The 61,816-nt window shown below is 45.4% G+C and overlaps 1 protein-coding gene and 1 non-coding gene across 2 annotated transcripts; one reads left to right on the forward strand and one right to left on the reverse strand.

Moving 5' to 3' along the window:
* Window positions 1-2,057: 2,057 nt before the first annotated feature.
* LOC128584911 (transcription factor BTF3) lies at window positions 2,058-2,912 on the forward strand. The gene has a single exon (XM_053590181.1). The coding sequence runs from the start codon at window positions 2,156-2,158 to the stop codon at window positions 2,642-2,644; it is 489 nt and encodes a 162-aa protein (XP_053446156.1). The 5' UTR covers window positions 2,058-2,155; the 3' UTR covers window positions 2,645-2,912.
* Window positions 2,913-47,193: 44,281 nt separating this feature from the next.
* On the reverse strand, window positions 47,194-47,357 carry LOC128585191 (U1 spliceosomal RNA). Its single transcript, XR_008379923.1, has one exon. It is a non-coding gene; the product is annotated as a U1 spliceosomal RNA (small nuclear RNA).
* Window positions 47,358-61,816: the final 14,459 nt, after the last annotated feature.

Here is a 61,816-nt window from a genome sequence, read left to right on the forward strand (position 1 = left end):
TTAATCTCCATGGTCTGTGGGCTATGGTAGAACCTTCCAGACACAGAAATTTACAGGAACCTTCCTAAGCTCCTGCGCAGCCTTACCTATAGGGAATGTGACTCGGCTCCTGGCTAGTGACCTGTGTCTCCCGAACTGCAGGTGCTGAGGCCCCGATCCAAGCGCCTCCTCCTGCGTCTGCTGCTCCCCAGTGTTGGCTGAGTTCTTACTAGCTGCCACTGCCCTGTGAAATACAGCAGCCGTTAGTCCTGTCCCCATGTTACAGACAAGGAAAGTGAGGTTCTCAGAGGTTACAAAGTCAGGGTGCCAAGTCCTGTCCACTACTAAGACCCTGACTCTCCCACCTCCTGTTGACACTGCCCTCTCCTGCCTTTGCCTCCACACCACCCTCTCCAGCCCCCACTGTACACAGTTAGTGTAACCATAAAAAATAAAATAAAATATAATAAGTGTGCCCCTGTCATCCCAGCTACTCAGGAGGCAGAGGTGGGAGGGTCTCTTCAGTCTCGGAGTTCAAATTCAGCCTGGGAAACACAGCAGCACTCTGTCTCTTTATATCAATAAAAACAAAGACTGACTGAGAAGACGTCACCTAAGTACAGACACACACACGTTTATCTGGAAGGGTTTCCCCTGTCATTTTCCCTGTCATTCAGCAGGAGCCCGGACGTGGCTTCTGTTCTCTCTCCACACAGGTCTCACAGTTCAGGGCTGAGGACACACTCATCCTTGCCCTCCCGCTTCCTCCCCTTGCAGACGTCCGGACTCACCTCTGGGATAACAGACTGGGTACTACAAAGGCTACGGGGCATCCAGACGTCTGATCCTCTGCATAGAGGATTGACTATGTTCATTATTTCCCCCACTTCACACCTGGCATATCCATTCCTCCTTTCATAAAAGGTCTAAGTTCATTTATGCTCAAATGAGGGAGACAAAAATTACCCCGAGAGTCAGCAAACTCTCAGCAATGACGGTCAAGTTACTGACCTTCTCCTCCCGGAGTAGAAAGATGGGGTGCAAACTGGATGAGGGGGAGGCCCTGGTGCTCAAGTGCATCTCCACAACCCTTCCACCTGGGAAAAAGCTTTAGGTGTAGGTTTAATCTCTGAAGATGTTAGAGGGAGATAGAAAAGGACAATGATAGATGTGAGGATCTGTCTCAGTCTGTGACATGATGGTCTCTTTGCCTAACACTTTTCCTTCCATGTCGCCCCCATTGCAGCCCTCCCTGTCCCCACAGCCCAGTAAGAACTGCTACCTAAGGAACACTTCCCCGACCCTCCCTCCGGATCCCCTAAGTCAGGTCATCCCAGATATTCTCAGGGCACTCACACATTTCTTGGTAGCACTTCTAATAGTCTAACGGGATAACTCGTAGCGATTTAGTTGTTTGGTGTCTATTGTCCCTTCTAGAATATAAATCCCAAGGACAGGGACGCTATCTGGTTTGTTCAATCCTATGACCCCAGGACATAGCCTGCAATAGGGCTCAATAAATATCAGAGAAAAGAATGTTGAATGAGGCTGGACGCCGTGGCTCACGCCTATAACCCGAGCACTTTGCTAGGCCAAGGTGGGAGAGTGGCTTGAGTTCAGGAGTTTGAGACCACCCTGAGCAAAAATGAGATTTCTGTCTCTCCTAAAATTGGAAAAATTAGCTGGGCGTGGTGGCACATGGCTCCAGTCACAGCTACTGGAGGGAGGCGGGAGGCGCTGAGGTAGGAGGTGTTTGAGGTTGCAGTGAGCTATGAGGACATGTGGACTCTATCTAGGAATACAGTCTCCAGCTCAAAAAAAAAAAAAAAAAGAAAGAAGAAAGAACACTGTTGAATGAATCTCCCCTTTCTGGTGACTGTGTCCATGGACTTTGCAAGCAAGTGCAAATTCGCTTCTTCCTTGCTCGCCTCCATCTGAATAAAGAGAACCTCTCCTCCTAGCCTGGTGTTGTGGCTCAAACCTGCACCTACCACATGGGAGGCCAAGAATTTGAGTCCAAACTGGGCAATACAGCAAGACCTGGTCTCTACACAGTAAAGAATTAAAAACAGATCTTGCGTCTCCGCGTGTGTGCGCTTAAACTCAGCTGGTCCACCCAAGACCCCCTGGGCACCAACCCTAGTCCCCCGCGCGGCCCCCTTTACGCTCCGACAAGATGAAAGAAACTATCATGAACCAAGAGAAACTTGCCAAGCTGCAGGCACAAGTGCGCATTGGTGGGAAAGGAACTGCTCGCAGAAAGAAGAAGGTGGTTCATAGAACAGCTACAGCAGATGATAAAAAACTTCAATTCTCCTTAAAGAAGTTAGGGGTAAACAATATCTCTGGTATTGAAGAGGTGAATATGTTTACAAACCAAGGAACAGTGATCCACTTTAACAACCCTAAAGTTCAGGCATCTCTGGCAGCAAACACTTTCACCATTACAGGCCATGCTGAGACAAAGCAGCTGACAGAAATGCTACCCAGCATCTTAAACCAGCTTGGTGCAGACAGTCTGACAAGCTTGAGGAGGCTGGCTGAAGCTCTGCCTAAACAATCTGTGGATGGAAAAGCACCACTTGCTACTGGAGAGGATGATGATGATGAAGTTCCAGATCTTGTGGAGAATTTTGACGAGGCTTCCAAGAATGAGGCAAACTGAATTGAGTCAACTTCTGAAGATGAAACTTGAAGAAGTTACTGGGAGCTGCTATTTTATATTATGACTGCTTTTTAAAATTGTTTTTGTTTATGGATCTAATAAAATCTAGATCTCTAATATTTTTAAGCCCAAGCCCTTGGACATTGCAGCTCTTTTCAGTTTTTGCTTATACATAATTCATTCTTTGCAGCTAATTAAGCTGAAGAAGCCTGGGAATAAAGTTTGAAAGAAAGGTTAATAAAGTTCTTTGCCTAGTAAAAAAAAAAAAAAAAAAAGAATTAAAAACATTAACTAGGTATGGCGTCCTAGTCCCAGCTATTGGGGAGGCTGAGATGGGATTGCTTGAGCCCAGAAATTCAAGTTTACAATGAGCTATGATCATGCCACTACACACCAGCCTGGGCCAGAGAGCAAGACCCTGTCTCAAATGAACAAGCAGTATGGAAGCTCTGCGAGGAGCAGAGAATTTTAGAGCATGTTAGCATAGCAGAAAGTAGACACCTGGTGAAATCAGAAGTTCTGGGTGCAAGTGCTCACTAGGCCTGTGTGACACTGGGTCTGCTCTGTGGGAAAGGATGAAAGTTTCTCCTACCCGTTGAGGGACAGTACCACGGCCTATAAGTTATACTGAGCAAAGGCTGAATAATAGGAGAAAATTTGTAATTTGTGTGAGCATGGGAGGCCTCACAGCAAAGAGGTAAAACCGTCACAAACTTGTTGGGCCTGGAGGCTTATTTGCCATTTAACAAAGAGTGATGAGTTGAGAGGAGCCACAGGACAGAGGACGAGGGGTTGGGGCTTCTAGGCACCTGGTCAATGGTGGGCACGTAAGCGTGGGGGGAACTAATGGAAGTAAGGGTCATTTAATAAGGTTTGTCATGCAGACTCCAGAGGACACTGTCTCCAGGGAGAAGTGTCTTCAAGTCAAGAGTGGGAAGGGAGGACCCCATCACTGAGGGAAATTGATGCCCTGCTTTGAGATGGAAAGGGAAGGGCAGGGAGCTCCTCCTGCCTCTGCTGTTACTCACTTGCCTTGAACTCATGCCAAGTGGCAGATTGGGGGGTGGTGTGTCCTGATCCCCTCTCCTCCCAGTCTCATCATTTATAAAATGGGTTCTCATGTCAGTGCACATGAAAGTGTGTGTGGATCTGGGGTGCCCTGCAGATGCTGCCTTGGGGTGCTCTGAACCCGGTAGCTCAAGGTCCTCAGGGAGACCACAGCTCCTGGGAGGAAGTCAGGGGCCTTCCAGCAGGAGGAATGTCTTGGGGCGATAATACCTCGAGTCACTCTAAATTGGTGGCCGCTCACATATGAGGCTCGTCATAAAAAAAATCCTAAGAGATGGGTGGTGCCTGTGGCTCAGTGAGTAGGGCGCCAGCCCCATATACCGAGGGTGATGGGTTCAAGCCCAGCCCCGGCCAAACTGCAACAAAAAAATAGCTGGGCGTTGTGGTGGGCGCCTGTAGTCCCAGCTGCTCGGGAGGCTGAGGCGAGAGAATTGCATAAGCCCAAGAGCTGGAGGTTGCTGTGAGCCGTGTGACGCCACGGCACTCTACTCTCGGGCGGTACAGTGAGACTCTGTCTCTATAAAAAAAAAAAAAATCCTAAGAGAAAAGGGGCTGTGAGGAAAAGTGAAATTTCTCAGGTGTTCTGGTAGTGACCTATTCCTGTCATCTCCCCCATGACTGTGACTATTTTAGGACTCAGTAAAGCTGCACATTCCCTTGTACAAACTGATAGCAATGTAATTAAACCCTCTGCCTAGAAATGGAAATTGTACCTGGCAGGACGCAACTGATGATCCCCTTAGGGCCGAGAACTCGCTCTTGCCCGTGTGGCACTGTGTACACCGTTTCCCCTTCCTTCTCTGAGCATAAACTCGTAGTGCTTTGAGTTCTCTTTTTAACCTTTTGTACCCTCTTGCCAGTTCTCAGTTTGTGAGTTAAATATAATTTCTGACCCTATTCCTGATATGTTTGTGTAGAAATCATGATTGAATTCTCTTCTAAATATTATTCTTAAACTGTACAGAGTGAAAAAAACAAACCAGGTCTCCTTCATCTTTCTAACAGATGAAGAAATGAGGATTAAGTACTGCAAAGTTAGAATCGGCCAGTTTAAGATGGCCTCGGTGGCTCACGCCTATAATCGCACCAGGGGTCCAGGGGGATGTGTTGCCTGAGCCCAGGAATTCACACCAGCCTGAGCAAGAGTGACATCCCTGTCTCCACTAAACAATTCAAAATAATTAGTTGGCTTTTGTGGTGGGAGCCTATAGTCCCAGCTCCTCAGGAAGTTCAGGCATGAGGATTGCCTCAGCCCAGGAGTTTGAAGTTGCTGTGAACTATGAGGACGGCACAGTATTCTACCCAGGGTCACAAAGTGAGCCTCTGTCTCAAAAAAGAAAAAGAAAAAGAAAAAAATAAACCAATGAGCTAGTTCAGCAGTTCCAGCCCATGCATTCACTGAATCAGTCTCACTAGTGGTAGGTGTGGGCTCAGCACACCATTCTAGTCGCGACCACAGGCAGTTTCCACACAAAATGCTCCGGAGACACCACCTGGGTGCTGAGAATGTGCTGGGGCACCAGGCTTGTCCCCCATGCTCTATACCACTGTCCTCACTGCTTTTGGAGTCACGTGACCCTTCAAGAGTCTAAGCTCACAGCACCCTCCAATTCCTGGATTAGGCAATCCTCTTGCCTCAGCCTCCGGAGAAGCTGGGACTACAGGTGCCTGCCACAATGCCCAGTTATTTTTTCTTGCAGTTTGGCTGGGGTGGAGTTCGAACCCATCACCCTGGGTATCTGGGGCCCGCACCCTACCCACTAAGCCACAGGCACCACCCCCTTTTTGCATTTAAAATGTTTTCAGCCACTGCAGCTTTCTAAAGAAAAGATTCTGGAGTTCTGGATTGTATGTGGCTGTCCCTGTCACGCCCCCCACGCCCCCCAGTGAAACTGCAATCATAGCCTCATAAAACATCCCAGTGGGAATAGAACTTGGAAAGTATAGAAATCACATTTTTAATCTTTCTGCTACTAACAACACCCCCCTTTTTTTTGAGACAGAGTCTCAGTATACCGCCCTCTATAGTGTGCTATAGCATCACAGCTCACAGCAACCTCAAACTGTTGGGCTTAAGCAATTCTCTTATCTCAGCCTCTCAAGTAGCTGGGACTACAGCTGCCTACACAATACCTGGCTATTTTATTGTTGCAGTTGTCATTGTTGTTTAGCAGGCCCAGCCAGGTTCCAACCCACCTCCCTCAGTGTATGTGGCCAGTGCCCTAACCACTGAGAATCGGGCGCCAAGCCTCCTTTTTTGTTTTTGAGCTGCAAGCAAATCTCGTCCCTTCACAGGTTTTGTGTTTGAAGAATCCTCTCTACGAACTGAATTTTGAATCTAATATTTCATCCATTTCCTTTATTCTTCTTAATCAAATCCTCTCCTATAGCATGCTCTGCTTGGTCTCTGGGGCTGGCTTTAACACATTCATCAGTTATGTCCCATAAACTTCTGTCAATAAATAGCTGGAGCTTCTGATTGTGGGGACACCAGATAAACACACACAAATCACACAGCACTACACAGCCACAACACCACCACCCCCACCAATATCACAAACCAACATGTGTCTGACTGCAAACTGCAGCTTAGGGCCCTTTACGGAAGGGACTACGGGCCTCACCGTGAACACCCTGCAGGTCCCCCACGGTGTGCCAGCAGAGAAATGGTGTTAACACAGACACAGGTCAGGACGCAGAGGCAAGTTGTTCACTGTGCTCTAGTTCAGGAGAAGCCAACTTTTTTTTCTCTGCTGTAAGCTGGAACAATATGAGTTGTCTTGGGCCACACACTAAATACACAACACTAATGAAAGCTCATTAGCAAAAACAGAAAAGAAAAGGTCCGTGCATAGTCTATGTGATTTCCAACAGCACAGATAAGCAAAAAAAGTCCTCAGAAAATCAGCACCCAGCCCTCGGGTCGCAGTTTGGACACCACTGCTCTAGCTGACAACGTAGAGTTGTGTAACACAAAGATTTCCAAACATATCCTAACACATCTAACTATCAGTGTTTACAAGGATCTGTAATCTAGAGCCTTCACTGAAGATCACCTTAGTCCCTGAGGGTGCAGAGAGGAGGCATTTTTGTACCTTGCTTAGAAAGCATCAATGGAATATTCCCTCCCTCCTAGTACCACAGGCATTATTGACGAGGGCAGGGGAAGAAACATGTTTCTTTCTTTGCGGTAAACAATATGTTCATTACAAAACATTTCACTGGCAAAGAGCAAACCCAGACAAAACGTTTCACTGGCATCACATCCTATTGGAAGTTCTTCTTATCTTTAAACTTCACTATAAGTTTGACTAGCTGGACCCTGTGGTGGGTGACCATCATCCCAGCTATTAAGGGGGCTGAGGCAGAAGGACGGCTTTTGTGCCCAAGAGAGTGAGGTTGCTGTGAACTATGATGCCACGGCCCTCTACCTAGGGCAACTGAGCGTGACTCTGTCTCAAGAAATATATATAAAAGTAAAAAGTGAAACAAGTGTATCCAGAGGTTGAGAAACATCAGCCTTGCACATAAGGGCCAAACTCTGTGATGCAGCCTGTGCCACACCTGAGGCTCCCTCACAGCGACTTCTCAAACCCTTTCCAGCCACCTGGGTTTCCCTCCCCCTCCAGTCACAGCCCCTCTCCCATTCTGCTTCCCTGTCCAGGACTCACCCACCGTCCTGTGGGATTGGCCCTCATTCCTCAACATCCAGCTCAAAGGCCTTCTCCTCCAGGAAACTCGCCCCTCTCTGCCGCCCCCACTGCCTTCTGACCCCCAGCCTGCCCAGTCCTCCTCCTTCCCCAGACAGGGGTGGTTTCCTGTCCTCTTCACCTTCTCTCCTCTGCATCTGCTCAGGCACACAGTGGGCACGCCACAAGTGCAATCTGACATCATGAATATAACCGTGCTGGGTCTCAGTTGGAATTCACCACCAGTGACAAACTCACTCCAAAATGTTTCAAGGGAGGTTAATGAGCATAACAAATTGTCATCACACAGAACCTGCCCTTATCCTGGTAACAACAATGAAGAAAATTCTTTTTTCTTCTGCTCAGAAAGATAAAAACCCCAACAAGAAAAAGATTTGTATTTGGGTGATAATATTCTGGGGCTGAGCACACACGGAGGAACAGGCAGCCTCACACAGTGTTGGCACAGGTGTGTATGGGCACAGCCCATGCTCACTCCCTGGCACACGGTAACCTCACTTCTCCATGACTATCTTCAGAAATCTCTAAGGAACTTAAGTATTACACACAGGGAAATTCCTGAGAGCACGGTTTGTAATAGGGAAAAAGTGGCATCTGCTCCAAAGTTTATGAACGAGGGATGGGATGAGGAATTACCCTCCGCCCCCTACTGTCAGGGACTGAGCAGCCGCTCACGGATCGTTTGCAGGCAGCTGCACTTACTCTGGGAGTTGCTGGCTCTGCCACCTCCACCTTTGGTTCAGATGGGACACCAGGAAAGCCTGGAGTGAAATTCTGGAACACACTTTTGTCATTAAAAAATACCATATAGGGTGGCGCCTGTGGCTCAAAGGGGTAGGGTGCCGGCCCCATATGCCAGAGGTGGTGGGTTCAAACCCAGCCCTGGTCAAAAACTGCAAAAAAAAAAAAAAAAAGAAAGAAAAAATACCATCTAAATACCTATTTAAAATGAAACTAGTTCAACGTCCCCTACAAAAAGGACCACTACACCTCAAGAGATTATTTTCTAAGAGCCCCTAGATGTCACTATGAGTAAATGCTCTGTGTTATAATAGTACCTGCTACAAAAATGCTGGTCCCTTGTCACCAGCTAGCTAGAAACAGCCACCTTATCAGGTCCTGGTGAAATGCTGACTCCCAGGAAGAGTCCCCATAGACCGCAGCCTGTGCTGGAGCCAGGCGGCCCGGTCAGAAGAGGGGAGCCCTCAACACACAGAGGTGGGGGTGGGGACAGTGACAGGGGTGAGGAGGGCTAGGGCTAGAGCAAAGGGAGGCTCTCAGCCTCAAGGGAGACCTTGAGGTCCCTCTGTCATTCTGGGCCCTGAATTGACTTATATTAGCTGCCTCAACTTAACAACATGACAAAGCAAGTTTACCTTTAACAAAACTTCAATCACCTAGGAAGGAGTTTGGAAAAAAACAATCCTAAGTGTACCCAAGCGTTTGGCTCCACCTATTAAACTACAGGAGCTACACAGCCAAGAGGAATCTGCAGAGGTTGCAGTCAGCACAATTCAGACTATGAGCACTCTACAGGACAGAGGGTTTCTCCATCAGATAAATTATAGGGAGATCAACAAAAGTAGATGGATGGGAAACCTATAGACCCAGAGAAGCATAAGAGTCATAACCAACTGTAGTGCATTGAACTTACTTGGGTCCCTATTCAAAGAACCTGGCTGTTTTTAATAAGACACAGATGTGAATACTGACCATTTGTGATAGGAGGGAATTATTAATTGTTAGATATAGTAATGACACTGAGGATTTGTTAAGTCCCAGGACATACATACTGATATCTTTTCTGGGATTTATTTCAAAAAAGGGGCCAATACGTGCGGCTTTGACCAAAACCAGGCTGGCCCTGAATGTGGTCATTGTTGAAGCAGGATGATGATTACAGAGTGTGTTATTACACCATTTTCATAGATTTTTGTGTTTGAATCCTTCTGCAATGAGCATTTTCTCAATACTTAGACCTTGATGTTATGGTGGGAGGAATAAATGATACACTTGCCAAGGCAAATACTCAAACAAACTTGCTCAAAACCAACTGGATCCAGATGAGAACCATCCCAGTCAGTCATTAAATCTGTGAGTCAGATAAACAGAGTCCATGTCACGTTTTTTTTTTTTTTATTTTGGGGTGAAATTACCTAATCTCATTAAATCTCATCTTCCTCATCTATAAAATGGGCAGAGATTTGTTTCTTTATTTTTCTTTTATTTCAGATAGAGTATCAGTCAGTAGCCCTGGGTAGAGTGCTGTTGGCTCATAGCTCAAAGGAGACTTATGAGCTTGGGCTCAAGTGATTCTCTTACCTAGGCCTCCCGAGTACCCGGGACTACAGGCACCCACTTTCATGCTAGGTTTTTTCAGAGACCGAGTCTCACTCTGGCTCAGGCTGCTCTTGAACACCAGACCTCAAGCAATCCACCCAAGTCATACTCCCTGAGTGCTACGCCTCTCAGTGTGAGCCACTTAGCAAGGCCTATGAGACTTGTTTAATAGTAAATGAAAATTGGGCGGCACCTGTGGATCTAAGGAGTAGGGCGCTGACTCCATATACTGGAGGTGGCAGGTTCAAACACAGCTCTGGCCAAAAACTGCAAAATAATAATAGTAGTAATAATAATAATAATAAATAAAGTAAATGAAAATTGAGACAGTCCCAAAGAAACCTTGAACAAACAAAACCAGTTACTCCTCAGAAGTGACCTTCCCCTGGCTTGATTTGCAAACAGAAGTAAAACATGAACAGATATTTTTTGTACAAGGCTGTGCTAAAGAAAAACAGAATGTAAGCTCAACTAATAAGAAGGAACCAACAAACTTACCTAACTGGAGACTAACAGCCACCCAGGCCAATTAAGGCAACTTTGTAACCAATGAAATATTTTATTTCCATTACTGATGCATTCACTCTGTAAGAGACTATCCCTGAAGCTACTTCAGTGGAGGCCCTGAACCACGTCTATTTTGGAGCTGCCCAATTCATGAATTGCTGTTTGCTCAAACTATTTAAAAAAAAAAGTGGATTATACCCAAGTTCCCGGGTTTTGGTTTGTTGTGGTCTTTTTTTGTTTGTTTATTTGTTTGTGTGTTTTAGAGACAAGGTCTTGTTCTGTCACCCAGGTTGGAGTATCCAGGCCTAATCATAGCTCACTGTAACCTTTAACACGCGGTCTCATGCCATACTTCCCTCTCAGCCTTTCAATTTGCTAGAACTATAGTTCTATAGAGATGCCGGAGACCTATAGAGATACAAACACACTGTGTTTCCCAGTCTGGTGTCAAACTCTTGGGAGTCTTCTCACCTCCGCTTCCCAACACAGTATGTATTAGAGGCATAAGCTCCCATGCTGAGCCTCCATTTTCCTTTTCAACACTAAATGACAGGGGGCTACAACACTATTTTGAAACCCATGAAATGCAACCCAAGTGTTGATAAATCTCTCTCTATGTGGTGACACTGGACCATTTCTTCAGACACACATTCCATGAATCTTTAGGCAGCACCCAACTACTAGTTGCCACTAGATACTGTGTCAGGCACTGCACATACAAAGATGAGCAGGACATTGGCTCTACTTTGTCTAATTCAGTGTTCCTCAAACTTAGATAGACATTAGAAAAACACTTGGGCCTTGGTGTCAGCACAGACTAAAACACAGAACTTTTGGGCATGAGTCCTAGGCAATGTGATGTTTAAATAAATCTTCACAGGCTGGGCCTGGTGGCTCATGCCTTTAATCCTAGCACTCTGAGAGGCCAAGGCGGGTGGATTGCCTGAGCTCACAGGTTACTCACAGGATCAACCTGAGCAAGAGCGAGTCCCCATCTTTAAAAAAGAGCGAGGTGGGTGGCGCCTGTGGCTCATGGGTAGGGCGCCAGCCCCATATGCCAAGTGTGGTGGGTTCAAACACAGCCCCATCCAAACTGCAACAAAAAAATAGCCGGGCGTGTGGCGGGCGCCTGTAGTCCCAGCTACTTGGGAGGCTGAGTCAAGAGAATTGCCTAAGCCCAAGGATTTGGAGGTTGCTGTGAGCTGTGTGATGCCACAGCACTCTACTGAGGGCGATAAGGTGAGACTCTGTCTCTACAAAAAAAAAAAAAAAGAGCGAGGTGTTGTGGTGGGTGCCTATAGTCCCAGCTACTTGGGAAGTTGAGGGAAGAGAATCACTTGAGCGCAAGTGTTTGAGGGAGGTATGATGCTAGGGCACTCTAACAGGGGTGATAAATTTAGAATCTGTCTCAAAAAATAATAATAAAAGAAATAAATCTTGGCAGGTGACTGATTCTACTGTCTAGACAGGCTGGAGAACCACTTGTCAGACTGATCTTTGTTCAATGAACAGTTCTGAGACAGCCATCAGGAAGACTAGGTCTTAGTTTACAAAGTTCTTGGGCAACTTTAATGAGCAGAGGTAACTTCTAGGTGTTTAATCCCTGGAAGCACAGACCTGGTCAACACGCTGTGTGGCCATTGGCCCCAACTGACCTGCTAGTTGCTGACACAAGGGTCTATAACTTTCAGATATCCCCGGTGGAATGTTCTATTGGCTTTCTCTTCCTTACAGGGGAGTTACCCTTTCTAATCAAACAAACCTCTGGGTTTTGTAAATTTCCAAGTTTCAGATATGAGCTTGGGAAACCAGTCAGGGTTCCTGACCTGCTTTTCAAGTCTTACCTTCCCAAGTTGGCACCTAATTCGTGCTGAGCTCTGAGACTTTGGGGTTTGATATAGAGGAGCAGGTCTCCTGGCTGCACCTCCCCATCTAGCACAAACATCCCCTTTAACCTCCCTGTTTTCTACGGAGGGGTCTGAAAACTAAGGATTAGGATGAATTGAAATGCCTAAGCAAGGAAAGAAAATCTGGCTCAGGAGGGTAAAGGTTCGAGAGAGACAAAAGAAAATAAAGCTAGGAGAACAGACTCCCAGGTTTCCCAAACTCTTTCACAGAAGCACGAATTGTGTAAAACTACAGAAATGCAGACTATGAGCAGGGGGATCTTATCTTCCTCCCTCTACTTTCTCAGGCATCTTCCCTCCTCAGTGCACATTCTCACATGCAAGACACCTGGATGATCTGGAGGGGGGAGGCACACTCAGGAATCACTGGCCCCAGGTGACAGCCCAGGTGCACCCCCCAGGTGTGCAACCTTGCCCAGGTCTCTCCCCATCTGTGCTGGGAGTTTATGATGGGACCTTTGTCAGGTCACTGGGAGGATCTGATGAGATGAGGCCTCAAGAATGTGGAGTCCACTGTCCACGCTCCAAGCTGTGATCAGATCTGCAGGACTACAAGCCCCCGGCTGGTGCCTCCACCTTTCGTGTGCACAGCAGTCACCTGGACATCTGGTTTGACAGTACACTCCAGGCACAGGGTCTCAGCTTGAGAAGGCGACAGGTTCTGGAGATGGATGGGCTAGGGTTTCACAACGATGTGAATGTACTTAATACCAAGGAATTGCGGACTCCAAAATGGTTAAATGGTAAACTTTGCATTAGGTTTATTTTACTGCAAAATCATTTTTTAAACACATTCAGTAGCACTGATAGCAAACTCCTAGGTAAGGCGATGACCTTGGTTACACAGCTCCTCCTACCATGGGGTCTAGGCAGTGTACACGTAGGTCTTACCCATTACAGGTGACGATGGCATTACTGTGTTCCTGGCTCCGGGCTATCCACGGTGACAGCATGTGCTACTCTGTCTGCCCCATATGATCCTCATTGTCACCTGCAGACAACACCAGGCTGTTGGCCAGTAGACATTCACACTACATCAGGGCTGTGCACAGAGGACAGCATGTCAGGGCCCCTCATGTCTCCTTGTTTCCACTGCTCTTTCTTTTTTTTTCTCTTTTTTTTATTGTTGGGGATTCATTGAGGGTACAATAAGCCAGGTTACACTGATTGCAATTGTTAGGTAAAGTCCCTCTTGCAATCGTGTCTTGCCCCCAGAAGGTGTGGCACACACCAAGGCCCCACTCCTCTCCCTCCTTCCCTCTCTCTGCTTTTCCTCCCCCCCACCATGACCTTAACTGTCATTAATTGTCCTCATATCAAAATTGCGTAAATAGGATTCATGCTTCTCCATTCTTGTGATGTTTTACTAAGAATAATGTCTTCCACTTCCATCCAGGTTAATACAAAAGATGTAAAGTCTCCATTTTTTTTTAATAGCTGAATAGTATTCCATGGTATACATATACCACAGCTTGTTAATCTATTCCTGGGTTGGTGGGCATTTAGGATGTTTCCACATTTTGGCGATTGTAAATTGAGCTGCAATAAACAGTCTAGTACAAGTGTCCTTATGATAAAAGGACAGATAAAAGGTAGATGCCCAGATGGGATTGCAGGATCAAATGGGAGGTCTAGCTTGAGTGCTTTGAGGTTTCTCCATACTTCCTTCCAGAAAGGTTGTACTAGTTTGCAGTCCCACCAGCAGTGTAAAAGTGTTCCCTTCTCTCCACATCCACGCCAGCATCTGCAGTTTTGAGATTTTGTGATGTTGGCCATTCTCACTGGGGTTAGATGGTATCTCACGGTGGTTTTGATCTGCATTTCTTTAATATATAGGGATGATGAACATTTTTTCATATGTTTGTTAGCCATTTGTCTGTCTTCTTTAGAGACGGTTCTATCATATGTTTGTTAGCCATTCATCTGTCTTCTTTAGAGAAGGTTCTATTCATGTCTCTTGCCCATTGATATATGGGATTGTTGGCTTTTTTCATATGGATTAATTTGAGTTCTCTATAGATCTTAGTTATCAAGCATTTGTCTGATTAAAAATATGCAAATGTCCTTTCCCATTGTGTAAGCTGTCTCTTTGCTTTGGTTGTTGTCTCCGTGGCTGTACAGAAGCTTTTCCGTTTAATGAAGTCCCATTTGTTTATTTTTGTTGTTGTTGCAATTGCCATGGCAGTCTTCTTCATGAGGTCTTTCCCCAGGCCAATATCTTCCAGTGTTTTTCCTATGCTTTGAGGATTTTTATTGTTTCACGCCTTAAATTTAAGTCCTTTATCCATCTTGAATTGATTTTTGTGAGTGGGGAAAGGTGTGGGTACAGTTTTAGTCTTTTACATGTGGATATCCAGTTCTCTCAACACCATTTATTGAATTAGGGAGTCTTTCCCCCAAGGTATGATCTTGTTTGGTTTATCGAAGATTAGGTGGTTGTAAGATGTTAGTTTCATTTCTTGGTTTTCTATTCGATTCCAAGTGTCTATGTCTCTGTTTTTGTGCCAGTACCATGCTGTCTTGAGCACTATGGCTTTGTAGTACAGACTAAAATCTGGTATACTGATGCCCCCAGCTTTATTTTTATTACTAAGAACTGCCTTAGCTATACGGGGGTTTTTTCTGGTTCCAAACAAAACGCAGAATAATTTTTTCCAAATCTTCAAAGTACGATGTTGGTAGTTTGATAGAACGGCATTGAATAGGTAGATTGCTTTGGGAAGTATAGACATTTTAACAATGTTGATTCTGCCCATCCATGAGCATGGTGTGTTCTTCCATTTGTTAAAATCCTCTGCTATTTCCTTCCTGAGGATTTCATAATTTTCTTTATAGAGGTCCTTCACCTACTTCGTTAGGTATATTCCTAGGTATTTCATTTTCTTTGAAACAATGGTGAAGGGAGTTGTGTCCTTAAGTAGCTTCTCATCTTCACTGTTATTGGCGTATACAAGGGCTACTGACTTGTGGACATTGATTTTATATCCTGAAACATTACTATATTTTTTGATGACTTCTAGGAGTCTTGCGGTTGAGTCTTTGGGATTCTCTAAGTATAAGATCATGTCGTCAGCAAAGAGGGAGAGTTTGACCTCCTCTGCTCCCATTTGGATTCCCTTTATTTCCTTGTCTTGCCTAATTGTATTGGCTAGAACTTCCAGCACTATGTTGAATAGTAAAGGTGACAGAGGACAACCTTGTCTGTTTTAAGAGGAAAAGCTTTGGGTTTTACTCCATTCAGTAAAATATTAGCTGTGGGTTTGTCATAGATAGCTTCAATCAGTTTTAGAAATGTGCCACCTATGCCTATACTCTTCAGTGTTCTAATTAGAAAAGGATGCTGGATTTTATCAAATGCTTTTTCTGCATCTATTGAGAGGATCATATGATCTTTATTTTTGCCTCTGTTAATATGATGGATAATGTTTATGGACTTGCGTATGTTAAACCAGCCTTGCATCCCTGGGATGAAACCTACTTGATCATGATGTATGACTTTTTTGATAATAAGCTACAATCTATTCTCTAGGATTTTGTTGAGAATTTTTGCATCTATATTCATGAGTGAGATTGGTCTGAAATTCTCCTTTTTGTTTGGGTCTTTTCCTGGTTTTGGTATCAGGGTGATGTTTGCTTCATAGAATGTGTTGGGGAAGATTCCTTCTTCCTCGATTTTTGGGAATAATTTCTGCAGTACAGGAATAAGCTCTTCCTTGAAGGTTTGATAGAATTCTGGTGTGAAGCCATCTGCACCACGGCATTTTTTTGGTTGGAAGATTTTTTATGGTTTCTTTAATCTCAGTGCTTTAAATTGGTATGTTCAGGAGCTCTATTTCTTCCTGGCTAAGTCTGGGGAGAGGGTGTGATTCCAAATATTGATCCATTTCCTTCACATTGTCAAATTTCTGGGCATAGAGTTTCTGGTAGTATTCAGAGGTGATCTCTTGTATCTCTGTGGGATCAGTTGTTATTTCCCCTTTATCATTTCTGATTGAGGTTACTAGAGATTTTACTTTTCTATTTCTCATTAGTCTGGTCAATGGTTTATCTATTTTATTTATTTTTTCAAAAAAACAACTCCTTGTTTCATTAATTTTCTGAATGATTCTTTTGTTTTCAATTTCATTGATCTCTGATTTGATTTTGGATATTTCTTTTCTTCTACTGAGTTTAGGCTTAGATTGTTCTTCTTTTTCCAATTCCATAAGATGGCTTGTGAGTTTGTTGATGCACTCTCTTTCTGTTTTTTTAATGTAGGCATCTAAAGCGATGAATTTTCCTCTCAAAACTGCTTTTGCAGTATCCCACAGGTTTTGGTAGCTTGTGTCTTCATTGTTGTTATGCTCAAGGAAGTTAATGATTTCCTGTTTTATTTCTTCCTGCACCCATCTGTTATTCAACAGAAGATTGTTTAATTTCCATGCCTTTGGGTGGGGTTGAACGTTTTTGTTAGAGTTGAGTTCCACCCTTAGTGCCTTATGGTCTGAGAAGATACAAGGTAAAATTTCGATTCTTTTGATTCTGTTGATATTTGTTTTGTGTCCCAGGATATGATCAATTTTGGAGAATGTTCCACGGGGTGATGAGAAGAATGTGTATTCTTTATCTTTGGGATGGAGTGTTCTATATGTGTCTATCAAGCACAGTTGTTCTAGGGTCTCATTTAAATCTCTTATATCCTCGGGAGGCTGAGGCAAGAGAATCGCTTAAGCCCAGGAGTTGGAGGTTGCTGTGAGCTGTGTGATGCCACGGCACTCTACCAGGGGCCATATAGTGAGACTCTGTCTCTACAAAAAAAAAAAAAAAATTAATAAATCTCTTATATCTTTGTTTAATTTCTGTTTAGAGGATCTGTCCAGCTCTGTAAGAGGAGTGTTAAAGTCCCCTATTATTATGGTATTATCAGATATCATATTGCTCAGACTGAGTAAGGTCTGTTTCAAGAATCTGGGAGCATTTAAATTGGGTGCATAACTATTTAGAATTGAAACGTCTTCTTGTTGTATTTTTCCCTTGACCAATATAAAGTGACCATCTTTGTCTTTTTTGACGTTAGTTGCTTTAAATCCACATGTATCTGAAAATAAGATCGCAACTCCTCTTTTCTTCTGAATACCATTTGCCTAAAAACTTGTCTTCCAACCCTTGACTCAGAGCTTTAATTTGTCTTTTGAAGCCAGGTATGTTTCTTGCAGATAGCAAATGGAGGGCTTGTGTTTTTTAATCCAGTCAGCCAATCTATGTCTCTTCAGTGGGGAATTCAAGCCATTAACATTTATTGAGATAATTGATAAGTGTGGTAGTGTTCTACTCATCTTATTTTGTGAGAGTCCATTGCTTAGTTTTATCTTTTGCATCAGTGTGGAGGTTAGGTTCTGTCCTTTAATTTCTGAGTTCTTAATTTGTTGCTGATCCATTGTGGTGGTCAGTGTGCAGAATAGGTTGAAGTATTTCCTGTAGAGCTGGTCTTGTTGTGGTGAATTTCCTCAATGCTTGTATATCCGTAAATGATTTGATTTCTCTGTCAATTTTAAAGCTTAGCTTAGCAAAGCTGAACAAAGCTTAACAAAATTCTGGGCTGGAAATTGTTCTGTTTAAGTAGATTAAAGGTAGATGACCATTGTCTTCTTGCTTGGAAAGTTTCATTAGAGAAGTCTGCGGTCACTCTGATGGATTTGCCCCTGTAGGTCAACTGGCGCTTACTCCTGGCAGCTTGCAGAATCTTTTCTGTTGTCTTGACTTTGGACAGGTTCATCACAATGTGTCTTGGAGAAGCTCGGTTAGAGTTGAGGCAACCTGGGGTCCGATATCCCCCTGAAAGCAGAGTGTCAGAATCTTTGGTGATATTTGGGAAATTTTCTTTTATAATATTCTCTAGTATGGCTTCCATTCCTCTGGGGCATTCTTCTTCCCCTTCTGGGATTCCTATAACTCGTGTGTTGGAATGCTTCATAAGGTCCCATAATTCTGACAGTGAACGTTCTGCTTTCTCTCTCTTCTTTTCTGCCTCTTTTGCTATCTGAGTTATCTCAAGAACTTTGTCTTCTACCTCTAAAATTCTTTCTTCTGCATGGTCCAACCTGTTGCTGATACTTTCCATTGCATCTTTAAGTTCCCTAATTGACTGCTTCAGTTCCTTCAGCTCTGCTATATCCTTTCTATATTCTCCATATCATTCAGCTCTTATTTGATTCTGTGTTTGGATTTCCTTTTGGTTATTTTCCACTTTATTAGCAGTTTCCTTCATTGTTTCCACCATTTCCTTCATTGTTTTCATCATGTGTATTCTAAATTCCCTTTCTGTCATTCCTAACATTTCTTCATTGGTGGAATCCTCTGCAGTAGCTACCTCATGGTGCCTTGGCGGGGTTGTTCTGGACTGGTTCTTCATGTTGCCTGGAGTTTTCTGCTGATTCTTCCTCATGAGTGATTTCTTTTATATGTTTCCTTGCCCTAATTTTCCTTTCACTTCCTCTTGCTCTTTAAGTTCCCGTGACAGTTTTCCACTGTTTTTGTCCTCCTCTTGGGGTCCAGAAGTCTCTCGCTGACTCCCTGTATCCTAAAAGAGATGATTATAGGCAGATCCCACCAGCCAGAGATTCCTGGAATCTTATCTCCCCAGACTCAAGGTGCCCAGATGCAAAGAAGCTGTTACTCGGCCACCATCTTGCTCTCCAATCCTCTACTGTTTTAATTTCTAATAGCTCTTTTTTATTCTCTATTCCCTTTTCTTTTTAAGGATCCTGTTTCCTTTTTTAATTTTATTTTTATTTATTTATTTTAGGCTAATGTGAGGATACAATTAGGTTAAATATTTGCATATGTTAGGTAGAGTCCCTCTCGTCCACTGCTCTTTCTAAGGCCAAGTCCCCCAACCAAATGCTCCCATGTCACCTTAGTCCTTGCTCCAGTGACATCACGGTGCTGTCCAGGGAGGCCCTCCAGACCAAACAGGTCACATTCACTTTGCCGCATTCTTCCCCTCCCTCTAATCTGGAGGGGGAAGACAAATCCTACTTTGAATGTTTCCCTGTGTTTCACCATTGGGAATGACAGGGCACCTGGACGGCTGTGAGGTCATGTCTGTTGGCGGCATCATACGGCACTTTGGAACTCCGGCCGTCAGTGTTCAGTCCTCGCTGATACTGACTGGCAACTGGAAACAGCTGGGAGCCCCAAAAAGCCACCTGTGTGAGCTGCAGAGCCCAGAGCCCCCGAGACCAGCAGTCCTCACAGGCGTCCTCCCTAATCTCCCAGCAGGAGATTGTTGTTCCCGAGACAGCTACACACAGGCCCCAAATTAGTGAGGACAGCTGCCTCCTATTTGGGAACCTCATGGACGTCTGGTTTGGCCTCTCGTTATTACAGTTTCCTCAGAGAAATGTGTCTATTTCCTGAGCTTTTAGGAGAAAGCACAAGGTCCTGGGGCCATGCTGACTTCCACTCAAAAGACCAGGATGGCCTGTTGGTTCTGCCATTCTTAGAGGGAAGCACATTGTGTGACCCACCTTCCCTGGACGGTCCAGCAAGCAGCAAACCAGGTGCTCAGGGTGTCAGCTCAGGGACAGGAGGACATGGGACAGGGTCTCCAGGCTACAAGTCCCTTAGACCTGTGGTTCTTCACATTAAAACCATCTCAGGAGGTATTTTTAAAAGGATTGAGGCCCAGGCCTCACGCTAGATCACTGAATCAGAGGGTCTCAGGATGGAAGCTAGCGTCAACAGCAGGTTTCAAAGGCAAGTCTCATCTATGGCCACAGCGAGAACCTCGAACTCAGAGGACTTCCCCCCTAATCAGAGCAAGGATGATGGAATTACAGGTGTAGGGAAAGAGGCTGTAGCTAAAATCCTCATGTAACATCAGGACTCCCAACTTTTCATTAGGAAATAGAAACACTGGGGGCGGAGCTCAGCAGCAGCTTCAGGGACTGAACTACCGGCCTGTTCACGCCCAGACTGAGGATAATTTGCTGTTGTGTAACAGCACAGCAGATGCCCAGAGCCCCCTGAGGACCCCGTGTGCTGATGATTTATCCTGGGGAGGACCTGGAGGGGAAGGGGGTTTGGAGTGCCTCCCTCACTGGACAAGGTCACAGAATACTGACTGGGGACATGAATTTTCACAGAAAGAGGATATTATCTAGGAAGAGAATTTTGTAAGTGATGATCCTTACCCGAGCAATATCAAATGTTTCATAAAATACAGAGAAAACATAAGAGAATTTGGCAAGAAGTTGACACATTTGATGTGTTAGAGATTCAAGATTAAAATGTGATTTCTGGAATTCCTCATCACTATGTCACACAGATACACACACAAATACACACACACTCCACCCCCAATGAAGAAAACTAGTTGTTTCACTCACTTTAGAAGAAATGAAAACTCTAAATATAACATTTTTACTCACATAACTTATTTTCCTAAAATTCATTCTCAGGGATAGATGTAAAGCCATATTCTAACGAGAGTTTCCTGTACCTGGACAAAAATTAAATTTGTAAAATATGTTCAATTCGTCCCAGCTACCCAGGAGCTACCCCATGTTCCTTGTCATTCTTATCCCATGCTGCACTTCAGTGGAGAGAGACACAGCAGGATGGTTTGGTTTGTTTTCAGACAGTGTTTCACTGTGTTACTCTGGGTAGAGTTCCATGGCCTCAGCCTAGCTCACAGCAACCCCAAATTCCTGGACTCAAGCAATCCTTCTGCCTCAGCCTCCCAAGTAGTTAGGGCTTCAGACGCCTGCCACAACGCTCAGCTAGATTTTATTTCAGGAGAGGTGAGCTCTCCCTCTTGTTCATACTGGTCATCACTCCTGAGCTCAAGAGATCTGCTTGCTTTGGCCTCTGTGAATACCGGTATTAGAGGGAGGCATTGTGCCCAGGCGAGATGATTTTTATTTATTGAGTGACCCTATTTTTAACTTTCTTCATTTTATTCGGACAGCAACAAACACTGATCAACTGACACCTCCTTAGATATAGTTTATCTGGGAAATGGCTAAAGCAATAGTATATTTGCTATAATCTCACTCAGAAAATGTATGTTTAAGAACATAAAGGAGTTAAACTACCAAGTGTTAAAAATATTTCTTATAGAGATGGGGCCTCACTGTATTGCCCAGTCTGGTCTTAAACTCCTGGCCTCAAGAGATCCTCCCACCTCAGCCTCCCAAAGTATTGAGATTACAGGCCAGACAGCATCCCTGCCAAAACACCAATTTGCTAAAACATGTTTTCACTTTAGCCTTGACGGGAAAGGTCTAAGTCTTGTTGCCTCAAGTAAAGGGGCAGATTTCTGAGAAGACCCAGGGAAAGCAGGGACAGACCCAGGGTCCAGAGCAGAACATGAGGTCATTTGGTGTCACTCCCCTTGGAACTGGGGAGAAGCAGCATAGTGCGGGATCCACAGTCATTGTTGAAATACTAGTAGCAGAATGTTCTAGATGTTTATTCTAAAGCAATGTCCATAACATTGCTCAGCAAATTATGCTCACTTTTGAGAGAAGTATAGCTTTTTAAAACCCACTCAGCTCATTAACAACTACTGATGTGTATTTCAATATTTCCTGATAAAGGTAACATCCAACTCAAATAATGCATTAAATGGCTTTTTAAAGTGTATATTCTTCCAGACATAAACCACTGTTCCCATCCTTCCAGAACTGTTGACACATTAGCATCTTGGTACATATCGTTTTTAAAGGACATGTGAAGTTACAGGATACATTTCCTGCTTTTTTCACCTAAGAATGTATCTTGGTCATTTCTCTCATATTCTCACAGGGGAATCTACTCGGCTTTCTCTAATGGTTCTCCCCGTCCATCCCAGTGTAGGGGTGACTATAACTACTTGACTAGTCCTCACCTGCTGGACACTCAGAGGACATTACTGACCATTCTGTAGGTCTGCCTTTCCTGCTGGACACTCGCACGGCCAAGGCCCATTCCTAGACATGGAATTTCAGGCCAGCACTGTGTGTTCTCCACGTCGCCAACCTGGATTGCACCAGGATTTCCTCTTCTGGGAACTGCTCACTCATGTTCTTGGTCTACTTTTCTACTGTGATCAACCCTTTATTAACTCATTTTAAGATCTTTATATGAAGAAAATCGGTCCTTTGATATGTGAACTGAGAGCCCCCTCATTCTGATGTTTTCCTTCTCACTTTGTTTACTATTGAAGTTGCCTCTTCCCTGGATAGAAGTGAAAGCCACTGTCTTGAGGTTTCTGCTTTCATGTTCTGGCTTCAGATTCACCCACCCACGTGAACTTCCTGCACCCCCACTAGACGTGCAGACTCTCCTGCCCCTTCCTGCCCAGCATTCTTCAGCCGAACTGCACTGTTCTCATCCCCCAGAGCCCCAGATCATTTCTCACTTGGTGTTTTTGCTCACACTGTCCCCTCTGCTTCCAGTGCCTTCTCTGTCCTTCCTAGGAGAATAATGCTCAGCACTTAGGGTCCCGTGAAGTCGTCTTCTCCCCCAGGAAGCCTCTGAGCTAGGGGTTCCTCTTCTGCACCCCATGGACAGGCAGGGCACACCTGTATCCTCGCACTGTCCCACTGGGTTTTAATTATTCATGAATCCCCCGTCTCCTCTGTTAGACTTTCCCGTCCTCAATGCACAAAGCAGCTACCATCCACGTCTGTGTCCCCAGTGCAAGACATCTGCTAGCCTCACAAGAAACGTTTGCCAAAGGAAGGAGAGAAGACGGGGACAGGCAGGCTCTGGGGGCGAGGCCCCTCTCAGGGGTCCCTCCCTTGTTTTCTTCCCTCTGTGACTGTCTTCTGCTCCCTGAAAAGCATCTGAAATTCATCACTTTTTTGTGTTCCAAGACAGTCCTCTGAGAACTTCCACGGCTTTTTATAATAGGAGGAAATAAATAATCTTTCAATTCCTATTTCTCAACTTTGAAACCCTGTATCACAGTATTTACTAAAGTAAATAGGCCTCTAGCCCAGATTTGGAAGCAGCTATTACAGTATTACTAAATCGGCTTGCTATTTGTGTAGCATTTTGTAATTCTCAAGTCACTTTCATATAACACGTAGATGGTCTTCTGAAGCCCTTAGGGTAACAAGAACCAGCGATAGTGCAGGAAAACAGCCTATTGCGTGACAAGAGTGATGCATGTTGGAGTGAAACCCCCGTGATGATCAGCGTTTGACTCTCACATACCAAAGTGTCCTGTTCTCAGCTCGCTAGAAAATAGTTGTAGCAGAGATAACCCTGATAAAGATGCTTATCTAACCACCCCAAGTGGACACAGTGTGTTTGAAATCTCAAGATGTGACCAACCGCACATATTTTACCCTAAAAGCTTGCTTTATAAAGGCCAGCAAGGCAGGTAGCAGGCACCAACATCCTTCAGCCACTGAGACATCGCTTCCGTCTGTAAGTGCTTTTTCATTACTTCTTCCTGAGGAGCGGGGTGTGTTAGGCTCTGTCTTTCTCTCTGGGCTCCCCCAGCCTCTCTGGAGCAGGTTTGCAGAGCCCTGGTCGCCATGGGACAGATAGCAAGCCCAGTTCATAGATGGACAAACTGAGGTCAGAGAGGCTGGAGTCCCGGAAGGCCACACAGCTACCCCCTGTGGAGCCAGGACTGCCTCTCAGGCCCCTGACTCTGCTCCCAGTGCTCTCCCTCCCGCTGCGGTCTGTCTCTCCACACCTGGCGGAGGGTGGAGTTTGATTCATGGCTGTTTTCATCATGTGGGTCTCTGTTCCCAGCAACCCCATTGGCATCTGTTATGAATGTCAAACTCTGGGAGTGACCTAGTTCAGAAAGAGTTTCTGCTGGGAGCTCTGTGTTTCTAATTTGATCATAATGAACCATTGGGATGAGGCATTGGGTCAGAAGGCACTGGGAGACCAGAACCACCCTGGGAAGTACACTGAGACACAAATGCTTTCATTGCTTTGAATCCAACTCTGGGGAAAGGGCTTGGACTTGGCAAAGCACTGACTTGGCTGATGTATCGGTGGCCACAGGTGACTTCATATAAAACCAAGTAACAGACTTTGGTAAAATGCTGGGGACCCCGCATTGATCTTTCTGTACCATAGAAGGGAATCCTGGAGAACTGGACAGTGCGGGGCTCCTCTAAAGGGGACCGGTGTTAATCCTGTCAGGCAGACTGGGAGGAGATGGGCACTCTGGGGAGGAGGGAAGGATTTCCTTATTCCCCTGGCACCCAGTCAGCTGCGGCCTGGACCCTGGGAAGGACAGCCCTGGAGAATGTCTCGGTGGGGAGCTGAGCAGCCCTTCGGCAGGTGGCAGCAACACAGGCTGGGCTGGCAGTGACACGGGAAATGATGCTCAGTCTGAGGCTCCCTCCTCAGGCCACCACCTAACTTGTCTCCACACCAAATGGGCTGAGGACAAAACCTCCTGTGTAAATGCATGATTTGTATAATTGCGTGGATTTATTTTAAGTCTTTTTTTTTTTTTTTTTGCACTTTTTTGGCCGGGGCTAGGTTTGAACCCACCACCTCTGGCATATGGGGCCGGCGCCCTACCCCTTTGAGCCACAGGTGCCACCCTTATTTTAAGTCTTTTTAGTTGAAATTCTCTTTTTAGTTGAAAATTTAGTTGCATTTCCCAGCCAACCTGCTGATACATTATGGTAATTTCTAGATGTTGCAGTTGTCACTATTTGTTACAAGAGCCTGGAGGCTCCTGAAAGGATTAGTCATATTCCTTGAACAAACACAAAAACCCATTAAAATCAAACAGGGATCTAGGGGTCTTACCCAACCACAGAGGTCTTACCCAACCATGAGGTGTTGCCCCACAAGGGAAACCCTTGTCCCATCTGCACTTCCCTGAAGGTCAGTAACTCCCTCTTTTATCATTATAGTTTTCTTTCTTCCTTTTGCTTTAAGACATAGTCTCGCTGTGTGGCCCAAGCGAGATTGCCATGGTGTCAGCATAGCTCACTGCAACCTCAAATTCAGTGGCTCAAGCAAACCGCCACTTTCCTTAGCCTCCTGAGTAGCTGGGACTACAGGTGCTGACCACATCGCCCAGCTGAGTTTTCTATTTTAGTAGAGATGGGTCTTACTATTGTTCAGACTGGTCTTCAACTCCTGATTACAAGGCTTCTTCCCTCCAACTTCCCAGAGTGCCAAGATCACAATTGTGAGCCACTAGGCTCACCCCAATATGATAGTTTTAAGGAACCTCAGTGATTTCCAAGTTAACATAGAAAACAATTCAGAAATTTATCAGAGTAAGACAACAAAGAGATTGAAATAATAACAAAAAATCAAACAAATCATAAAACTGAGAAATATATCTGCTAAAGTGAAAAATGCATTTGAGGTGATCAACAGTAGACTCATTCAAGGAGAGGAAAGAATCAGCAGGCTTAAATATCAGCTGAGCAAAAATACAAAGAGGAGAAACACAACAGAAGGAGAAGCCACCAGGGTTGCCCATGAGATTTAGAAAGTTGCCTCAAAATACAAAATCTCAGAATCATTGGTGTTCAAGAGGAAGTTGAGCAAGATGAACCATGTTCTCTTAAACTCAACGGGAAGGCTTCCCGGTAAGCATTAAATGCTTCACAATGTACTTGAATGAATTAAATCCTGGTTAGGGCCACATACTAGCCTTAAGGCATGTGAATCATCATCTGTGTCCCAGCTGTGAAATCTCCCCCAGTCTCCAAGTCTACAGTCTACATATCCTTTGCTTCCAATAGCCCCACCTTCAGCCCTGAGCCTTCACAGCTCCCCTGAGCCAGTGCCAGGGTGCAGGACAGGAAACAGCTTCACATGTGCTAAGTTTGCAAACAATACATTGTTCTGCTTGTAGGTTGAGCAGGGAAAGATGAAGGTGGTGCTTCTGCTCGCTTTCCTTTTCATCACAGCCCAGTGCACACCAGTGAGTAACCTCTGATGTCTCTTTCTTTAGATTAGCTTGGGTCCACACACTGTGAGCTCCAGTTATAGGAAATTCTCAGGGACAAAACAAAAAGCATGAGAGCCAAAGCCACAAACTTCATAACTAGAGTTGGTTTGGCTCTGAAAGCTGCTCTTCACCCTATTGAAGAGATTCTGCTTTTTAGAAAAATAAGGGATTTCGATCAAGATGGGGGGTGGGCGCTGTGCTAGCCACAGCCGTGCTTCTCTAGGTGGGCTTCCCTTTGGGATCAAAGGCAAAAATTTGCCTGTCTGGGTCCCACCCACCAAAATTGGATTTCATGGGTCTGGAGTGTGATCCAGGCATCAGTATTTCTCTGAACAGCCCAGGTCCTTATTCCAGGGGGCAGCGCCTCAGATGGCCAAGATGGCTCTCAGGGAGCTGTCGTGTTGGGGGACCTAGACTTGCAAACAGTCAGAACCCGAGTGGCAGGTGGTGCAGGACTGGGGCTCAGATGGCACAACGGGCAGAGTGATTATCACTGAGGACTATTGAAGATCACACGTCCTGGCATTAGACAGGATCAGTGACTGAGGATGGCGTGCAAGTTCATTCATTCTGTAAACAGGATTTTCTTGAATATCTGTAGAGATAGACAATCATATTCTGTGCCAGGACACACAGAGACCTACCCTTCAAGGAACTCAGAGTCTAAAGTTTTAATTTATTATCATCGCTGGAAGTGTCTCCATTAACTGTTTCTCTTTCACAGGTGCCAAAATCCGATTATGGACTCTTTGATTGCCTCAACATGGACGTAATTGCATTTTCTCTCTTTCGTCTTTCAATCTAAATTATGGATTATTACTGTTTCCTATAAATAGATGATTTAGGGAGAATGTATGTGACGTTTTTTAAAGTAATATTTTCAGGAACATAAAGAACAATTAAGAGGATTTTCTCCAAGGTACAAACTGAAACTCTATGGTAGGTAGAGGAAGAATCATGTGCCTGGTGTGAGTAGGGATGCTGTGGACAGTCCCTCCCACGGGGGAGACTCACCAGAACACTGCCCCCTTCAGGCCAGGAAAGGGAACAACAGGAGCTCAGCTCCCTCTTAGGTCTAAGTGAGCAACATCCCTCCCCACACACAACTTGTTCAGCAACTTCTCTTGTGCATGTAAGAAGATAACATGAGTCATACAATTACATTTGTAAATGTACCAATCTCGGATTCAAATAGAAGTTAATTAACTAGAATCCAGAAACCACAAGAGCATTTTGTTTTTCTTAAATTACTATCATGTCATTATTTTTCAGAGGGTCCATCAAAAAACAATCCCATAGTCACTACTAATGGCCCACATTGTAGACTAGGAGAATACATCCCCTATGATTTTGAAAATTTCTCACAAAACATTACACATAATAAGTTCCTTTCAGAGAACTTTATCTCAGCTGATTACTTTCTGCAGTTTGTTTTTAACCAAGCAAGCCAGCTCAGAGACAGGTCTATATTTCTACATAGCAATTGCCTTTAATACAGACTTTGATCTATAGATGAGGCCTCATGGTCCATTGCTGGCTGCCTTGCCTGTTCCTGAAGAGCCTTGGGTTGTCCCTGGAAGCTCGGCCTCTGCTCAGGGAGAGCCACCAGGCACACAGCCCTTGCAGCTGGCCTGGCTCCTGCAGCCTGCACTGCACAGTCTGCACACAAGGGCAGGGATGCAGCTCTACGTCCCTGGGCCCCTGCTGGTTTCTCACTCAAGTTCATATCTGGACTTTTTCCTATTGCTCATCTCACGTAACCCCTGACTGCCTCCTCCTCTACGGGACTGCCCTGCTCACATCACAACGAGCACAAGCTTCCATAGTCAGTCAGACCTTATAGCAATTTTGGAGATGTCTTCTTCAAAATGCCTGATAGTATTCTTCAGACATTTACAAATAGATTTGAACTTGAGCAAAAGGTCCTAATAATTATTTGTCATGTAACTGCTTTTGCCTCTTTCTTACAGAATATGAAAAAACTGGGGGACATGTTGGGATCCTGTGTAAGTGTTTGATCTTGGTGTTGGAGGGCGGGCTCAGGGAAATAAAGGGAAACAAGTAGGAAATGGGAAATTGTGTGTGTGAGTTCTGTCATCATCATCCTGGCTGTTTCCAATGTCTTCCTTTTACTAAAAAACCGAATCATTATTGATGAACTGAAAATGTTCCCCATCCTAAGAAAATTGCTAATTAATTCAAGAAGTAAAACTTGTGATCTCTGTGAAAGGCATTGTAATTTCTTGGAAATGCTGATGACAGTTACATGTTTCCTATCAAATGAATGAGGCAAAACTTATTTTAAAATTCTTTTAATTCCACATAACATGGGTTTTGAAATATTTTGTGTAGTTGTTTCTGTTTCTCTTACTTGGGGTTCACAGTGATTCTTGAGACTGTAGATTAGTGTCTTTCATCATTGGGAGCATGTTGAGCTAATATCTCATGAAACGTTACCTCTTCCCTGTCCTTGTGCTACTTTCCTCATGTGTCTCTGGCCCTTTTCTGTGTTTTCGGTGCTTTTGTTCCTCTCTGCTTCAGCCTAAATCTCATCTCTGATCCATCTTCTGGTTCATAAATTTTCTCTTCAGCTGTACTCAGTGTGATGTTAAACTTATTAATCCTTAATTTTACTGTTATATTTTCAGTTCTGTATGTCCATTTAATGCCAAAAGTTACCATCTTAGCTTGTAATCTGACAATGTTAATCATACTTATGTGAAAGTCAGTGTCTAATAACTACCCAAGATGTCCTCAGGGGATCCTTCTATTGTCAGTCTTTTTATTTTTCAGTAGAATCTTGCCTCTGCTTCCCCTCTGGATTCGTCTGGGCAGGGGCTTTGTCATTTTTGAGTCAACAGAAAACACTGTTTATGAGAACTATAGAGACAGCGTGAGGTTCCGGGTGATATTGTCTCCTGAAAACGTGGCGTGCTGTGGACGGGAGGCACAGCGTCCACACAGCACCTCACTCTACCAGAGGATGAGAAGTAGACCAGCTCCCGCTGCCTCAGCCCACTCCCAGGGGAGGCCTTGGCCTTCTATCCTAAAGCCTGGCCACTTGCCAGGTCCCCTTCTCTCTGGCAGCTCTTGAATTTGAACATGTATTGCCCAGACCTGGGAGTCTGTCACAGGCTGTGCTCAGCGTCTTCCTGCTACTTCTGGAAATGCCAAGTGCCTTGAGGGACAGAGTAGGGTCAGGTGTCTTCCTAGGATCCTTGCTTCTCTACCATTCTGGGTCTCCATTCTGCCTCCTTTAGGACTCTGTGACCTTGAAACAAATGCTGTCTTTAAAAGTATTTTATCCAACTCCCCAAAGGATTGGCTAAACCAACAAGGTTACAAATAGAATTCTTCATTTTCTTTTAAAGAAATAAAATATTTTAAATGTCATTGATTACCTCTCATGCTCATGAGGAAAAGCAGAGGTTGGTTATAAATTAATGAAACCAAGAAAATACGGCAGTGGTTGAAAATTCTTCTCTCCGTACCAATGCACTTACAATATTTTGTTGTATCAATAATAGCTATGTGATTTTACATGTCAGGCATGCATAAATGTGTTTGTCTTATTAGTTCCAGCTTTCACCATTGGAGAGGATGCTCCTAGCCGCTATGTCATCAGTAACAGAAGATGAGTATCCTGTTCCAAAATCTAGCTCGGCACCTCCCTCCTCCCCTTGAAGGAAAGAACAGTCCTGATGGATGACGCTCTCCAGGAGCTCCACGGCCATGAGCAGCTTCTTCCCCCAGGCATCCTGTGACAGCACAGTTTGAAGATCAAACACAGGGCACTGCTGCTGTGACACAGTTTGCCCTTTGCAGTGTCCTGGTTAAAGGGCAAGGCTTCAATAAAATTTCATATCGTCATATTATCCCCAGTCCAGTGTGTTTTTCCATCATTCTGAGAATTTTAAGAGGGATCAGGAAAATGAGCAAGGGACTCTGGAAACAGGGTCTTTGTGTCTGGGCAGTTATATTCCTGCCTAAGTATCGGGGGTTTTATGACAAAGGGGAACAGCACTGGGTGGGCTGGGGGAGGGGTTACCTGCATTATCTGCTGAGCTTGGGGAGCTGGGGGGTGACAGAAGGATCCTGTGTCCATCACACATTCAAGGCCTATAAGAAGTTAAGATGGGCGGTGCCTGTGGCTCAGCGGGTAGGGCGCCGGCCCCACATGCCGAGGATGGTGGGTTCAAACCCGGCCGCGGCCAAACTGCAACAAAAAAAAAATAGCCGGGTGTTGTGGCGGGTGCCTATAATCCCAGCTACTTGGGAGGCTGAGGCAAGAGAATCGCCTAAGCCTAGGAGTTGGAGGTTGCTGTGAGCTGTGTGACGCCACGGCACTCTACCAAGGGCGATAAAGTGAGACTCTGTCTCTACAAAAAAAAAAAAAAAAGAAGAAGAAGTTAAGATGTGTCTAGCAAAAATACAGGATTTCTGGCCCTTTTAAGTGAGACAGGAGTTGACAAAGCCATGGAGAAATATGCTTAAAATTTCCCTTTGCCTTACTTAGGAGGAAAGTTACAAGGGTTTCCCTGGTCTGTCTTGGAGATAAACAAATAAAAAAAGAACATCAAAGTAATTTTCCTGTAAGTTGTGCAAGTTTGCTGTGGGCAGGCCTGCTGATGAACGTCCTGGCAACAGGTACGGCTGTCAGCGGAGAACCCAATGTTCCTTGTGGGTGGCAACACTGGAAATGGGGAGAAGGGAACATTGTTTATGTCATGAGTAGAACTTTGACAATCAACCACCACAGATGGTAAATCTCTGCATACAGAAGATTCAGAGACAAAGTTCAGTACAACAGAAGAGAAAGAAGTTCACCTAATTAGAATTTGACACCTGCCTTATCTTTTTCTCAGAGTTGACAACAATTGTCTCTTTTTATCAGCTGATGGGATAAAAGTACAAAGGGCACACACAGAATTTCAAATGCTACTTGTCCGGAAGATGTGGCTATGTTTGCTCTGAGGGTCCCTGGTTTTGGGGAATCCGGATGTGTGAGCTCAGACTCTGGCCTGGCCTGGCTGTGGAACCCGAGCTCCCCCCGGTGTAATTAGGTGCCATGACAGGGCCTTGGGTGGCTGCAGAGCTGAGGGAAGCACGATGTCCCCAAACCAATCCTGAGAACAGATGGGTGCTGTCCAGGCGACGTCACGTCTGTGTCAGGCTCTTGTCAGAAAGCACCCAAAGCCACACAGTCTTTTCCAGGGTGGGCTCGAGGGCTGAAGAGATTGCCCCACTTTCATTGACTTCATCCAAACCCAATTCCCACCCACAGACCCCACCTCCAATACCGACAGCTGTCACATGAGGGACCAAGGCTTCGGCGGGACAATTTTGGGGCACACGATTCAGTCCACAGCCACCTGGGTGCTTGGGTCCGAATCCTGATCTTTCATAGCCAGGGCCCTGGGCAAATTATTCAATCTCACGGAGTGTCCGTGTCCTGATCTGTCACATGGTCATGGAAATTGGAGCAGCGTGGTGAAAGTGAGATACGGCGCAAGTTACCTCTGGTGTAATGCTCGCTAGTATTGTGGGCGTGGGACAAACAAGACTTTCCTTGGAAGCTGAGCGCCCCGCTTACCCAGAGGTTGCGCCCAGCACCACCCCCACCCCCCCGCCCCACCTGGGCTGGCGGCCGGGAGCACAGCGTGGGGCTGCACCACCCCCTGCCGGCCCCGCCGGGAAGCCCCCGCCTTTCCCTCGCCCACTCGCAGCGCCTCCCTTCCTCAGTTCTCACTGCTCAGGGGAAATCTTCAGGCGTCCTGGCAGCCATTCCTCGGTGGCCCACGAGCCTCCTCCCCTCCAAAGGCAGCTGCGTTGAGGGACTCACTCTGACCCTGCTTCTTGCTCTGCCGCGATCCCAACGCTGGGATGTGCAAGAAGGCGCCCGGGGCTGGGGTGAAATGAAAAGTGTCCACAAAGCTCCTGGACACGCCCGGCCTATGGAAAGCTCTCACGGAGGACTGGGAGGTGAGGGGAGCCAGGCGACAGTCAGGAAGAAGTCACCACCCTCCCTAGTGACCGTGGGAACAAACAAGGTGAGTGGCAGGACGGTATGGACGGGACGACCTCACCTGCACTTTGCAAACATGTGTGTTGTCCATGTATCTTGTTGGAAACAGTCTGTGCTGACACAGGGCAAAATGGTAATTGAGATTGTTTCTTAAATATATTAAGCTGTAACGATATGACACCTGGTTTGAAATTTACATATCTAAAACTATGTTTCTGTAAAGCAGAAACAAAAATTATTTCACTGGAAATCTAGAGGAAAATCTAGAGGGTAGCAGGAAAAAAGAGACTTTTATCATAAATCCTTCTCCCTTCACAGGCAATCATTATTTTAATTAATTCCTTTTCTTAAAACATTTTTTTCCCCGCCTGTAGTCCCAGCTACTGGGGAGGCTGAGGCAAGAGAATCACCTAAGCCCAGGAACTGGAGGTTGCTGTGAGCTGTGACGCCAGGATACTCTACCAAGGGGCGATAAAGTGAGACTGTCTCTACAAAAACAAAACAAAACAAAACATTTTTTCCCCTCTTATCTCCCACTCTTTTCTGAAAATGTGGTTCAGTAAGGATAAATTTTTCATTTCCTTTCAGGCTGTGGAGTTGCTCTACAGCACAATTTGTGTGTGTGTTTGTACACTCTAGATACACATGGTCATGAACAATAAGAAGGTGCTTGAAGTTAAAATAGAAATGAAAAACAGAACTTACGTTGAGTTTCAATCTTTTTAAATAATTAAATTAATTTTTCCAATCATAAAAGTCTTAAATAAATGTGATAGCAAATCAGAAATAATAAAAGCATAAAAAGCACAATAATTACTCATAATGTCACCACACGGTGGGGCACTGCTGTCTATGCTTCTTTCCTATGCCTTTCTGTTAAGGCCCCGGTATGTGTGTTTTTTAAGAAAATAGAACTGGGGGTGGCGCCTGTGGCTCAAGGGGTAGGGCGCTGGTCCCATATGCTGGAGGTGGCGGGTTCAAACCCAGCCCCGGCCAAAAAAAAAAAGTTAAGAAAATAGAACTGGGATCTAAATGAAATCCTGACCCGTGTCCTTTAAGTCTCTTCCCAAGTCACAGGTCTTTCCACAGGGCCCTGTGTCTGAGTGTGCCAGATGCACCCGAAATGACTTTACTTTCTGTTACTTTTCAGTAGTCGGCAGCATAAATAACCTGCTTTTCCACATGAATTATATTTAATTTTTAGAAGCAAAATCACCATTAATTATAGTAGACCCCTGTCATTTAACATCCCAATGAAAATAAAGGGAGTAAGAGTTCCCATTTCCTTCATAAAATTCCTATACTTAGAATGCCTTTTTTTTTTTTTAACGTAGAACGTCTTTTTCTCCAATAAGGAACACACTTGCATCTACTTTGGTCTTTATAATTATTATTATTTTTGAGACAGACTCTTATCACCCTGGGTAGAGTGCCATGATGTCATACTTTACAGTAACCTCAAACTCCTGGGCTCAAGCCATCCTCCTACCTCAGGCTTCCATGTACCTGGGACAACAGGCACCAGCCAAAATGCCTAGCTGATTTTTCTATTTTTAGCAGAGATGGGGTCCCACTCCTGTTCAGGCTGGTCTAGAACGCCTGGGGTCAAGCAATCCACCCACCTTGGCCTCCCAGAGTTCTGGGATTACTGGGGTGAGCCTCTGTCCTGGACCTATCTTTATTATTATTTTTTTTTTTTTTTGTAGAGACAGAGTTTCACTTTATTGCCCTCAGTAGAGTGCCGTGGCGTCACACAGCTCACATCAACCTCCAACTCCTGTGCTTAGGCGATTCTCCTGCCTCAGCCTCCTGAGTAGCTAGGACTACAGGCGCCCGCCACAACGCCCGGCTATTTTTTGTTGTTGTTGTTGCAGTTTGGCCGGGGCTGGGTTTGAACCCGCCACCCTCGGTATATGGGGCCGGCGCCCTGCTCACTGAGCCACAGGCGCCGCCCTTTATTATTATTATTTTGAGACATAGTCTCACTGTGTCGCCCTCAGTAGAGTGCGATGGTGTCATAGCTCACAGCAACCTCAAACACTTGGGCTAAAGAGATACTCTTGCCTCAGCCTCCTGAATAGCTGAGACTATAGGTGCCCGCCACAATGCCCAGCTAGGTCTAGAGATGGGGTCTTGCTCTTTCAAAGGCTTATGCGGAAGTCCTGAGCTCAAGCAGTCCACCTGCCTCAGCCCCCAAAGTGCTGGGAGTCCAGGCGTGAGCCAGCCCGCATGTGCTGGCATTATTATCTTTGGAGCTGTTCATTTTTACCGCTCCTATGTATATCTTTCCTAGGGCTGGTGCAACAAATGGCCACGAATTTGGTGGTATCAAACAGTACAAATTTATTCTTTCATACTCCCAGAGGCCAGAAATCCATGTGTTAGCAGGGCCACACTCCACTCAAGGCTCCAGCTTCTGGTGCTCTTGGGAGCTCCTGGGCGTGTGATAGCATCACCCCAGGAACCTTTTGTTAGTCCATTCGTATTGCTATAACAAAACATCTGTCACCCACCATCAACCAAAAAACAGACAAAGAAAAGACTCTAAAAACCAGCTGGATTTTAAACATTTTGTAAAAATCTGTCACTTAAGGCATACCAACCAGGATGTTTGTAGCCTGTAATACTTGGCTTAAAAAGCTCTGCGGCTCCCTTGGCAAGGCCAACAGAACTTGGACTCAAGAATAATTTTACCTACTCAACATTTGCTTGTGACAATTAAATATCCTGTTAATATTAGGCAACCAGTGATGGCGACTAGGTCAACAGAGACAAGAAAAATGTAAAAACCCTGAACCAAATGAAAGGACGTTACTTGAGCTCCTAAAGACACATGAATAAACACGGCACGGCACAGCTCAGCCAAAAATATTTGTTTGCTGAAAATGCCCTAACATTTTGCCACACTGATAATAAAGGAAAAAAATAAAGGACGGAAATTATTTAGCCCATCTTAACCACCTAGTGGAAGCAACCAACATGGAAATTACCCAAGTGATGGCAGCAGTGACCAGGAGAACACTGGTCTACGAACACTTTGGAGTCTTGTGCTGGTACGTGGACAGGCATCCATCCTTATGACTTCCCCATGCTCCAAGTCAGTGTCTGGGAGGATAGACGGCACTCAAAGTGTGCACACATCAGGTAAAAGTAAATTAGTACCCTCGTTCAGCCCAACCTCAACCACATCTACCTACGGGTGTCACCCCAGCCTCGCGCTTCCCCTTTATCTTCTCTAGGGTTCGCCTGTGCAACCCCCTACCCCAAGCCCTGTGACACCAGGACTCCGTCCCCGGCGCGGAGCCGCCAGCCCTTGCGCTCCCGCGCCCGGACGCGGAGCGGCCAGCCCTGCGCTCCTTCCTTCTCAGCACACAGCCGCCCCGCCTCGCGCTCCTCCCTCCTCAGCACGCAGCCGCGCCGCACCGCCCCGCGCTCCTCTCTCCTCAGCACGCAGCCACCCCGCCCCGCACCGCCCCGCGCTCCTCCCTCCTCAGCACGCAGCCGCGCCCGCCTCGCGCTCCTCCCTCCTCAGCACGCAGCCGCACCGCCCCGCGCTCCTCCCTCCTCAGCACGCAGCCGCGCCGCACCGCCCCGCGCTCCTCTCTCCTCAGCACGCAGCCACCCCGCCCCGCACCGCCCCGCGCTCCTCCCTCCTCAGCACGCAGCCGCGCCCGCCTCGCGCTCCTCCCTCCTCAGCACGCAGCCGCCCCGCCCCGCCCCGCGCTCCTCTCTCCTCAGCACGCAGCCGCGCCCGCCTCGCGCTCCTCCCTCCTCAGCACGCAGCCGCGCCGCACCGCCCCGCGCTCCTCTCTCCTCAGCACGCAGCCACCCCGCCCCGCACCGCCCCGCGCTCCTCCCTCCTCAGCACGCAGCCGCGCCCGCCTCGCGCTCCTCCCTCCTCAGCACGCAGCCGCCCCGCCCCGCCCCGCCCCGCCCCGCCCCGCGCTCCTCCCTCCTCAGCACGCAGCCGCACCGCCCCGCGCTCCTCCCTCCTCAGCACGCAGCCGCCCCGCCTCGCGCTCCTCCCTCCTCAGCACGCAGCCACCCCGCCCCGCCCCGCGCTCCTCCCTCCTCAGCACGCAGCCGCGCCGCCCCGCGGTCCTCCCTCCTCAGCACGCCGCCGCCCGCCCCGCGCTCATCCGTACAATGCAGCCGCCGGCCCTGTGCTCCAGTCAGGAGTGTTTCATCTCACTTGGTCTCTGTCCTCCCTTTCAGTTAATTCAGAGATTAAATCAGTTTAGAAGAACCTTTGCCAGGAAGGCAGCCCGTGTGCTAGCCGTGCGACCTTCCAGCGTGTTGGAGGGTCGTCACCACAAACCCAGGGTGGATAGTGGCGCGCGGCGGCTTCTGGAGTGCGCGGCATCACCAGGCACAACCCATCCACCGCGGCTCCTGCTCCTGTGCCCGGAAACTTGGGGTTGTATTTGAGAACGTCATCCAGGTTTCCCCCGCCTTCTCCAGGCTCCCTCGGGGGAACACTTCCCAGCACCACACGCCACCGCCTCCACAGGCAACAAGAAGTGTCCACGGAAATGCCCAGAGCCCCCTCCTCTCGGGCACACTCACATGGCTCTGCTGCCACTGGGTGTGAAGAGCCACTTTGAAGGGAAGTGTTCAAAGCTCAGGCCCCCGGGCATTCTCAGCTCCGGCCGTGGCCCGTCACCCCAGGTGAGGACTGCTGTCAACCGATTTTTGTAGGGAGGGGGTTCATCTTAACCACCAAGTCCTCCAGAAATGAAGTTCTTTGATAAAGAAGCTTCAAAAGACTAGAAAGGTGTTAGCTTATGCCCCATGACTCAGGCTATTTTTCACTGCCACCTAAATATAAAACTGAACTGTTGGGATCATAGGCTTAAAAAAAACACTCTGGGAAGCTGAGGCAGATGGATCGATTCGGCTTGTGAATTTGAGACCAGCCTGAGTAAAAGCGAGACCCAATCTCTACTAAAAATAGAAAAATGAGCTGGGTGTTGTGGCAAGTGCCTGCAATCCCAGCTGCTTTGGAGGCTGAGGCAGGAGGATTACTTAAGCCCAGGAGTTTGAGGTTGCTGTGAGCTGTGACAACACGGTACTCTACCCAGGGTGACAGAGACCTCTGTTCTAAAAAGTAAGTAAATAAATAAAAATAGAAGATTTTTAAAGGCCAATTTCAGGCAAAACCGGGAAGCCATAGAAACTTGCCATCTCTGTACTCCATCCTGATTTTTCCCCCCCCCCCTCATTTTTTTCCTGTCCTGTGGATTGCAATCTATTCTCAAATCGCCTCTCCCAATTCTGGAAAGGTTCTGATGTTGGTTTACACTTTTAGTCACAGTACTCTTCAGACTGTTGAGAGAACCCTGATATCATTGGTTTCCAACTTTCGAGTTGTAAGCTGCCTGAAGGAAAGAGAGCCAAGATTGTAACAAACATAATAATTTAAGATTGGAAGATTCTTTTTTTGTGTGTGTGTGTGGTTTTTGGCCGGGGCTGGGTTTGAATCCGCCACCTCTGGCATATGGGACCCGTGCCCTACTCCTTGAACCACAGGTGCCGCCCAAGATTGGAAGATTCTTTTTTTTTTTTTTTAATTTTTTTTGTAGAGACAGAGTCTCACTTTCTGGCCCTCGGTAGAGTGCCATGGCCTCACACAGCTCACAGCAACCTCCAACTCCTGGGCTTAAGCGATTCTCTTGCCTCAGCCTCCCAAGTAGCTGGGACCCCAGGCGCCCGCCACAACGCCCGGCTAGATTGGAAGATTCTTAAAGGAAAAGGCTCAAAAAGAGACTGCTACTGCAGGAAATTTTTTTTTTTTTTTGTAGAAACAGAGTCTCACTTTACCACCCTCGGTAGAGTGCCATGATGTCACAGGACTCTCAGCAACCTCCAGCTCTTGGGCTTTCGCCATTCTCCTGCCTTAGCCTCCCGAGCAGCTGAGACTACAGGCGCCCGCCACAACACCCGGCTATTTTTTGGTTGCACTTCAGCAGGGGCTGGGTTTGAACCCGACACCTTCAGTATATGGGGCCCGGCGCCCCACTCACTGAGCCACAGGTGCCACCCTACTGCAGGAAATTTTAATAGTAAAGCAATTTTCTTCACAGATAATAAAACTGATTCTCCTTCAAGTATAAATGGCTGCATTGACAAAATGTCTTCAGAGAGTAAATTTATAGAGATGATAATGGAAGTGTGAGCTAATTGTCAATAGTGAGTAAAAACCACATTAGCAACAAATTAGAAACTAAAGGTACAGCCAAGCAGGCAGACTTCTGTTACTGGAAAATTCAGCAAATACCCAGTTTGATTGTAGTACAACTGACAGACTCACTCCAAGTTTTAATGGTGTCTGGGGGCAGCAAATGAAGAGACTCAAAGGGCTAGCTCAACAGTTAGGGCTGACTCAAAAACTAGAAAGCTGACCAATAACTGCACAAGGAGATTGACCCCTGAAGTTGAAATCATTGGAGATAAAACTGTCCTGTTAGTCAAGGTGAAAAAGACAAAGCATATAGCTTGACAGATAAAATTGTCCTGTTAGTCAAGGTGAAAAAGACAAAGCATATAGCTTGATAGAAGCCTTTCTAGGAACTAACTGGTCACACAAACCTTCCAAAGCAAGAAAGACGACCCGGTGATGTCAGGCACAGTCAAAGTGAGGTGTGTACCAAATTATGCTGGTGGGCTGAGAGTGGTAGAGATTTGACAACCAGCTCCCTTGAGGGATAAAGCTGTGATTTACAATGTGGAGCATGCACTCTTACCTGGTGTTTCCTCCTTACAGATAGAATAGACACCCCAATATCCCCAAAAGCACAGATTATAAAACTTAGTAAAATTGTTGGGTCCCTTCGTGGTCGCCACTTGTCAGGTCCAATCTTGGGTGCCACTTGGCAGAGCCCCAAGACACTGGGTCTCCGCCCAACCCAGGGCTTTGGAGTCGGGACACTAGGTCTCTGGCCTGGCCCAGGAAACTGACTGGACATGGACTGCTATGCTAGCTTTCTCGGGTTAGGTCTCATTCAGGTCTCGGGTGTGGAAGCGCCTTAGAAGTCACAGTCAATATAGGTATAGATATTTTTTGCAGTTTCTGGCCAGGGCTGAGTTTGAACCCACCACCTCTGGCACATGGGGCCAGCGCCCTATTCCTTTGAGCCACAGGCACCACCCCAGAAATCACAGTCAATATTGGTAGAAGCATCTCGGCAGCAATCTCAACAGCAGTCTGTCAGTCTTCCTTCTTTCCAGCAGCTCTTCCTGAGGTTATTTATAGAAGTAACACCACAGGTGTGGGGACTGCTGTGCAGTAATATGGTGGTCTTGTCACATGCTCACGTGCGCTCGTGCTCTTTAATGAGAGACCAATGATGTTAAATGTCCATTGATGTTAAATCCCTGCCCCAATCCCTTATAGCCAAGGTATTTCTCACAGGTGTCTCCTACAATTCCCCCCTTTTGTGTATTAACAGATCATACAACTGTTCTAACTGAAATTGTCACGATTCTTATTTCCCTCTCTCTCTTTTTTTTTTCCTTTCTGAAGATCTTACTGCTTTTGCTGCCTTTTGCTTGCTGCCTTTAGCTTGCATTCTACCACACTCTTTACAACTTCCAACATATCCACAGGAACTCTAACCCCTGCACACAACACACCTTTTACTTCTCATCTCAAACTTCTTTTTTTTGCAGTTTCTGGCCGGGGCTGGGTTTGAACCCACCACCTCCAGCATATGGGGCCAGCGTCCTTACCCCTTTGAGCCACAGGCGCCGCCCCTCTAACTTCTTACATCCCAAATCTCCCATACTCTCTGCATCTTATTTACTGTGAATTGTGTTAACTGGCAAACAAAAGGTCTTGCTTTCCTAGCAACGCAGAGTGTCCCCTTTTGCTATATAAATTGTAAAGGACTAACAAAGGGTCCCACTTTCCTTGCCATCTTTGATAGCGAGAATCTTACTGCATTGACTGTCTCTTGTCACCTCTGCCAGTAGTTGGCGACCAAGTCCCACGTTTCTTGCGGTCATTGGTAGCGAAGATTCCACTGCTTTCACAACCCCTTGCTGCTCCTGCTTTTTTTTTTTTTTTTTTTTTATAGAGACAGAGTCTCATTTTATCACCCTCGGTAGAGTGCTGTGGTGTCACAGCTCACAGCAACCTCTAGCTCTTGGGCTTAGGCGATTCTCTTGCCTCAGCCTCCCAAGCAGATGGGACTACAGGCTGCTTCTGCTTTTGGTAGCTGGCAAATAAACGTACTGCCTTTTGCTACTTTGCCTTTAGCAGCTGGCGAACAAAGACACTGCTTTTCTTGCGGAATTTTTCCTTTGCTAGTTGAATTATGATAATTCCTACAAACTTCTCACAACCTTCTTATACTTGTTATCTTCTTTACTTCAAAATTCCTCACACTTCTCAAAACTCCCTATACCTCATATACATCTCATCTCAAAATTCCTTCCTTATATCTCATACTTCTCATCTCAAAACTCCTTATACCTTTTATCTCAAACTTCCCAAATTTCTTATACTTCTTACATTTCCTATCTCAAACTTCTCATACTAAACTTATTATTCCCAACAAACCTCCTACAGTCTTTCATTCCCCCAAATTCCAGCACTCCGTCCAAAGCTCCCAACACTCAGTGCCACTCTTTCACTTACTGTCTTTAATTGCTGAAGGCTTCACTTACTCTCGCTCTCTTTCTTTAGCGGCTTCTTTTACTCCCGAGTCTTAGCTTTCTGTTTTTCTTTCTAATTGCCATTCTTGCAAGACTTCACTTCCCCTGTTGTTTCTTCACCAGCCCCTTCCCTTTCAAACAGAACTCTTAACTGCCAGTAAGGGATTAGGGGCATGTTGTCTCCAAAACTACTTCCTGCTGACAACGGGTGAAGATATGGGGAAGGCAATTAGAACTTATAAACTTTGTACTATAACCTCTCCTTCTGGCTACTCCCGAGTATTTCCTTTTTCAGTCTGCATCCACTATCCCATCCTCGTTGCCACTTGTCGGAGCCTGGAAATGCCGGATCTCCAGCACCGACCTGGGACCTCTTTGGAGTTGGGACTCTAGGTCTCTGACCTGGCCCAGGAAACTGTCTGCAGCAGCTTTCTCGGGCTAGGTCTCATTCCGGTCTTGGGTGTCGAAGCGCCTTAGCAGTCACAGTCAACATTTGTAGGAGTGAGATCTCAGCAGCAACGTCAGCAGTAGTCTGTTGGTCTTAGTTCTTTTTTTTTTTTTTTGTCCGGGGCTGTGTTTGAACCCAGCACCTCTGGCATATGGGACCGGCGCCCTACTCCTTGAGCCACAGGCGCCGCCCTGTTGGTCTTAGTTCTTTCCAGGAGCTCTTCCTGAGGTTACTCATAGCAGTAACACCACAGGTCTGGAGACTGCTGTGCAGTAAGGTCGGTGTTCTCCTCACATGCTCTTACTTGGCTTGTGCTCTTTAACAAGAGACCAATGATGTGAAATGATGTTAAATCCCTGCCCCAATCCCTTATGACCAAAGTATTTCTCACAGGCGTCTCCTACATAAAATAATAAGGAAATGATAGATTGTGAGTACTTATTTATCTTTGTTTTTACTGTAATTTATTTACTTATAATTATACAATTCAAGTTTTTTTTTAGACTGTCTCACTCTGTCACCCTGGGTAGAGTGCCATGGCTTCACAGCAACTTCAATGTCTTGGGCTCAAGTGATCCTCTTGCCTCAGCCGCCCAAGTACTTGGGACTACAAGTGCCCACCACAACACCAGGCTATTTTTAGAGGTGGGGTCTCACTCTTGCTCAGGCTGGTCTCAAACTTCTGAGCTCAAGCGATCCACCCACCTCAGCCTCCCAGAGTACTGGGATTACAGGAGTGAACCACCACACCCAGCCTACAATGAAATTTTTCTTTTTTTTTGCAGTTTTTGGCTGAGGCTGGGTTTGAACCCGCCACCTCCAATATATGGGGCCGGCACCCTACTCCTTGAGCCACAGGCACCGCCCTACAATTAAATTTTCAATAATGGCTGTGGTTCACAACCAGCTCACAAAATTTCTAAAAAATTAACAGTAAGCTCCAGCATATCCTTAAGCATAAAGATTTAATCAAAAGACAAAAAAGAACCACACACAGGAAGCCTTGTGGTGCACAAGATTATATTATTATACTTCTAGACATAGCACAGAAGCTTATGAAAAGTTGTAAAAAGAAAAAAACAGTAGAAACCCTGGTGAATACAATTGTTAGGTGCCACATGGGGACTTTTCTATGCTGCATTTAATGTAGAAAAACATGTCTATTAATAAAGAATCCAGAAGAAGAAACAAAAAGGAAGTAAACAGATTGGGTTCTCATCACAAACCAAAATGGGATAAAGAGAAGTGAGAAACGGGAGGAAAACATGCAGCTGGGCAAAAACAGCGCCCTGTGGGATTTAATGTGGCTCTTCTGCGGTTAGGAACCATTCTTTGTCTTACACTGGCTAGATATCACCAAAGCTGGTGTAAGAAATGAAATTTAGAAACACTGGTCTGTTTGCTTTCTAGACATTGCTGACTTTCAAGGACTTAGATTTGAGAGGAGAAATCATTTTGAAAAACATAAGGAATTAGGAAAACAATTTTTACTTTTTTCTTACATTGTCATCTTCTTTGAAAAATGAGATAGCGTTAAAAGTACGTGGGTCATGGGGCGGCGCCTGTGGCTCAGTCGGTAAGGCGCCAGCCCCATATACCGAGGGTGGCGGGTTCAAACTCGACCCGGCTGAACTGCAACCAAAAAAGAGCCGAGCGTTGTGGCGGGCGCCTGTAGTCCCAGCTACTCGGGAGGCTGAGGCAAGAGAATCGCTTATGCCCAGGAGTTGGAGGTTGCTGTGAGCTGTGTGATGCCATAGCACTCTACCGAGGGCCATAAAGTGAGTGAGACACAAGAGTGTCTCTACAAAAAAAAAAAAAAAAGTACGTGGGTCACCATGAAAATTTTGAGATAGACTGTTATGATCCATTATTTCACTTCCAAGAAGCACAGTCGACAGGGTCCCTTTTGATTCCCAGAGCAAGTTTGAACTTGCTCAGCTTATGGGTGGTGCTGGGAGGGCTGGGAGGGCTTCGTTTGTTTCTGTCAGTGCAGATTTTACATTTCTTGATTTTTGTGTATCTCAAAACTTTCGTAATGACCCATGTAACTCAGTGGTTTTCTGAGGTTGCCTGAAGGCTTCACTGTGCTCACTCAGGGCAGGTGCATACCCCATCAGCAATAGCCATTCCCTGTCCCACTGCAGCTGTCACTAAGGAGCAGGACACTGCTAACTCCAGTTCACAGCTGACAGGAAGCAGCTTCCACGTTAATCTGCCCAGGGGAGATTTTGTGACTCTTGTGTGACACAGTCTCAAAGTAGAAAATCTTACATTCCTCACGTTGCTGATGTCCCAACCATGTGCGGCCTCAACTCTACATGGAACGCTGGCTTATTTTAAGACTGGCTGAAACATGGAGTTCTACTGATTGCCTTACACACAGACATTTTTAGCCTGTATGATGTGATTTGTAGCCAATAATTTTAACTTCCATAATGTCATTTCCGATCAAAAGAGAACAGCTCCCATCTGAGGAGTCCTCCTCCCTTCTTTTAAACTTTCTTATAAAACTGGTCATGTGTGACAGACAGAACACCTCTAACTTTGTTAGTGGATCTTCCCAGCTTGACGCTCATATTCAGCTGCCAATAAATCTTTATTAAATTATTTCTTCCTCAACAGCCTTAATCTTGGCTGATGGCCTTTTGCCCCACTGAGCAAATGTGGTCTCCTAGTCTCAGCCAAGTCACCCCTGCACTCAGTTGTCATCAGGTGAAACCTTCTGTCCAAGGCAAGCCATCAAAAAGATGGAGATCTGGACTGCGCCTGTGGCTCAGTGGGTAGGGTGCTGGCCCCATATACTTAGGGTGGCGGGTTCAAACCCTGCCCTGGCCAAACTGCAACAAAAAATAGCTGGGCGTTCTGGCGGGTTCCTGTGGTCCCAGCTGCTCGGGATGGTGAGGCAAGAGAATCACCTAAACCCAGGAATTGGAGGTTGCTGTGAGTTGTGTGACACTCCGGCACTCTACCGAGGGCCATAAAGTGAGAGACTGTCTCTAAAAAAAAAAAGATTGAGATCAAATGGAAGTCTGCTAAAACTAAACAAAAACTTCATGGCGTTGTACGAAACACACAGAAAGCATCTACTCTACCACTGCTGAAAAGTCCCTGGCTGCTTAACATGAAGCATGCAGGCACAAGGATTTCAAAACTAAAAGCCACTGCTGCACTAATTGCAAAAAATTTCATCCAGGTCTATCTCTCACCTCTCCTTCCTTCATGAGAGAGACTCAGCTCTCTTTGGAAGTGCTCTAAACTTTCTCTTTGTTCTTCTTAAATAAAATCTGTTACCCTAAAAAAAATTTCATCTAATATTCAAGGGCTTGGAAGAGAGCCCATGGTCACTTTATCTCCATTAAAAGCAGTGAGATGAGCTTGTGCCCAAATGGAAACATTCATATTTCAAGTCTTTAAAAAAATTACCATGATTTAGCCATAGTCAATAGACAACTGGTGAGATTCTGATGCAGTTACAAATGCCAAGTAGATGCATCTTCCCCATCTGGGCTTCTTTAGTAACAGGAATAAGAGTTCAGTGTGCAGAAATCCAGGAACACAACAGCCTTCAAGGTCATCTAGTCTAACTTCCTTTTAAAATGACTTAAGACTTTTTATTCACGTAGACATAATATCCTTCCACAACTTGATTGTATTTTAATGTAATCAGTTTGGGCAATTTCAATTAAAGTAGGAAAAATAGAACATAGAGTTAGTCTCCTTTAGCCCCCCAAATTTATTTATTTATTTTTATTTTTAGAGACAGAGTCTCACTTTGTTGCCCTTGGTAAAGTGCTGTGGCATCACAGCTCACAGCAACCTCCAGCTCTTGGGCTTAGGTGATTCTCCTGCATCAGCTTCTCAAGTAGCTGAAACTACAGGTGCCCTTCACAACGCCCCGCTATTTTTTTGTTGCAGTTTGGCCAGGACTGGGTTTGAACCCGCCACCCACGGTATATGGAGCTGGCGCCCTACTCACTGAGCCACAGGCGTCACCCATCAAGGTTCTTTTTTTTTTTTTTTTTTTTTAATGCAATGAATGGTAAAGAATAAGATTGGTGTCATAACAATTCAGCTGTTATGTGACAAGTGATGGACCATGGGTTCATTTTCTTTTTTTTTTTTTGTAGAGACAGAGTCTCACTGTACCGCCCTCGGTAGATGCCATGGCGTCACACGGCTCACAGCAACCTCTAACTCCTGGGCTTACGCGATTCTCCTGCCTCAGCCTCCCAAGCAGCTGGGACTACAGGCGCCCGCCACAACGCCCGGCTATTTTTTTGTTGCAGTTTGGCCGGGGCTGGGTTTGAACCCGCCACCTCAGTATATGGGGACGGCGCCCTACTCACTGAGCCACAGGCGCCGCCCCATGGGTTCATTTTCATCCACCGTCCCACACATCATGCCTTAGAATGCTTTGAAATCAATGTGGAAAAAAAAAAAAAGGGAAAACACGGTGGCGGGGGGGGGGGGGGGGGGCGGAGCAGAAAGGAAAAAAAGAAATAAAAAAAATCAATGTGGGGCGGCGCCTGTGGCTCAGTCGGTAAGGCGCCGGCCCCATATGCTGAGGGTGGCGGGTTCAAACCCGGCCCCGGCTGAACTGCAACCAAAAAAAAATAGTTGGGCATTGTGGCGGGCGCCTGTAGTCCCAGCTACTCGGGAGGCTGAGGCAAGAGAATCGCTTAAGCCGAGGAGTTGGAGGTTGCTGTGAGCTGTGTGACGCCACGGCACTCTACCCGAGGGCAATAAAGCAAGACTCTGTTTCTACAAAAAAAACAAAAACAAAAAAACAATGTGAATTAAAAATAGCCTTTCTTAAAAACAACAAAAAAGCATGCAAAATTATTACGTAAGTTTAGGTATTATCACACTAATGTAAAACAAAGGATAAAGTATGCACGCACAACTCAAAAGAGTTTACAAAAAAGAATGAGGCAAATGCTTATTTGCTCAAATAATTATAAATATAAGCGAAGCACTTAAAGCAAAGAACTCACGTTCTGAGCTTTAAGTCCTCATCATTACAATTAAATCTTCTACAAAGCAAAATATTGATCAGAAAAGTTTATAAAATATTTTCAAAGATCCTAGTGCATCATTTGGAAATGATTTCTCTAAAATAATCAATAGTTCCCTCTCAAATCTCAAATGGTTTATCTGTTTTTTTTTTCTTTTTTATTTTTTGTAGAGACAGAGTCTCACTTTGTCACCCTCAGTAGAGTGCTCTGAAATCACACGCTCACAGCAACCTCCAGCTTCTAGGCTTACGTGATTCTCTTGCCTCAGCCTCCCGAGTAGCTGAGACTACAGGCGCCCGCCACAACGCCCAGCTATTTTTGTTGCAGTTTGGCCGGGGCTGGGTTTGAACCCACCACCCTCGGTATATGGGGCTGGTGCCCTACCCCCTGAGCCACAGGTGCCACCCAGTTTATCTGTGTCTTTAAAACACACACACACACAAGTTGGGAGAAAATTTAAGAATCCCCACACATAGCCGGGTGTTGTGGCGGGCGCCTGTAGTCCCAGCTACTCTGGAGGCTGAGGCAAGAGAATCGCTTAAGCCCAGGAGTTGGAGGTTGCTGTGAGCTGTGTGATGCCATGGCACTCTACCCGAGGGCCATAAAGTGAAACTCTGTCTCTACAAAAAATAAAAGAATCCCCACACAAAGGAACTCTGAAAACAGAGGTACATAATAAATACATTTTAAAGATATGATGACTTGGTTGAGTTTACTAAATGGGTATTTAGCCCACGGAAACACTTCACATCCAGAGGAAGGTGAACAAAGGTGACAGCAAGCAGAAATGAGTCAGGCGGGTCCATGTTCCTCCTTGACTAAGATGGGAAATTACTTACCTCCCTGTTAACAAAGATTAAATTTCTAACCGGACAAAAACACTCATTATGACCAAAATAGATTTATCATGAATAAGCACTTGTTGAATAATGTAAGAAAAAAAAATTTTTTTTTTTCAGGGGAAAGCACGAACACAGTCCCCCACTACCACAAATTATGCAGTCGAGTTTCCCACATTTGGGGAAATCGCAGGGGTCAGCACATCCGGAGTGCAATGGATAAGCCTCGCCCTGGGAAAACCACCTTCGTGATCATGGTATCTCCCCTCCCAAGTAAGTATTTTTTTTTTTGTAGAGACAATCTCTCACTATGTTGCCCGGGCTGGTCTTGAACTCCAGACCTCAAGTGATCCTTTTGACTCTGCCTCCCAAAGTGTTGAGATTACAGGCATGATCAATGTTAAGAAAAATTTTAGTCCCTTATTGTAAATTGCACAAAATGCCCATAATAATTAGCTGCTTATAAGGGTTTCCTGGTTCGGTGCCTGTAGCACAGTGGTTACAGCACCAGCCACATGCACCGAGGCTTGTGGGTTGAACCTGGCCCAGGCCAGCTAAACAACAGTGATGACTGCAACAAAAAAATAGCTGGATATTGTGGCAGGAGCCTTTAGTCCCAGCTACTTGGGAGGCTCAGGCAAGAGAATCGCCCAAGAGTTTGAGATTGCTGTGAGCTGTGATGCCACAGCACTCTACTCAGGGTGACATAGTGAGACTCTGTCTCAAAACAAACAAACAAAAAAAAACACCCCCCAACATAAGGGTTTCCCATTGAGCAATTAGGAAGATAAAGGTGATTTGAAGGAAACTTCTGTGGATAATTAATATTTCATATAAGTCATACATAAAACCAAGCATGTAATTATATGCCTTTGGATTTTGTAATGACAGGTACAAGACACGGCTGTCCCATATCCTTTTCTTAAGGGCTCCTCACAATACCTTGAGGGAGTGGTTGGGAGAAGTCACCCCAAGTCACACCACAGGATGACTGGTGAGGTTTCAAGGGTTAGTCATCAGCTGTCTTCGGGGACGCTTCAGTAAAACCCATTTCAAGGGCCAGGTGTGGTGGCTCAGGCCTGTGATCCCACCACTCTGGGAGGCAGAGGCGAGTGGATTGCCTGAGCTCAGGGGCTTGACTAGCCTGAGCAAGAGCAAGACCTTGTCTCTACTAAAAATAGAAAAACTAGCCAGGTGCTGTAGTGGGCACCTGTCATCCAAGCTACTCGGGAGGCTGAGGAGGATATCTTTAGCCCAAGAGACAGGTTGCTGTGAGCTATGATGGTACCATAGCACTCTATTGGGGTCACAGAGTAAGACTCTGTCTCAAAAAAACAAAACAAAAAACCATTCCCCAAGGAATGCAGTCCCCTATCATTTTCAAAGACTCAGACTTCAAAATTAATTACCTAAGATTATTATTTGGTCTATGGCCCTAATTCTGTTACATTTGAATAACTCAAAGCAGTTCATGAAGTCTTAGAAATATTAAGATAGAAGCTCTCAGAGTTTTGATTATGGAGGGGTACAGAATACCCCAAAGTTAATATTCAGTATGATGTCTTGGCATACTGAATATTTTAAGCTGAAGGAGTACTGAGAAATGGAAGATGCTGGAGGGAGTGTGACCTGCTGAAACAGGTTACAAGACCATCTGAAAGAACCAGACCAGTGCCATCTTAGGAGTTAAGTTTTGCTCCCCCCCACCATTTCACTCAGTAAGCTTAACTTTCCAGGTAAGCCCAGGCAATTCCCCGAAATCATGAGACAACTGCCCACCAATCAGGGACCCCCCCACCTGACCAATCCAGAAGTGCCCCCTTTGTTTCAAGCTGTGCACGCCCACCCGCTGCATAGGACCATAAAACCCCCCTGCTCCAGAGCTTAGGGCTCCTGGCTCAGATCCATTGTAGCAGAGACCCCGGGAGCCCAAGTTCAAACTTGCAATAAACGGCCCTTTTGTTTTTGCATCAGACTCTGCTCCCTGGTGTTCTTTGTGGGGGATTTCAAGATCTGGGCACAACACATATGAGAGATGCCCTCCCTATACCTGGAGGAAAAGAAAGGAATTGAAATGAACAAGTCTTGCTGTTTCCCCCAGCTCTCTGCTTTTAGATTATACCCATTTATCCCATCACATATTCCTGTGATTTTCCACTCTTCATCAAACTGAGTACAAAAACACTTTGTTTAAAAAAAAAACAACTTTGTTTCACCATTTCTGTGGGTCTTCATTTCCTTATGTCAGGTAAAACTTGTACTAAATAAATTTGTTTACCTTTTTCTAGTTAATCTTTTATTTTTTATTTTTGTGAGACCAAGTCTCACTCGTCGCCCTGAGTAGAGTGCTGTGGCATCATCATGAAAGGACAAAGCTAACTTCATTTTGTTAAAACTAACTCCATTTTGTCTCAGCCTTCACTGACCCCACTTTGCCCCCAGCCTTTAATTTACAGCTGCATACCAAAGGTGATAGGCAACCTGCTTCCTCCCCCACCCCGGCTCCAGTGTGTTTGCCCTGAGCGATAATGGCACCCACTCTCAGCCCCAGTAGTAGTAAATCTTTCCCCTAAGCCCCTATTCCTCCCCCCACTTTTCTGTATCCTTAAAACTGCTCTTCCCTCTGTTGTAGGGGCTTCTCTGCCCTCCTGCTGCGGCAGGAGAAGCCCAGATTCAAATCTGTGAATAAACGGCTCTATTGTTTTTGCATCGCACTCGGCTAAGGTTAGTGGTCTTTGTGGGGGATTTCAAGATCTGGGCACAACAATCATAGCTCACAGCAACTTCAAACTCCTGGGTTCAAGCAATTCTTTTGCCTCAGCCTCCAGGGTAGCTGAGACTACAGCCATGTGCCATCACACCCAGATAGTTTTTTCCATTTTTAGTAGAGATGGGGGTGGAGTCTCTCTCTTGCTCAGGTTGGTCTCAAACTCTGGAGCTAAACAATCCTTCTGGCTCAGCCTCCCAAAGTGCTAGGATTATAGGCCTGAGCCACTGCACATGGCCCTTGTTAACCTTTCATCAGTCTAATTACTGGAGACCCAGACAATGAACCTAAGATAGGTAATGAGGGAAGAAAAAAAAAAAAAAAACTTGGTGTGGGGAATGTGAGTTCCTTTAGTTCAGGGGTCCTCAAACTGCGGCCCGTGGGCCACATGAAGCGGTGTGATTGTATTTGTTCCCGTTTTGTTTTTTTACTTCAAAATAAGATATGTGCAGTGTGCGTGGGAATTTGATTAGTTGTTTTTTTAAACTATAGTCTGGCCCTCCAACGGTCTGAGGGACAGTGAATTGGCCCCCTGGTTAAAGTTTGAAGACGCCTACTTTAGTTTATCAGGCCCAGAGAGACATTTAAAATGTACCAGTGATACCGGAGTTTCAGGTTCTCCGCGATTTGAAGAATGAATCCATGGACCACGGAATCAGTGGTAAGTCAGGATTTATTCACAGAAACAAAAATTACAACAACTACAAAACCCAAACCTCCAGGCAGAGAGAACCCAGAAGGGGTTGGAAGTCTATCCTCTGGCTCTCTGCTCAGGGGTTTACATAGTGGCGGGGGTTTTGTTTTGCAGGAACTCAATGTTGACTTTAGGGGGTGGGTCTTCCTCAGTTACAGCCAGCTGTCAAATGAACTCTCCTGCCTTGGAAACTTACTTGAAATCCACCAGTCAGAAGTCATTTCCATTGAATGATTGTTACTAAGGCTCAAAGATTATTAAATTGGGAGAAAGAGTGCTTTAATACAAAAACTCCATCACCGAAACAGCAGCACATTGTAATATATTTAAAACATGGGCCAGGTGTGGTGGCTTACGCCTGTGATCCCAGCACTGTGGGAGGCTGAGGCAGGAGGATCACTTGAGCTTAGGAGTTCCAGAGCAGCCTGAGCAAGAGTAAGATCCTGTCTCTACTAAAAATAGAAAAACTAGGGCGGCGCCTGTGGCTCAGTCGGTAAGACGCCGGCCCCATATACCAAGGGTGGCGGGTTCAAACCCGGCCCCGGTCAAACTGCAACCAAAAAATAGCCGGGCGTTGTGGCGGGCGCCTGTAGTCCCAGCTACTCGGGAGACTGAGGCAAGAGAATCACTTAAGCCCAGGAGTTGGAGGTTGCTGTGAGCTGTGTGACGCCACAGCACTCTACCGAGGGCCATAAAGTGAGACTCTGTCTCTACAAAAAAAAAAAAAAATAGAAAAACTAGCCAGGCATGGTGGGCACCTTTCGTGCCAGCTACTCAGGAGCCTGAGGCAGGAGAACTACTTGAACCCAGGAGTTTGAGGTTGCTATGAGCTATGATGCCATGGCACTCTACCAGGGTGCCAGAGTGAGATTCATTCTCAAAAAATAAAATAAAATAAAACCGAACAGAGTAAGGAAATGCTCATATTCAAATTTGAACAAGAAAGTTACTTAATTGAATTTGACACCCACGTAATTTTTCATAATTTATTTATGATGGGAAGTTTTTTTTTTTGTTTTTTTTTTTTATAGAGAAAGAGTCTCACTGTACCGCCTTTGGGTAGAGTGCCGTGGCGTCACAGGGCTCACAGCAACCCCCAACTCTTGGGCTTACGTGTTTCTCTTGCCTCAGCCTCCCGAGCAGCTGGGACTACAGGCGCCCACCACAACGCCCGGCTATTTTTTTGTTGTTGTTGCAGTTTGGCTGGGGCTGGGTTTGAACCCGCCACCCTCGGCATATGGGGCCAGCGCCCTACTCACTAAGCCACAGGCACCGCCCAGAAAGTTGTTTTTTTTTTTTGAGATAGAGTCCCATTATGTTGCCCTTGGTAGAGTGCTATGGAGTCACAGCTCACAGCAACCTCAAACTCTTGAGTTCAAGCAATCCTCTTTTCAGCCTACCGAGTAGCTGGAACTACAGGTGTCCACCACAATGCCCAGCTAGTTTTTCTATTTTTAGTACAGACAGGGTCTCACTTTGCTTAGGTTGACCTTCAACTCCTGAGCTCAGGCAATCCAACTGTCACGGCTTCCCAGAGTGCTGGGATTACAGATGTGAGCCACTGCGCCCAGCCTATATGGAAAGTTTTTAGAGATTACGATTCAAGAAAAATAAAACCTTTCCTTTGCAACCCAAGCATATACTTTGTCTTGTTTTTGATACTAGATGCTTTGTATTTAACAAGAAAAACACCAATTGTATAAAATTGGAACATTTAAAACTTATTTAGATATATGTAATACATACATTAAATAAGGTTCAAAATTGTATTTTTTTTTTTTTTGAGACAGTGTCTCATTATGTTGCCCTCAGTAGAGTTGTGGCTTACAGCTCACAGCAATCTCAAACTCTTGGGCTCAAGTGATTCTCCTGCCTGAGCCTCCCAAGTAGCTGGGACTACAGGCACCTGCCACAGCACCTGGCTATTTTTTGTTGCAGTTGTCACTGTTGGTTAGCTGGCCCGGGCTGGGTTCAAACCCAGCAACTTCAGTGTATGTGGCTGGCGCCATAAACACTGTGCTACAGGTGCCGAGCCAAAATCATATTATCTTTATTACATACTTATTATGTATCTTGGATATCTAACAGTTCCATAAGCAATCTCAATTGTATAGTGTGTAACTTCTCTTAAAAAATAAACTTGAAATTTTATGAGTTTTCCCACACATGAGCATGTTAGATTGTAGCAATAACCTACAGAGGTCAATGGGGTAAAATAATAACTCCATTTTTTTCTTTACAGATAGGGGTATAATAGATGGTAAAATTTTAGGACCCTCTAAATTCATTGTGCCAAGAGGGTTAGGGCCTGGGAAGCAGAGTAATAGAGCATGTTTGCAACCCTGCTTCTTAGGTTACAGGTTAGCTCTCTTCCCCATTATTCTTGTTCAGTGACTAGGAATGACCCGAGACCAGACCTTTCCTCCCTTCCCATCACTGATCTTCATGATAGTTAACTGTCTCCTTTATCATCCTGTTCCTAACTCAGACCAGAGGGAACCTGAGAACCCATAAAAGCTACATCTTCAGTTTGTGGAATGTTAAATATACCTTTCCCCAAAAGAAAAAGACCACTCAACTAATCAGATCATTGTAACCACGCGTTAAGCTTTACATGAAGATGTTGAAATTCTGTAAATCTTCCCTAAGCTTTATTTACAAAAGTGATCTCAAACTTCCACACTTTGGAACACTTGAGAATTTGTACTTTTTGGGCAGAGCTATCCTTTTTTTATTTTTATTTTTTTTGAGACGGAGTCTCACTCTATAGCCCTTGGTAGAGTGCCATGGTGTCATAGTTCACAGCAACCTCCAACTCTTGGGCTTAAGAGAGTTTCTTTTCTCATCCTCCTGAGTAGCTGGGACTACAGGCGCCTGCCACAATGCCCGGCCATTTTTGTTGCAGTTGCCACTGCTGTTTTAGCTGGCGGGGGTCGGGTTTGAACCCGCCACCCTCAGTATATGAGGCCAGCGCCCTACCCACTGAGTCACAGGTGCCGCCCAGGGCAGAGCAATCCTTAATCTCTGTGCTTGAATAAATCTCTTAAACTAGACTTTTTTTTTGAGACAGGGTCTGGCTCTATTGTCCAGGCTCCAATGCCACATCATCATAGCTCACAGGAACCTTGAATTCTTGGCCTCAAGCGATCCTCCTGCCTCAGACTCTCAAAGTATAGGATTATGGATGTGAGTCACCCTCCCAACTCTCTTTAACTAGATGCTGACTTTTTCCATTATTTTAAGGTTGACAGGAAAAATGAAGTATTTGTGATCAAAATTAGAATACAAATAAGATCCTCAAAGGCTACAGCAATGCAAGGGAACTTAACAAGTTGAAATTTAAACAGATAGGCTGGGTGGGGGGCTCTCGCCTATAACCCTAGCACTTTGGGAGGCCAAGGCGGGTGGACTGTTTGAGCTCAGGAGTTCAAGACCAACCTGAGCTAGAGTGAGACCTAGCTCTGCTAAAAATAAAAAAATTAGGCTCAGCACCCATAGCTCAGTGATTACAGTGCCAGCCACATACATGGAGGCAGGCAAGTTCAAACCCGGCCTGGGCCTGCTAAAACAACAATGACAACTGCAACAAAAAAAATAGTTCGGGATTGTGATGGGCACCTGTAGTCCTAGCTACTTGGGAGGCTGAGACAAGAGAATCACTTGAGCCCAAAGTTTGAGGTTGCTGTGAGCTATGACACCACAGCACTCTATTGAGGGAGACATAATGAGACTCTGGCTCAAAAAAAAGAAAAAAGAAAAATTAGCCAGATGTTATGGCAGGCACTGTAGTCCCAGCTACTTGGGAGACTGAGGTAAGAGGATCACTTGAGCCCTAGAGTTGGAGGTTGCTGTAAACTGTGACGCCAGAGTATTCTAGCAAGGGTGACAAAGTGAGCTATCTAAAAAAAAAAAACATTTTTTTTTTTAAACAGATACCATAGATTGTGTCCTTGGGGGTCTAAAAGAACAACTGCACAAACAAAATAGCTTAACAACAGCCCTCATGGAAAACAAGCAAGGCAATGAGTTACCAGTGTTATACTGTCTCATAAAAAGCTGCTCGAATCTTAGACTGCGCTGGAAACATCATCAACACTCAGTGTCTACTGTCAACATCACTGCAGATAAACTAAGTGCTCTGGGAAAAGTCACATATTTATATTATCACCTATAATACGGGATTCATGATTATAATCAGGTATTTTAGATTTAAAAATGGGCAATGAACCTTTGTAATACTTCTGCATTTATATATGTAATTTTATTCCACCAGTAGGTCCTTGTGAGCTGTGATGCCACGGAACTTTACTGAGGATGATAAAGTGAGACTCTGTCTCTACAAAAAGCAACGGTTCTCAACCTATGGGTCACAACCTACAGAACTGTATTAAAGGGCTGCGGCATTAGGAAGGTTGAGAATCACCATTTTAAAGGGATTTCATCAATAATTTCCTATATTTAGTTAACAATTCTTGGTTAATCTGAAGTAGGGAATACTGAATAGCATCACTAAATATAAAATAAAAAGTTTTTAATAATTTGCAAAGACAGCACAGAAAATCAACACCATAACCAGAATGCCAGTTTCACCAACTGCAGCACTGACCCCTCTTGGCTGGAGAAGTCACGTGGGCTCGGTGTTGTCAGTGTGCAGAGTCCGTGTAAAGTGCTACTACTGTGAACAGACCCTGTGACTATGCAGTCAGAAGCTGCCTACGGGAACAGTTATTTTCAGTGAATGAGTCTGTAGACTCTACATTATAAAAACATCTTCAATAAACATCAAAGTAGCATTTTATTTTATTTAATATTTTTTACAGTTTTTATTTTGTATTTATTATTATTATTATTATTATTTTTTTTTTTTTGCAGTTTTTAGCCGGTACCAGGTTTGAACCTGCCACCTCTGGTATATGGGGCCGGCGCCCTACTCCTTTAAGCCACAGGCGCCGCCCCAAAGTAGCATTTTAGATACGGTACTGTAACAGTGCTTACTACTTTTCTATCCCAGGAATAAAAATTGACATGTAATAAGATTTTCAGAGCCCTAACAATAGAGGGTCGCCCCTTTCTGGGCTCATCTGTAATTACACAACTAAAGGCTACCTGGAGTTTGTTAAATAATTCATTTTTTAAAAGTCACTTTCTGATATTTCTTCCAAAGTATGTCTCTTCATACTTTTTCATATTCTTTTTTATACTAAATGAAAAAGACACCAAGAAAGGGGCTTCAAGAGGAATGGGAGGAAAGCCTGGCCTGTGGAACGAAGTCTGGAGGGCCTGTAGGGTCATTCACCACCAACCTACAGAAAAGGACCCAAATGCCTGGCAGTGAAGGGGACTGAAGGACAGAGGAAGGGGAACTCACACCCCACGGCCCCTGTGTGCGTTTCTCTCACCTCTGCTCCTTCCCGGAGGGCCCACTTCCAGCTCTCTTTGGAAGTGCTCTAAACATTCTCCTTGTTCTCCCAGAAACTCGTGCAGGTGACTTTTGCTCTTGTCCACATGACCTGAGCCACCCCATTTTATTTTCAGTTTCCAATCACTTCTGTTTTGATTACTGCTGTGCCTCTATTGGAACTTTCTAGCTCAGTTGACTAATCAAACTAGGACCCCTAACCTCCAACACTAAACTCTTACTTACATCAAAATTTAAAAAATTATTTCCCCCTCTCTACCTTTTAATTAAATATTCCAGTAGAAGCTAAAACGGTCTAAGGAAAGAAAAAAATAGATTGTTACTTAATTTAAAAGTTCAATTTCAGATAGTAATTCAGATATTTAAACCTTAGAGAAAAACTTTATGAAAATTACCATTTTTTGATTTTAATGTTATTTTAGTTTTTAAAGAAACTTGAATGAGGGTAGGGGAGAGGAGGCAAAGGACAGAGTGGAGGAGGGAGGGCAATTGGCAGGATCTCACCTAACATGCACAATGTGAGGGTATTTGGCTCACCCCCGGTGAAGGGCTCAACTACAACTTGGAACTTTACCTTAGAATTCAAAACTACGAAACCAGGCGGCGCCTGTGGCTCAGTGAGTAGGGCGCCGGCTCCATATGCCAAGGGTGGCGGGTTCGGACTGCAACAGAAAAATAGCCGGGCGTTGTGGCCCGCACCTGTAGTCCCAGCTGCTCGGGAGGCAAGAGAATCGCGTAAGCCCAAGAGTTAGAGGTTGCTGTGAGCCATGTGATGCCACGGCACTCTACCTGAGGGTGGTACAGTGAGACTCTGTCTCTACAAAAAAAAAAAAAAAGCAAAAAAAGAAAAATACACAGGTACTAACAAGTCCTTTCAATTCTCACAAACAAAAGGACCTTTAAAATACTTCTAAAAACGATACATTTTCTTTCAAGTCAATCTGATAAACTTGATGACAGTTAAATTTTATTCACAAATGCTGTTAAACATGAGGGGCTAAGAGTTTTGCGGAAACACAAATTTCTACAAGATACAAATATTATTGGTGCATTTTGATAACAATGGAGTAAGTTATTTAATACACACAATTTTATGATAAAAGATACCCCAAATGGAAGTGTCATCTCTTTCCTGCTTGATAAACAACATTCCCAATATCAGCACTTTCCCCTTCTCTCTTAGGCAACCATCCTTTTGCCTTCTTCTACCTACTAGGTATCTGCCAAGATTAGGGTTTGGAGGCTGAAGTGAAGGCCCTTTCAGAAACATATTCTGGATGCCATCCTTATTTCCATGCAAGAAAAAAGCTAAGGGCGGTGCCTGTGGTTCAAGGAGTAGGGCGCCAGCCCCATATACCAGAGGTGGCATATTCAAACCCGGCCCCGGCCAAAAAAAAAAAAAGGAAAGAAAAGAGCTAAAATTCCACATAAAAGATACTGATTTTTCGGGCGGTGCCTTGTGGTTCAAAGGAGTAGGGCACTGGCTCCATATACTGGAGGTGGCCGGTTCAAACCCAGCCCTGGCCAAAAACTGCAAAAAAAAAAGATACTGATTTTTCAAATACATTTGGTACACCAGTGAGAAACTGTCTGCCCAATGGATCTACAGGTTGACCAGATTCAGCTCTGAGGACAGATTCGGCATACTGACATTTGTTAAATTTCAAATATTCCTGAATTAATTCATTAATTAGAAGGTTTTTATGAGACAATGATGGTTGGTGTTCATGGTCATTATCTAGGGCATCGGTTCTCAACCTGTGGGTCACGACCCCTTTGTAACAATGAAAATACATCACGGCTTTAGGAAGGTTGAGAACCGCTGATCTAGGGCATTAAAACTTTAGCTTGAATGCTTGATGCTTGCTTTTAAATGTCTTACTAGCCTTTCCAATGTGCTGTCTGCAGCCAGCATACGCCTCGGGTGCTCTCTGGCCAGTGACTTCTTCGTAGCCTCCCTGTGTCTCCCCAGGTCTAATTCATCTCTTCCTTTCCCTCAACCTCAGGATGAAACGCCACTATGATGAGGATTCTTTTTTTTTTTGGCCGGGGCTAGGTTTGAACCTGCCACCTCCAGCATATGGGACCGGCACCCTACTCCTTCAGCCACAGGCACCACCCTATGATGAGGTGATGAGGATTCTTATAAAAACCCTTGGGGGGGGGGGTGTGTGCCTATGGCTCAGTTGGTAAGGCGCCGGCCCCATATACCGAGGGTGGTGGGTACAAACCCGGCCCCGGCTGAACTGCAACCAAAAAATAGCCGGGTGTGTGGCGGGCGCCTGTAGTCCCAGCTACTCGGGAGGCTGAGGCAAGAGAATTGCTTAAGCCCAGGAGTTGGAGGTTGCTGTGAGCTGTATGATGCCATGGCACTCTACCAAGGGCCATAAAGTGAAACTCTGTCTCCACAAAAAAAAAAAAACAACAACCCTGGGCGGCACCTGTGGCTCAAGGAGTAGGGCACCGGTCCCATATGCCGGAGGTGGGCAGGTTCAAACCCAGCCCCGGCCAAAATCCAAAAAAAAAACCCTTAGGGAATCTCATCCCTCTCAAGGTTGAACCTTCAGATACATTAGAGAGTGTAAAGGCTGACCCAGGATAAGAAAGTAATTCCTTCTCATCAGCAAAGACTGATTCTTGCTGGCAAGTATCTGGAAGATGGACATACTCTGCCTGACTACAACATTCAAAAGGTGTCCACTCGGGCGGCGCCTGTGGCTCAAGGAATAGGGTGCCGATCCCATATGCCGGAGGTGGTGGGTTCAAACCCAGCCCCGGCCAAAAACCACAAAAAACAAACAAACAAAACAAAACAAAAAAAAAACAAAAGGTGTCCACTCTTCATCCTGTGGTGATTTGAGAAGACTAAGACACAGCTAATTAAGCTAGCTGTCCTGACATACGGGAAGGTGGATGAGAATGGTAAAATTATAATCATCACCTTCATCAGGGGTGTCCTTCAGATGACTATGGTGCTGGGATTTTTATGGCCAGCCACTTGGATAGACATCACTGTGGGAAATGTTATCAGTAAGCCAGAAGACAAGCAGTTGTGTATGAATTAGTGAAAGGCATACCTAACAAATAAGTAACTAAATGCCCTAATACTATTTTTCCAAGGTGTCTTTTAAAATGGCCTTCAACTCAGTGACAGTCACCACTTTTCAATAGCTACCAGGGGTGTGCCTAGAAAAAAGTTATGTCTAGAACAACTGAATTTGCCAGGAAAGAAATAACATTTTAAGATAGACAATAGTATGTTACAGGTTACTATTTTCTCTCTGGCTTAATTTTCATTTTGAAAGGTTACAGAAAAGTCTAAAGTTTCTGAGTACAGAGGCAGACTAACTAAAAATATCTTCTCTTTTAGAGATGTTAGCAAGGAAGTCACTAATCCTCAAGAAAATGGGCATTTGATAAAATAACTGACATTAAAAACCACAAAATCTTTCTTTTACACTGCTGGTGGGACTGCAAACTAGTACATCCCTTTTGGAAAGGAGTATGGAGAATTCTCAAAGAACTCAAATTAGATCTCCCATTTGATCCTGTAATCCCATCACTAGGCATCTACCCAGAAGAAAAAACATCATCTTTTTTTTTTTTTTGTAGAGACAGAGTCTCACTTTATGGCCCTCGGTAGAGTGCCGTGGCCTCACACAGCTCACAGCAACCTCCGACTCCTGGGCTTAAGCGATTCTCTTGCCTCAGCCTCCCGAGTAGCTGGGACTACAGGCACCCACCACAACTCCCGGCTATTTTTTGGTTGCAGTTTGGCCGGGGCTGGGGCCGGGTTTGAACCCGCCACCCTCGGTATATGGGGCCGGCGCCTTACCGACTGAGCCACAGGCGCCGCCCACATCATTTTATCTTGAGGACACTTACCTGGGACTGTTTATTGCAGCTCAATTTACAATTGCCAAAATGTGGAAACAACCTAAATGCCCACCAACCCAGGAATGGATTAACAAGCTGTGGTATATGTATATCACGGAATACTATTCAGTCATAAAAGTAAATGGAGACTTTACATTTTTTGTATTAACCTGGATTGAGTTGGAACACAGTAGGCTCGGCATCTGTAACTGTGGTTAGGGCACTGGCCACATACACCAAGGCAGGTGGGTTTGAACACTGGTCTGCCAAACAACGACAACTGCAACAATAAATAGCTGGGCGTTGTGGTGGGTGCCTGTAGTCCCAGTTACTTGGGAGGCTGAGGCAAGAGAATTACTTAAACCCAAGGGTTAGAGGTTGCTGTGAGCTGTGACACCACTACTCTACTAAGGGTGACATAGTGAGACTCTTTCAAAAAAATAAACAAAAAAAACCCCCCAAAATGGAGAAGCAAGAATCCAATGTACTCAATTCTTTTTTTTTTTTTTTTTTTTGTAGAGACAGAGTCTCACTTTATGGCCCTCGGTAGAGTGCCGTGGCCACACACAACTCACAGCAACCTCCAACTCCTGGGCTTAAGCGATTCTCTTGCCTCAGCCTCCCTAGTAGCTGGGACTACAGGCGCCCGCCACAACACCCGGCTATTTTTTGGTTGCAGTTTGGCTGGGGCCGGGTTTGAACCCGCCACCCTCGGTATATGGGGCCGGCGCCCTACCTACTGAGCCACAGGCGCCGCCCCAACATACTCAATTCTAATATGAAGGTAGTAGATGATTTAATACAAGCTGGGAGTAGGGGAATGAGGGAGCAGGGAAAGGGGAGGTGTGAGGGGATGGGGATTACCATGTATGGCACACCTCTTGCGGGTGAGACACAATTATAAGAGGTACTTTACCTAACAAATGCAATCTCAGTGTAACCTAATTCTTTGTACCTTCAATGAATCCCAAACCATAAAATAAATAAAACCACAAATTGTTAAATGATACAATGTAACTATAAAAAATTTTTTTTTTCAGGGCTCCATGGCGCCTGCTGCTCAAGCAGCTAAGACGCCAGCCACCTACACCTGAGCTGGCAGGTTTGAATCCAGCCCGGGCCCAACAAACAATGATGACTGCAATGAAAAATAGCCAGGCCTGGGCGGCGCCTGTGGCTCAGTGAGTAGGGCGCCGGCCCCATATGCCGAGGGTGGCGGGTTCAAACCCAGCCCCGGCCCAACTGCAACAAAAAATAGCCGGGCGTTGTGGCGAGCACCTGTAGTCCTAACTACTCCGGAGGCTGAGGCAAGAGAATCGCTTAAGCCCAGGAGTTGGAGGTTGCTGTGAACGTGTGACGCCACGGCACTCTACCCGAGGGCGGTACAGTGAGACTCTGTCTCTACAAAAAAGAAAAAAAAAAAGAAAAATAGCCAGGCCTTGTGGCAGGCGCCTGTACTCCTAGCTACTTGGGAGGCAGAGGCAGAAGAATCACTTGAGACCAGGAGTTGGAGGTTGCTGTGTTCTGTGATGCCACAGCCCTCTACCGAGGGTGACAGCTTGAGGCTATGTCTCAAAAAACAACAACAAAAAAACTTTTTCAGTTATTTATCTTCTATTTGGTTAGCAGGGCAGATTTCTCAAAAAGCAGGGTTAGTTAGGTGCCTAGTAAAGACATTAATAAAATAACTTTTATTAAAACAGTTTTGAAAAGAATTAAGTTTTCATTTTTCCAAATGACAGTAGAAAATCAGTTTCAAAGTTACAGCTTTCTGAGTTTTCCAATGATCAAATTTGCCCTAGGATACAAGGGCTTCTGATCACTCAGGAGCCCTTCCTGATCTCGAGGGACTGAACAGAGCAAGGTTCAGTTCCTGGCTGCCTTCTCTCTACACCACTGGGTAAGGACTTCAGTACCACTCACCTGCTGTACCTCTAGCCCCTATCTGCCTACTGAACCTATGTACTACGTCTGTGTCTTCTTG

This window comes from Nycticebus coucang, chromosome 4, assembly GCF_027406575.1.
Source record: "Nycticebus coucang isolate mNycCou1 chromosome 4, mNycCou1.pri, whole genome shotgun sequence".
Lineage (NCBI taxonomy): Eukaryota > Metazoa > Chordata > Mammalia > Primates > Lorisidae > Nycticebus > Nycticebus coucang.

Coding starts and splice junctions, on each gene's coding strand:
- LOC128584911 (XM_053590181.1), top strand. CDS start 2,156: ATGAAAGAAACTATCATGAACCAAGAGAAACTTGCCAAGCTGCAGGCA.